Source organism: Somniosus microcephalus, unplaced genomic scaffold, assembly GCF_052327205.1.
Source record: "Somniosus microcephalus isolate GS21.2 unplaced genomic scaffold, FLI_Smic_1.0 unresolved_chr7, whole genome shotgun sequence".
Lineage (NCBI taxonomy): Eukaryota > Metazoa > Chordata > Chondrichthyes > Squaliformes > Somniosidae > Somniosus > Somniosus microcephalus.
The window spans coordinates 47,943,333-48,015,421 of NW_028225185.1; the positions used below are offsets into that span (position 1 = coordinate 47,943,333).

The 72,089-nt window shown below is 42.1% G+C and overlaps 6 non-coding genes and 1 pseudogene across 6 annotated transcripts; all 7 read left to right on the plus strand.

The window, feature by feature from the left end:
• The first annotated feature begins 28,676 nt into the window (after positions 1-28,676).
• On the plus strand, positions 28,677-28,749 carry trnak-uuu (transfer RNA lysine (anticodon UUU)). The gene has a single exon. It is a non-coding gene; the product is annotated as a tRNA-Lys (tRNA).
• A 1,728-nt stretch (positions 28,750-30,477) lies between these two features.
• trnak-uuu (transfer RNA lysine (anticodon UUU)) lies at positions 30,478-30,550 on the plus strand. Its single transcript has one exon. It is a non-coding gene; the product is annotated as a tRNA-Lys (tRNA).
• Positions 30,551-32,267: 1,717 nt separating this feature from the next.
• On the plus strand, positions 32,268-32,340 carry trnak-uuu (transfer RNA lysine (anticodon UUU)). Its single transcript has one exon. It is a non-coding gene; the product is annotated as a tRNA-Lys (tRNA).
• A 1,717-nt stretch (positions 32,341-34,057) lies between these two features.
• trnak-uuu (transfer RNA lysine (anticodon UUU)) lies at positions 34,058-34,130 on the plus strand. Its single transcript has one exon. It is a non-coding gene; the product is annotated as a tRNA-Lys (tRNA).
• A 1,730-nt stretch (positions 34,131-35,860) lies between these two features.
• Positions 35,861-35,933, plus strand: trnak-uuu (transfer RNA lysine (anticodon UUU)). Its single transcript has one exon. It is a non-coding gene; the product is annotated as a tRNA-Lys (tRNA).
• A 1,730-nt stretch (positions 35,934-37,663) lies between these two features.
• On the plus strand, positions 37,664-37,736 carry trnak-uuu (transfer RNA lysine (anticodon UUU)). Its single transcript has one exon. It is a non-coding gene; the product is annotated as a tRNA-Lys (tRNA).
• A 25,532-nt stretch (positions 37,737-63,268) lies between these two features.
• On the plus strand, positions 63,269-64,277 carry LOC147086894 (uncharacterized; annotated as a pseudogene).
• Positions 64,278-72,089: the final 7,812 nt, after the last annotated feature.

Below are 72,089 nucleotides of genomic sequence, written 5' to 3' on the forward strand. Positions count from 1 at the left end.
TCTTACTATCCAAGGAGTATTTGAGAACCTTTTTCCTCCTAACAATCCAGCACTTGACACTTAGCTTCATTGAAATTAATTTTCCATGTAAACATGTAAACGCCCATTCTGCAAGTTTACTAATATCTTCAGGTATTTTCAGGTATTCCACCAATCTGCGAAAATGCCTTTATTCCCTACTCCCTATTTTCCGTTTTAGCAGCCAACATGCCTTCTATTATGCTGCTTGTCCACTAACCCCAGTTGCTCTGAGATTAGTCATGTATCTGCCATGTGATACCTTATCGAAGGGATTTAGAAAACCAAGCTATATTACATCTATTACATTTACCACAGTGTCAGCTGTGGCACTGTAGGTAGCACACTCGCCATGAGTCATGAAGGTTGTGGGTTCAAGTCACACTCCAGGGACGGGAGCACATAAAGCTAGGAATACACTCCACTCCAGTGCAGTGCTGACGTCCCTTCTTCCTTCTCAGGTAGATTTAAAAGATCCCATGCCACTATTTCGAAAAAGAGTAGGGGAGCTATCCCTGATGCCCTGACCAATATTTATCCCTCAAAAATAATACAAACAGGTCATCTGGTCATTATCAGATTGATGTTGGTGGGTACTTGATGAGCACATATTAGCTGCCACTTTTCACACATTACAACAGTGACTATACTTCATTGTCTGTAAAGCGCTTTGAGATGACCGCTGGTAGTGAATGGCACTATATAAATCTAAGTGTTTCTCTACACTTTCTGATACTTATTCAGAGAATTCAGCAAGATTGGTCAAGCATGACCTTGCCGTTTGGAATACTTGTTGACAATTCTTTATTATATTTCTTTGTTTCTAGAAGTTTTCCTATTACATCTCTGAGTAAAAATGCAATTATGTTTCCTGCGAGCGGCTTTAGCTTAACTGCTCTAATGGCCCTTGGATATTTATTCAGTCTTCTGTTATAAGTACTCGTACAATATTTACTCTCTGCCAGTTTTCTAATGCCATTTTACAATGATATACTAATGTATCTATTCTTTCTTCTTATCTGTTTTGGTATATGCTAATGCAATCCTTCTCAACCAATGGTTTTATTCGCTGTTTGATTACTTTATCAATTACTTCCCCCTTTATTCCTTAAATGTCTTGAAGTTGTTTGATGAGTTTAGTCAATTAGTATTTGACAGGGTTTAATTCCACACCACACAGACATCTCTCCCTTCTTCAGGCACTGAACATTCATCCATATCTTTCTTCTACCCCTACTGTCCCACATCAAGCGTGACTTCTTTCCTTCTGAGGTCGGATCTGCGCTCCAGATGTCCATTTATATTTCTATACATGTCACTCTGCCTCTCTCCGGTGCAACCTCTGGTAAACCCGAGCTCCCCTCAAATTCAAAATGGATGGTATCTCGCCTGATAGACACCAGGAGGTCATTGTCTGGCCAGTTTCCCTCCACCGTCTCCGGCTTGTACATTTCTAGGGCCCCATTTGCAATTTATTGGTTTGGATCCATTCACTCGCCATTTCCGCTGGAGATCCACTCAGCTTCTCCAACTCTGGGCTGGGAATGATGTCCCTTAGAGATTCTTGACCTGACCCTAGTGCAGTGCCCCTGCTTCAAAGCACAGGTGCATAGACCTCGGCTGGGAACACTGGCATATCCCCACTCTCAAATAGTGTCGCTATGGGAGCGTGGATTTGTCTCAGCTAGGCTGGATATTTGTGGTGTACTTGGAAACTTCATGTTCCAAGAATAACCCGGTGCACTGTTTCAACATTTTACTGTACATTGATGACTAGCACAATTTCCAAAAATAATCTGGACCCCTCCTGCAAGGTTTTGCAGTACACTGATGATGGGGGCCATTTCAAAACCTAATCTGGTCCCCTCCTTCACCATTTTACAGTAAGAATATAACAACATAAGAATTAATAGCAGCAGTAGGCCAAACGACCCTCGAGCCAGCTCCGCTATTGAATAATATCATGGCTGATCATCGACCTCAACTCTACTTTCCCGCCTGCTCTCCATATGCCTTGATTCCCCTAGAGTCCAAAAATCTATCAACCTCAGCCTTGAATTTAATGAAAGACTCAGCATTCCCTGCCATCTGGTGCAGACCATTCCAAGATTCACAAATCTTTGAGGGAAGAATTTTTCCTCATCTCAGTCTTAAATGGCCTACTCCTTATCCGGAGACTATGCCGCCTAGTTCTGTACACTCCAGCCAGATGAAAGTACCTCTCAGCATCCACCCTGTCAATCCCCTTCAGAGTCTTGTATGTCTCAGTGAGATCAGCTCTCATTCTTCCAAACTCCAGAGAGTATAGGCCCTTTCTACGCAATATCAACTCATAGGACAGCCCTTTCATCCCAGGAATCAATCTTGTGAACATTCGTTGCGCCGCCTCCAAGGCAGGTATATCCTTCCTTAGATAAGGAGATCAATACTGTTCACAGTACTCCAGGTGTGGTCGCACCAAGGCCCTGTACAGTTGTAGTAAGACTTCCTTACTCTTGTACGCAAACCGCCTTGCAATAAAGGCCAACATGCCATTTGACATCCTTATTGCATGTTGTACCTGCATTCTAGCTTTCTGTGTTTCTTGCACGAGGGCACCCAAATCTCTTGAAACGCCAACATTTGAAAGTTTCTCACAATTAAAAAAAATATTCTGCTTTGCTATTCTTCCAAAAATTGAATAGCCTCACATTTCCCTATACTACATCTACCACCTTACTGCACAATCACTTATTCTACCTAAACCCCTTTTCAGACTCTCTGTGTCCTCCTCACAGCTAACTGTCCTAACTAGCTTTGTATCATCAGCAAACTTGGATACATTACACTCGGTCCCTTCATCTAGGTCATTAATATGGATTGTAAATATCTGAGGCCCCAACACTGATCCTTGCGACACAACACTATTTACAGCCTGCCAACCTGAAAACGATCCGTTTATCCCTACTCTCTGTTTGCTTTCCGTTTATAAATCATCTATCCATGCTACTATATTACCACCAACCCCATGAGCTCGAATCTTTTGTAATAACCTTGTATGTGGCACGTTAGCGAATGCCTTTTGGAAAGCCAAATATAATACACCCACTGGTTCTCCATTATCTATCCTGTTAGTTACATCCTCAAATAACTGTAATAAATTTGTCAAACCCGATTGCTCTTTCATAAAGCCATATGATTCTGCCTAATTCTGTTATGATTTTCTAAGTGACTTCATACCACTTCCTTAACAATGGATTCCAGTAATTTCCCGACGACTGCTGCCAGGCTAACTGGCCTGAAGTTCAATGTCTTTTGTCTCCCTGCTTTCTGGAAAAGCGGTGTTCCATTTGCGAACTTCCAATCCACTGGGACCATTCCAGAATCTAGGAACTTTTGGAAGATCAAAACCAATGCAAACACTATCTCTTCAGCCACCTCTTTTAGAACCCTAGAATGTAGGACGTCAGGTCCAGGGGATTTTTTGGCTTTTAATCACCTTAGTTCCTCTAGTACTTTTTCTCTACTTATATTAATTACATGAAGTTCCTCACACTCATTAGACCCTGGGTTCCCCACCATTTTTGGTATGCTTTATGTGTCTTCAACTGTGAAGACTGATACAAAATAGTTGCTTAACCTTTGTGCCATTTCCTTATTCCCCATAATAATTTCTCCAGTCTCAGCTTCTAAGGGACCAACGTTTACTTTTGCTACTCTTTTCCTTTTTCCATACTTTTAGAAACTCTTACAATCTGTTTTTATATTTCTTGCCTTTTTTCTATCATATTCTATTTTTTCGCCTTTCATCAATTTTTTGGTCAACCTTTACTAGTTTCTTAAACGTTCCCAATCCTCATGCTCAGTATTCTTTGCAACATTATAAGCATCTTCTTTAAATCGAATGCCATCCTTAACTTCTTTAGTTAGCCACGGTTGGATGATTTTTCCTGTGGAGTTTTTGCTTCTCAATACAATGTATTTTTGCTGAGAATTATGTTATATGTCTTTAAATGCTAGCCACTGCTTCTCCAGCGCCATACCTTTTAATCTTTTTTTCCTAACTACCTTAGCCAACGTGCCCCTCATACCTATGTAATTGACTTTCTTTAAGTTTAGGACACTAGTTTCGGACTTAGGCAAGTTATTCTCAAAATTAATGTAAAATTCTATCGGGCCAGAAAATCGGGTCCCCAAGGGTGAGTATGCACTGTGAACTCACGCAAAGGGCCAACGGAAGTACCAGTGCTGTGCATGCACTGCGCTTGCGCTGGAACCTGGAACTTCCATTCCCTTGAAGGAAGGGATTCACTGGTCAAACGCGTGCACCGGAGAGGCAGCGTGTACGCCTGGAACTTCTGATTTTTTTACAGGTTTCTCCGTTGGTATAAGTCCCCCGCAGTTGTGCAAGTAAAAAGCAGTTGCAAGGCCTGCTTTTAACAAGGTAAGAGGTTAATTAAGTAAAAGTAAAACATTTTTTCCACAGGTTACTCATTTCAAAATAGTTTAAAGAAAGTAAGTTTATTTTTAGCCCCGTTATAAAATTTAATTAATTCTTGCAAAAATTTAAATTTTTGTTTGAAATTTATGTACTTAATTGTTATTTACAAAATGTGATTTAAAAAAATATTTGACGTTTTACTTAGGGCCGTTCTCTATTCATAGATTTGAAAGGTCTTCCTGTCAAATCTATGAATATTGTTTCCCTGCTCCGATTGGCTCCCCATGGCCCACGTGGTCCCAGGTGATGCTGCAAATTAGCTTCGCCACTTGGATACGCAAGCACTGCATGCCGGCAGCTGGAGGAGGCCCAGGATCGGAATCCTACGTAGGCCCACAGCACAACGGCAGGTGCACTATGTAATTGCAAATCGGGGGCTTGTGCCTGCGGGAAGCTTCCAACCCGAATTTCTCACCCATTATATTATGATCACTCTGCCCCAGAGGCTCCTTTAGTATGCGATTGCTAATATACCCTGTCTCATTACACAATAGAAAAGTTAAAATTGCCTGTTCGCTGGTTGGTTACATGGCATATTGTTCGAGAAAACTCTCCATTATATTGATGACTGGTGCCATCTTCAATACATTTTACAATATATTGATGACTGGGATTATTTTCTGTCTGTTAACTGAACTGCAAAGATTCATTAAAATTGCATTTAATTTCCGATCCTCCATCATCTTCAAAATTTCCATCTTTGAAACTTACCTAAACTTGCTCTGCGCCTCTATCTCCATTTCAGAGGATAGGCTGTCCACTAATATCTACTATAAACCCACCGACTCCCACAGGTATCTTCATTATACCTCCTCCGAGCCTGCTTCCAGGAATAACGCTGTTCCATTCTGCCAGTTTCTCCATCTCTGCTGGATCTTCTGAGTTTCCGAAATCTCTTCATTCTTCCACAGCCATGGATTCCCGTCCACTGTGGTAGACATGGCCCAAGACCATGTCAATCCAACTTCCAGCATTAATGTCATCACCCCGTACCCTCCCTGCTGGAACCAAGATCGGGTTCCCCTGGTCCTCACCTTCCACTCCAACTGCCTCCACCTTCAACAGATCATGCTCTGCAATTTCCACAAATCTAGCTAAGGCTGTTGGCAAACATATTTTTCACTCCTTCTCCGCCCCTCCCATACCCCATCCCCTTGCGTCTGCCTGGTCCACTCTTCCATCACCCCCAACATCCGCTGCCTTTCCCCTGACACCAATCTATGCAAACAGAGAAGTTGCAGCACCTACCCTTTCACGTCCTTCCTTCCCACCGTCCAGGGTGCCAAACATTCCTTCTTCACAATTAGCGATTTACTTGTACTTCTTCCAGTTCAGTGTACTGTATTCACTTCTCAGGATGCAGTATCCTTTTCATTGGGGCGGATAAACGCAGATTGGGTGAAAGCTTCGCTGAAAATCTTGGTTCAGTCTGCAAGCGTGACACGGAGCTTCCAGTCGCTTGCTGCTTCAATTATACGTCTAAATCCCGCTATCGTCACTCTATCCTCGGCCTCCTGCACTGATCCAAGAGATTTCAATGAGAAACAGCTCTGTATTTTTCGATTAGGCTCTTTATTGTCTGCCGGACTGAACAGGGAGGTTACAAACTTCAGGTCATAACCACCTCTCCCGTTTTCTCAGACAGCATGTGCTGGTAATGGGGGATGGTTAATCTGGAGCCAATGGGAGTGGAGGAGGTGTGAGCTGGTGCTCTCGGTGGGGATCCCCTATCGGTGCACAGCCTGGGGCTGGTCCAAACCCCTGTGGCCAACCCGCACTTTAACCTCTTTTCTCCATCACAATCCCGGGCCATAGGATCCTTCTCTGCTTTGCGAGATTAACCATAATTCCCTCCCTGCGCTATTCTGCTATAAACATTTACACCGCCTCTGGACCAGTATTTTTTAATTGTCCCATTCAGCATCATCATCACACTTTTGCTATTGAATCACACTTGCCATCCAGCCGATCACAGACCTCCGCGTTCTTGTTTCCTCCACTACCCCAGATTTCTCCAGCTCTATCAATCCTATAAAAGTGTTCATCTGTAATATCTTCCACTTCTGCAGAAAGGTGATCGACCTGAAAATTTAACTGTTTCTCTCTCCACATAAGAACATACGAACATAAAAATAGGAGGAGGAGTAGTCCATTTGGCCCCTCTAGCCTGCTCTGCCATTCAAGAAGTTAATTGCTGATCTTCTACCTTATCTCCATTTTCCTGCGCTATCCCCATATCCTGTGATTCCGTTAATATTAAAAACCTATCGATCTCTCTCTTGAATATACTCAAAGACTGATCCTCCATAGCACACTGGTTTAGAGAATTCCAAAAATTATCCACGCTCTGAGTGAAGAAATTTCTCCTCACCACGGTCCTAAATGGCCGAACCCATATTCTGAGTATGTGACCCCTGGATCTAGACTTCCCAGCCAGGGAAATCATTCTCCCTGCATCTACCCTGTCAAGCACTGCAAGAATTGTGCATGTTTCAATGAGATCACCTTTCATTCTTCTAAACTCACGAGTATATATGCCTGGTCTACTAAATCTCTCCCCATTAAGACAATCCCTCCAATCCAGGAATCAGTCTGGTAAACAATTATTGCACTCTCTCAATGGCAAGTATACCTTTCCTTAGATAAAGAGATCAAAACTGTGCACAATACTCCAGGTGTGGTCTCACCGGGGTCCTATATAACTGCAGAAAAACGTCTTTACACTTATACTCAAATCATCATAAAATAAAGGCCAGCATACCATTTGCTTTCCTAATTGCTTACTGTACGTGCATGTGAACTTTCACTGATTCGTGTACAAGGACACCCACGTCCGACTGAACTCCAACATTTCCCAATCTTTCACCATTTAAAAATAATCTGCTTTGCTACTTTTCCTACCAAAGTGGATAACTTCGTAATTCTCCACAATTTGCCATGTTCTTTCCCACTCACGTAACCTGTCTATATCCCCTTGAAGCTTCCATGCACCCCCCTCAAAACTTATATTCCCACTCAGATTTCTATCATCAGCAAACTTTTATGTATAAAATGTTTCCCCGCATACAAATCATTGCTGTAGATTGAGAATAGCTGAAACTGAATATTGATCCTTCCGCTAACCCACTAGTTACAGCCTGCCAACCCAATAATGACCCGTTTTTCCCTTATCTGTGTTTTCTTTCCTATAATAAATCCTCAATTCCTGATAGTATATTGCTCCCAATCCAATAAGCACTGGGTTTGTTTGATGACCTCTTGTACGTCATTCAATCGAAAGCCATCTGAAAACCCAAATACACCACATCAACTCGTTCCCCCTTATCTATTCTATCAGCTGCAAACTCAAAAATCTCTAACAGATTCGTCAAACAGGATTTCCGTTTCATAAATCCATGTTGTCTGCCAAATCGGCCCAGATATTCGGATCGGAGGCTTCCCTCGTGTGCAAGCCCCCGACCTGCACTTACCTAGCGCGCCGGCCGTTGCGCTGTGGGCCCGCTTGGGATTCTGATGCTGGGCCTCCTCAAACTGCCAGCGCGCAGTGCTTGCGTAACCCAGGGGCGCAGTTAGTTCGAAGCGTCCCCTGGGATCACGTGAGCCAAAAGTAGCAGGGAATCTCTATTCATAGATTTGACAGGAAGACCTGTCAATTTATGAATACAGGTCAATCGCAAATCATAACTAAAACTTCAAATAAATTTAAAAAAAACATCACATTTTTAAAATATCTATAATTTACATACAATAACTGTTTTAAACAATAATTTAAATTTTTGAAAATGTTAATTACAGTTTCTAACGCGGCGAAAAATAAATTTACCTTTCTCTGAAATATTTAAAAATAATAAAACTGTGGAAAAAATGTTTTATTTTACTTAATTCACCACTTACCTTGTTAAAAGCAGCTCTTGCGACTGCTTTTTAAAAGCGTAGCTCCTGGAAATTAACCCTCCCAGAGGAAACTGCACTCGATCGACCTGTGAGGCGCTTCGTTTAATTCAACAGAATTTCTGGTTTCCCGCGCATGTGCAGTGCATGCACGAAACTGGCACTTTCCTTGGGCCTACGCGTGAGTGCCCAACGCATACTCACCCGTGGTGACCCGAAGTTCTGGCCCAATATTATTATATTCAAAGTGTCCTGTTACCACGTCCTAAACAATAGATTCTCGCATTTTCCCTATTACTGATGTCAGGCTAACTGGTCTGTCGTTCCCCGTTGGGGGTGGGGGGAAGCACTCCAGCTCCTCCTGGCCCACAAGCAGTGCTGTGAAGACAGTTACTGTCTCCTCGAAACTGTCCTCGCATCCCTTCAGCTACCAGGTTTCGCGCGAGGTTTGGGAAACCCAACCCGCCACAATTAAACCCGTATAACAGGTTAAATCAAAGGCTGCCAGCCGCAATAGATTATTAAATTGCTAGCCCACCTTCTGGGAGCACTCCATTGCCCGCCCCCTGCTCCGCATCGGTTTAACCCGGAAGTGGCGAGCTGGAGTCGGGATGAAGAATTTTTATATTTTACTGTCCGAACAGACTCCAATCCTGCCGTTTTTGGTGCTAAAATACAGCCCTTACTTTCTTGGCTTTGTCAAGGAGAATGTTTGATTAGTAATGTCCAGACTTTTCTCCTTTTTCTTACAGTTAATTTTGTGGCGATTGTGATCCTGTCCCGGGGAAAGTGCGGGCTTTCCACCTGAACCACTCGCTACCTGGTTGCCATGGCAGTCGCGGATCTAATGGTCATTATCACTGAGGTCATACTGTGGCAGATCAGTTACTATTATTTCCCAGGATCTTTCCTGGACATCACCTCTGTGTGTAGTGTTCAAAGTATCCTGAGTCGTGCAACCGCAGGCTATTCTACCTGGTTCACCATCACTTTCACTTTTGATCGATTTGTGGCCATTTGTAGCCAGAAGCTGAAAACAAAATATTGCACCGAGAAAACTGCAGCTGTGGTTGTAGCAACAAGCTGCATTCTGCTCTGTTTAAAAAGCGTTCCCTTCTACTTTATATATGAACATAGACAGATAACCGACAATGTGCCGTAGTTCTGTTATGTAAAGCCAAGCTATTTTACTGAGCCCAAATGGGTGGGATTTGACTGGTTTGATACGGTTTTAACCCCACTGCTCCCATTCGCTTTAATTCTGTGGCTCAACGCTCTGACAGTCAGACACATTTTAATGGCCAGTCGGGTCGGTAAGGGGCTGAGGGGTGAGAGCAAGGGAGAGAATGGCAGAGACCCAGAGATGGAGAGCAGAAGGAAGTCTATGGTTTTATTCTTCACCATATCCGGCAGCTTCATACTCCTGTGGTTGGTATTTGTTATAGATTTCTTATATTATTGTATTGGAGGAACAAATCCCTATTATTATAATGATTCTTTGTATACATTTGAAGAAGTTGGATATATGCTGCGGAGTTGAAGTTGCTGCACAAACACGTTTATTTATGGGGTGACCCAGTCCAAGTTCAGAGAGCAGGTGAAGAGTGTGGTGAAATATCCGGTTACCTCAATTATTCAATTAATTACGAATCACAACAACTGAGCTCAGGCCAGAGGCGGGTCCCAGTGTTTCCAGTCCAGGAATGTAATATTTAGCGCCAGACTCCCAGCATCTGAAATACACCAGGATTCGCTGGTGATCTGAAAATAGGTCATGGCACTATTTCTGACTGACAGTTCCGTTATTTTCTTTCGGGACAGGACCAGTAGTTTGCTGAATGTCACCTAAGCTCTTCTGTAAAGAGTCAATTCAGCTATTTAGTGCAGAAATTAGGAGGATTAGATTTCATAGAATATACAGCATATAAACAGGCCATTCGTCTCAACTATTCTATGATATCTATGCTCCACACTTGTCTCCTCCCACTGCATCTTCCTCATCCCTGCCTTTCAGCTTATCTTTCTGTTACCTTTTCTCTCACATACTCGTCTGGTTTGCTTTTGACAGAATCAAGGCGTCAACTCGCACCAAAGACCGGTAACCCACCACCCCTGAGCTCGCTCACCTACATTGGCTCCCTGTTCGTCAACACTTTAATCTTACAATTATCATCCTTGATTGCAAACCTCTACATGGCCCCCCTAGCTCTGTAACCACCACCAGCTCTACGTACGCAGCACCGCTCCACACCCACCGAGATCTCTGAATCCTCCAAATCTGGCACCTTGCACATGCATGATTTTAACCACGCCGCCATTACCGGAGGTGCTTTCAGCTGCCTGGGCCCTGAGTATTGGTATCCCCTCCCTAAAGCTTTCCCTCCTTAACTCTCTCCCCTCCATTAATATGTTCCTCAAACATTACCTATTCGACCAAGTGTTAGGTAATCTGTCCTAATATTTCCCATGTGGCTCGGTGTCAATATTAATTGATGACGCTCCTGTGAAGCACCTTCGTACATTAAACTATGTTAAAGGCGCTATACAAATGCAAGCTCTTTTTTTAGAGGAAAATAATGCACTTTCTCCGGTACATCCATGTCCTTTTTAAAGTATGGAAACCACAACTATGCAGAGTTCTCTAAGTGTGAGCTGACCAGGGTTCTATACAAATGTAACACAAATTACGAATCAGTTACAGCACAATGACAGGCCAGTCGGCCCCAAATGTCCATGTCGGTGTTCAAGCTCCAGACCAACCTCCTCCCACTCTCCTTCTTTCAACACAGTCAAAATACCCTTCTATTCATTTCACCCTCGACTGCTTAACTCACCTCCCCTTCAATACATCCAAGCTCTTCGCATCAACTACGGCTTGTGGTAGCGAGTCCACATTCTGACAAGTAAATAGGGAACTCATTTCCTCCTGAATTTTTATTGGGTTTATTGGTGGCAATCATATATCTGTAGCCTGGAGTTCTGTTCTCTCCCGCAAGTGGAATTATCTTCTCAACGTCTATCCCATCAAAGCCTTTCACAACTCTAAAGACCTCTATCAGGTCACGCCTCAGTCTTCTCCTTTCAGTAGAAAAGAGCCTCAGCCTGTGCAATCTGTCCTGGTAGATATAACCTCTCAGTTCTGGTATCATTCTAGTAAATCCTTTTTGCACCTACTCCAGTGCCAATTTGCCCATTTTATATGCTGGAGACCAGTAATTTTCGCAGTGCTCCCAGTACGGTCTAACCCATGTTTTATATAAGTTATAATAAATTATCTGCTTTACAATTCTATCCCTCTGGAAATGAATCCATGTGTTCTATTTGTCTTTTACGGCCTTATCAACCTGCATCGCGACTGTTAGTGATTATTGTAGCTCTACCATCACATCCCTCTGTTCCTCAATCCCATTGAGACACTTATTTCCCAAGGAGTATGTGACATCCATAATCTTCCTATTGAAATGCACTACCTCATACTTCTCTATTTTGAAGTTAGTTTGCCAATTACACGCCCACTCTGCAGGTTTATTAACGTCTTCCTGTATTTTGTCGCAGCCCTCCTCTGAATTAACTATAAAACCACATTTTGTGGTCAAGGCCCAGCCAAATTTGCTGTGGACTTAGGGTCCGTTTTAGGCGGTACTGAAATTTTATTCCGTTATTGCAAAATATACCAGTAAACTGAGTAAGCAGATAACTGTTTATGCAGGAATGAGGGTCAGTTAGTTGGTGTTACATGAATGTGTTTTTAACCGAAGATTAGCCATGATTTATTGAATGGTGGAGCAGGCACGAAGGGCCGAATGGCCTAATCCTGCTCCTATTTCTTGTGGTCTTATTTTGACCAGTCATTCTACATAAAGCTAAGTCTGTTACTATTGTCCTCATTGTGTACTACAATTCCGAGTTTCTCTTCATCTGCAAACTATAAAATGGTGTCATGCTTACCCAACCCTAGCTTATTAATATGCATCAAACAGAGCATTAGAACTAATAGCGACCCCTGGCGTACACCACTGTCTGCCCCTTCAATCCCACGGGTGACAATTTTATGAACAGTTCTATTCTGTGCTACTTCTGCAAACACCTTTTGAAAATCCACCCACACACCATTAACCACATTACACTCATGAAGTTCCTATTTTTCTATCAACTCGCATTCATCTATGTTAAGGTTCTTTTGCCACTTAACAGCACAGTCTGCAAGTTTTCTTATCTCTTTTGTGAGATGTCATTTAGTGAAAAATTTCTTCAATATTTGAAGCGAAGCATCAGTTGTGTTGAATAAAAGCAATAATAATAAATAAAGGCAGATATCTACAACTGTGTGAGGTTTTGATAATTTCATCAGAAAATCTGAAGATTTATTGCAGAGTAAACTCCTTGTTTGTCACTTTGTACGATTGCTTTTCGAAAAAGTGGATGAAATTTGTATTTATTTCAACAAAGAGAACTGCTGTCCTGTTTGCATCAGAGCCTCTTTGTGTCTTTCATTAACTATTTATACCTTTAGGTTTCAGCTCTGGCTCAGTGAGTAGCACATTCGCCTCTGAATCAGAAAGTTGTAGCTTCCAATCCCACTTCCAGGGGCTTAAGCACATAAAGCTCAGCAGACACTCCAGTGCAATGCTGAGGGAGTGCTGCACTGCAGGAGGTGCCGTCTTTTGGATGAGACTTTAAACCGAGATCCCATCTGCTCCCGTCCTGACAAAGTGTTTCGACCTGAAACCTTGACGCTATTTCTCTCCACGGATGTTGCCTGGCCTGCTGAGTTTTTCCAGCATTTTCTGTTGTTATTCCCGTCTGCTCTATCAGGTAGTGGTAAAAGATCCTGTGGCACTATTTCGAAGGAGAGCACGGCAGTTCTCCCCGGTGACCAGGTCAATATTTATCCCTCAAACAACATAACAGAAACAGATTATCGGGTCATTAGCACATTGCTGTTTGTGGGAGTAGGGTACCGCGTCTCCTACATGACAACTGTTACTTCACCCCAGAAGGACTTCATTGGCTGTAAACTGCTTGGAGATTTCTGGTGGTCGACATAAGTTCCTCATTATCCTCAGTTGTTCCCAACACCGCCTAATATCAGCAGCTCCACACACCCCACACAATATCCTCAGGTCCACCCCACCCCACCATATATTCTCAACTCCACCCAGCCACTTACCCGGCGCAGCTCCTCCTTATTATCGTCATCTCCTCCCCACCCCAAGAATATCCAAATCTCCTCCTCACCACAACTAATACCTTAGCTCTTCCCTACCCCACCTAAAAGCCTCAGCTGCTCCCCACGCCAAGCTAACATCCTCAGCACCTACCTAACCCTGCCAGGTAAGCTCTTCTTCCTACCCGCTTATTATCATCAGCTCTTCCCCATCCCACCTAATATGCTCAGCTCCTCCACAGCCCACATAATTATCTCAGCTCCTCCCACCCCACCTAATATACTCAGCTCCTCCCCACACCAACTAATATCTCTGCTCCCCCCGACCCCACCTCTACCCTCTGCTCCTCCACACCCCAGCAACATCTTCAGCTCCTCCCCACCCCACCTAATATATTCAAACCCACCCACATCAACTAATATCCTCAGCCCCTCCCCACCTCATCTAATATCCTCATCTCCTCCCCACAGCAACTATGATTTCTGCCCCTCCCCACCCCACCTATATCCTCAGCTCATCCACAACCTATCTAATATCCTCAGCTACTCTGCGCCACAACCTAATATCCTCAGCTCATTGCTCACCTGCTCATATCCTCAGATCCTCCACAACCCACCTATTAACCTCAGTTCCTCCCCACCCCACCTAATATCCTCAGCTCCTCCACACCCCACCTAATATCCTCAGCTACCCACCACCCCACCTAACTGCATCAACTCCTCCATCTTCCTAATATTCTCAGCTCCTCCCCAACCCACCTGATAGCCTCAGTTACAACCAGTCCCATTTAACATGCTCAGCTCCTCCGCAATTCATCTAATATCAACAGCTACACACGCCTCCACCGAACATCCTCAACATCTCTGCACTTATCTCTGCATACATTCAACAGCTGCCAATCCAGTGGGTGCGATGAGCTGTCATAGATTATCAATCAAATAGAGCAAGATGTTCCTGTCAATTCTTTGCAATTCGATGTAAGAGCAGAAATCCGCTGACAAATCCCTGGAGGAGAAATTGTGATTGACAGCTGTAGCCTGTTTGCAGAAATAGGTGAAGGGAGTACCTTCCCCTCCATAAACTGTCAAATAACTCCACGTGCTTATGTATGCACGCAGTCTGCAGCTGTCAATCAAACCTTCTCCTCCTGTGAACGGTGCGGGAACTTCCTGCTCTTACATCAAGCTGTAACCAATTGACAGGAAGTTGTTGTTGTTCTATCTGATGCGGAATCTATGATAGTAAATTGTATGAATATAACAGAAGAACCTCCAGTTGTATTTTAAATGTCGTTATTTAACGTCTACGGAAATTATTTTTTTAATATTGGTCATATTGCACAGATGTGTTCAATAATGGTAATGCTCTGATCGCCCTCTCTGCTCCGTGCAGTAACTGCAGATAATTAGTGACTGAACACGGCGCTGCTACATTTTTCAGTGTAAAGTGGAAATATTTTAGCCCGTATTTTCCGCACGCGCTGAAAACCGATACTGCCGATCTGTCAATAATCCTCTTTAGAGATCGCACGCCTGCCCTGGAGGATGGCCTCTGCAGGTGGAGAATTCCACTTTCTGCAGAATCTCTGCCCACTGATAACATTTAAAAATCTTATGCCTGGTAAAGGTAGGTGTGAGGGCTTCTTTTACCAGCATAAGAGTTTCATTTTTCTTTTTAAAAAGGTTATTCGCTCATTTATATTTTAAAAATGCTTTCAGAAAAGCTAAGTTTATTTTTAGCCCCTTAAAAAAGTAATTATTTTTTTCAAAGTTTTAATATATTTAATTTAATGTAATTTTAACTAATTAAGTACGTGAATTAATTTTTTTAACATTTTAGTTTTTTTGATTGATCACCATTCAAAATTTTGAAAGGTCTAAGCTGAGAGGCCGGGCAAAACTGTGAAGGGTGATTCCCTCCTTCGATTGGTTCCATTGATCCCGGGGACGCTTGCAAACTGCCTGCATTTCAGGGATACCAGGTCCTCTGCGCACGTGCACCAGGTGAAGCACAGGAGTGGATGTTTCTGGAGCTCCGGAACCCACAGGTAAGGGCGTAATATTTTTTCCAGATTGGGAGCATCCAAACTTAGGAAGCCTCTGATAGAAAAATCAGGGCCAATTGTGCAACAAGAAAGATTGCTAAACTGCGTTTTTGAAGAATTACTTATGACTGTTGAATCGAACCATATAGCTGACTTGAGTCATGCTCTTTCTGAAAAATTGCAGTCGTGTAAATGGTGTGTCATAAATCGCAACTTCTACAAGAAGTAACTCAGGAAGTACTACTGAACGGCCAGCTTAGGGCGCCGCCCGAGGAGTATAAATATTTAGGCGTGGGCCCAACGTGGCCAGAGACATTCTGGAAACAGGAAGCTAGTGGCTACTAACTAGACCTTCATGTTTTGTTACAAGTCGATTAAAGCCTTGCATTATTTACAACCAAGTGCATAGTGAGTCTTTATTACGTCAATTTAATCGACTTGTTATCGTCTCCAAGCCTTGGGTGATTCGGCACAGCCAGCTGCAAGTCGAACTGCAGAAAGGGACCTGGGCAAGAAACTGATCCATCATGGAAAAACTCCTTAGACCCACTCGTCTTGACTTGGATGCGAATGCACCTGCGGCAGCGAAGGTATGGAAGCATTCATTTCGTACCTTTAGCAACTTTCTTGAAGAATGTGGGGCAGGTGCCTCTAATAAGTTATGAATGCTTATTAACTACGTATCCCCTCATGTGTATGATTATATTGAGGACTGTATAGACTACGACACTGCTATCGAAATTTTACAGCAGGTGTTTTTCAAGTCCCTGAATGAAATCTTTGCTGGACACCTATTGGCCACAAATCGGCAGCAGCCTGGGGAAGCATTCGAAGAATTCCTCCAGAAACTTCGCAGGCTCAGCAAAGATTGTAACCTTAATGCGATACAGCTGAACAGTATCAACAGGAACTAATCAGCGATTCCTTTATCAACGGGATTGTGTCCCCTTTTATACATCAGCGCCTGCTGGAAAATAAAACCCTCAATTTACGGGCTGTTTATGACCAGGCGTGTTCCCTGGACTTGGACAAGAAGAATGCAGGCACTTACATCCCACCACATGGACGGGTGGCGGCTATCACCCTCAATAATTCTTTCGATAGGTCTCGTGTTGATGCCCCAGCTGATGATGACTCTACTCTAACGGACGACGACCCTACCCTAGAGGCCTTTGCTGATGATGACCCCGCCCTAGCAGCATCCTGGCAATGAGGAAGAAAGTGTTTCTTTTGTGGGGGTGTATTCCATTACAGAAAATTTTTGCCCGGCTCGTAATGCGACCTGCAATCATTGCAGCAAGAAAGGACACTTTTCCAAGATATGCCAATCACGGGCCTCTGCTAACAAGAAAGGCCGATCCTCTAAAGTACACCGGTCGAGAGCTCCTGTTAGCTTCACAGCTGCTATCTATGGAGATGCTCCTCCCCCAAGAACCACTGCTAAGGCTACAGCTGCCGAAGGAAAAATTACCCCTCCTCCAATCACAGCTGTTCTTCCCCAAAGTTTGTCCCATGCAGCTACGAAGGTTTCAGTAAATGGGCAGACTCTAAGCATGCTAATCGACTCCTGCAGCTCTGACAGCTTCATTAGTAAGCGGGCTGTAAGTAGGTTAAAACTTTGCATTTATCTCTCGGACAGGGAGATTGCAATGGCTCTGACGACTCTGACCACCAATTCTTCTGGCTTCTGTCTTGTCAACCTCATCCTCTATGGTCACACATCTACCACCACCTGGCTCGGAGTACTCAAAAACTTATGTAGCGATGGGCTTCTGGGACAGGTGTTCCAGAAGCAGCACAAAAGAATCACTTTTGAGTTTGGAGGGTCGAAGTCGGAGCTTACCATTTCTAAAGTGCCGTTTTGTGCGCTCTCGGCGGCCTTACTCGGTGAGCCCTCCCTGTTTGCCAATCTCTCCCCCCGCTGTAAACCCATAGCCACCAAATCGCGGCAATTTACCCAAGACGACCGAGCATTTATCGAGGCAGATATCTCTCGCCTTTTAGCTGACGGTATTATCGAGCCATGTTCAACCCCCTGGCGGGCTCAAGTCATCATTGTGAAAAACCCTTGAAAACAACATAAGACACGTCTGTGTATTGATTATTCACAGAGTAGTAATCAATATATCGGTTTGGATGCCAACCCGATACAACGCATAGATGTCATGGTCAACAACCTTGCCAAATACAAGGTATTTTCAACCTTCGATTTAAAGAGCGTGTACCATCAGGTACCACTGAAAGACTCTGACAAAAAGTATATGGCCTTTGAGGGCACTGGTCGGCTTTTTCAGTTTTGTTGCCTTCCATCTGGGGTCACCAATGCGTTGGCCATCTGCCAACGGGCCATGGATGGCCTAGTCCGGCAAGTGAACTTGACATATACCTTTCCGTATTTAGACAATATCACTATTGCCGGCCATGATGAAAAGGAGAATGACGCCAATCTTCAGAGATTTTTTGACGTTCTCTGTCGTCACCACTTAACATTAACCGAATCCAAATCAGTGAAATCGGTGCCATCAGTGAACATTCTCGGCTACTGGGTGGGCAACGGTGTTATTAAACCGGACCCAGAGCGACTTCATCCACTTCAGGAGTTCCCTCCCCCTACGAATCTCGGCTCTCTTCGTCAGGCACTTGGCATGTTTGCTTATTATGCAAAGTGGATAGCTCACTTCTCCGATAAGATACAGCCCCTGCTTCATGCGAAGTCTTTTCCACTAGAAGCAACGTCTATTTCTGCCTTCAACCTCCTCAAACGACAGCTGGAGAAAGCCACGCCTCACTCCATTGACGAAAACCTTCCTTTTGTGGTCGAATGCAATGCATCGGAGGTGGCGATCTTGGCTACCTTGAATCAAGGTGGTCGGCCCATGGCATTCCTATCCAGAACCATACAGGGTAGCGAACTCCATTACCCCCCCGTCGAGAAGGAGGCTACAGCCATCATCGAGGCTGTATGCCACTGGAGTCATTTTTTTGCTTGGCGTCATTTCATGCTCGTAACTGGCCAGCGTTCCGTGGCCTTCATGTTGGATAACCAGAAGTGCACAAAAATTTAAAATAATAAAATTCAACTCTGGAGGATGGAGATGGCCGCCTTTGAATATATTATCCTTTACCGACCTGGCAAATAAAATTTTGCCCCTGATACCTTCACACGGGCATTTTGCTCTTCAATATCAACGTCGACTCTGGTGGATCTGCATATGGACTAATGCCATCCTGGCGTTACCCTTATCTTGCACTTTGTGCGCTCCAAAAATCTATCATTTTCAACGGAAGACATAAAGAAAACTTGCTCCTCCTGTAGGATTTGTGCAGAATTGAAACCACAATTCTTCTGCCCATCAGATGACTTGCTCATACATGCAATGCAGTCTATGCACAGGCTCAGCATAGACTTTAAAGGGCCATTGCCTTCGTCGACGCAGAACACCTACCTACTTACAATGGTAGACGAGCATTCATACTTTCCCTCTGCCTTCCCTGTCCTAATATGCTTACCTCTACGGTAATTAAACACCTCGATCAGGTCTTTTCCCTTTGCTGGATGGCCAATTTTATCCAAATGGATTGGGGTCCCTCCTTTACGTCGAGTGAACTTAAAAGGTATCTCTCCCAATGGGGAATCATCTTGAGTAAGACGACACCATCTCACCCAATCGACAATGGACAGGTTGAAAGCTACAATGCCATGATCTTGAATGGTGTCTGTCTGGCGCTGAGGTCACGCAACCTACCAGACCAGCAGTGGGAAACTGTGCCGCTGACGTGTTACACTCTATCAGGTCTCTCCTCTCCAACTCCACTAATTTCACACCTCATGAGCGATTCTTCAAGTTCTGGCATCGCTCTACACATGGGACATCTCTACCATCATGGTTGGTGGCTCCAGCCCCGTGCTACTCCAGAGGTTTGTCCGGTCGGCCATGAATGAACCTCTCGTTGACGAGGTGGAGTTAACGGAGGTAAACCCAACATATGAACACGTGCAGTACCCTGATGGCCGGGAGTCCATTGCCTCGCTCAGAGATCTGGCTCCATGCCCAACTGGTCACACAGGCCCGAATGATGTAGGATCCCATGACGATGATGTCAACACTCCGCACCCCTATGAAGATGATGCCCTACCTGGGACATCGAGGGATCTGCTGGCAGTGCTACCGGATCAACTCAGGGAGCCGAACGCTCCCCGTAGGATGGCCACACGAAATGAGGACGCCGAACAATCTCCGGCTACGACCCAGGATGAGGCCAGCTCCATGCCTGTGAGGACCCACACCCAGATTCATGATATTCCCAGGCCTCCACAGGACGATCAAGACAACGTGGACTCTACCGACTTACCGGTACGGGCCAAGCGACCCAGGGCCCAGGACACAGTCCGGGGAGATGTGCCCTCTGGTCACAAGCAGAAAGCTAAATGACTACGGCTATTTTTGGTCTGCCTAGCCTGTTAAAGGAAGAGTGGACTTCCAAACCTTTTAGGGAGGAAGAATTTCATAAATTGAAATTTCCACAGGGAAGTACTACTGAACGGCCAGCTGAGGGCGCCGCCCGAGGAGTATAAATACTAGGGCGTGGGCCCAGCTTGGCCAGAGAGAGTCCAGAAACAGGAAGCTAGTGGCTACTAACTAGACCTCCATGTTCTGTTACAAGTCGATTAAAGCCTTGCTTTATGTACAACCAAGTGCGTAGTGAGTCTTTATTAATCGCAGGGTACTGAATTTGGATTATCAGCCATGATCGCATTGAATGGCAGAGTAGGCTCGAGGGGCCGAATGGCCTACTCCTGCTCCTATCTTCTACGTTTCTATGTTTCTTTGTTTATCGTTTTGCCTTCTGATCGTTATTTGCAATGCAATAGGACATTGCAATTGCACCTCACTTTGCATTGTAGCAGTCATTTGCAATGCAATTGCACGTTGTAATTGAATATCCCTGAAACATAATCGCCATTTGCAATGCAATATAACATTGCAGTGGAATATCACTTTGCAGTATAATAGTAATTTGCCATGCAATAGCACATTTCAATGGAATATCACTCTGCAATATAATTCATTTGCAAGGCAATAGTACATTGCAATGGAATATCAATTTGCAATATAATTGACATTTGCAATGCAATAGAACATTGCAATGGAGTATCACTTTGCAATACATTCTACATTTGCAATGCAATAGAACTTAGCAATGGAATATCGCTTTGTAATATGATCGTCATTTGCAATGCAATAGAACATTGTAATGGATTGTCTCTGCAATATAACCGGCACTTGCAATGCAATAAACGTTGCAATGGAATATCAGTTTGCAATATAAAAGTCATTTGCAATGCAATCAAACATTGCAATGGAATATAACTTTGCATTATAATAGTCATTGCAATGCAATGGAACATTGCAATGGAATATAACTTAGCTCAATAATAGCAATTTGCAATATAATAGACAATTGCAATGGAATATAGCTTTGCCTTCTGATGGTCATTGCAATGCTATAGGACTTTGCAATTGAACCTAATTTTGCACTGTAGCAGTCATTTGCAATGCAATTGCACATTACAATGGAATATCACTTTGCAATATAATAGTAATTTACATAGCAATAGCAGATTGCAATGGGATATCACTTTGCAATATGATAATCATTTGCAATGCAATAGAACGTTTCAATGATGTATCACTTTGCAATATAACCGTAATTTGCAATGCAATATAACTTTGGAATTAAATATCACTTTGCAATATAATAGTCATGGCAATGCAATGGAACCTTGCAACGGAATATTATTTTGTAATATAATAATAATTGCAATGCAATGGAACATTGCACTCGATTATCAGTTTGCATATTAATCGTCATTTGCAATGCAACAGAATATTGCAGTGGAATATCGCTTTGTAATAAGATCATGATTTCCAATGCAATAGAACATTGCAATGGAATATTGCTTTTGGATATGATCGTCATTTGCAATTCAGTAGAAAATTGCAAAGGATTATCACTTTGCAATATAATCGTCATTTGCAATGCAATAGCACTTTACAATGTAATGTCACTTTGCAATATAATAGTCATTTGCAATGAAATATGACATTGCAATGGACTATTAACTTGCAATGTAACAGTCACTTGCTACACAATATCACATTGCAATATAATATCACTTTGCAATATGATCGTCATTTGTAATGCCGTAGAATTTTGCAATGGAATAGCGCGTTGCAAAATAGTAGTAATTTGCAATGCAATAGCACATTGCAAATTAGTATCACTTTACAATATAATTGCCATTTGAAATGCAATAGGACATTGCAATGTAATTTTAGCTTGCAATATTATATTGATTTGCAATGCAATAGGATATTGCAATGGAATATCACTTTGCAACATAGTAGACATTTTCAATGCAACAGAACATTGTAATTGATTATCACTGCAATATAATTGTCCTTTGAACTGCAATTAACATTGAAAAGGAATATCACTTTGCAATATAATTGTCATTTGCAATGCAATCAAATATAGCAATGTAATATAACTTTGAAATGGAATAGTGATTGCAATGCAATGATCATTGCAATGGAATATCAGTTTGCAATACAATAGTCCTTTGCAATGTAATAGAAAATTACAAATCAATGTCGCTCTGACTTCTGACCATCGTTTGCAATGCAGTAGAATATTGCAATGGAATATCACTTTGCAATATAATTGTCATTTGCACTGCAATAGCACATTGAAATGGAATATCACTTTTCAATATAATAGTCATTTGCAAAGCAACATGACATTGCAATGGACTAGTAACTTGCAATATAATAGTCATTTGCAAAACAATATCACATGGCAGTATAATATCGCTTTTATAATATGATCGTCATTTGCAATTTAGTAGAACATTGCAATTGATTAGTGCATTGCAAAATAATAGTAATTTGCAATGCAATAGCACCTTGCAATGGAGTATCACTTTACAATATAATTGTCATTTGAAATGCAACAGAAGATTGCAATGGAAATATAACGTTGTAATATATTTGTCCTTTTACACTGCAATAGAACATTGCAATGGAATATCACTTTGCAATATATTAGACATTGCAATGCAATGGAACATTGCAATGGCATTTCAGTTTGCAATATAATAGTCCTTTGCAATGTAATAGTAAATCACAATTTAATTTCGGTTTGACTTCTGATCATCATTTGCAATGCAATAGGTCTCTGCAATTGCACCTCACTTTGCATTGTAGCAGTCATTTGCAATGCAATTGCACATTGCAATGGAATATCACTGCAATATAATCGTCATTTGCAGTGCAGTAGAACATTGCAGTGGAATATCAATTTGCAATATTACATTAATTTACAATGCAATGTCACATTGCAATGGTATATAACTTTGCAATATAATTGACATTTGCAATGCAATAGCACCTTACACTGGAGTATCACTTTGCAATATACTCTTCATTTGCAATGCAATAGAGGTAAGAAATGAAGTATCACTTTGCAATATAATAGTCATCACAATGCAATGGAACATTGCAAAGGAATATTACTTTGCAATATAATAGTCATTGCAGTGCAATGGAACATTGCACTGGAATATCAGTTTGAAATATAATAGTCATTTTCAATGTAATACAAAATTACAATTTAATGTCCCTTTGACTTCTGGGCATCATTTGCAATGCAATAGGACCTTGCATTTCAACCTCACTTTGCATTGTAGCAGTCATTTGCAATGCAATTGCACATTGCAATGGCATATCACTGCAATATAATCGTCATTTGCAATGCAATAGAACATTGCAGTGGAATATCAATTTCCAATATAACATTAATTTACAATGCAATGGCACATTGCAATGGAATATCACTTTGCAATATAATTGACATTTGCAATGCAATAAAACATTGCACTGGAGTATGACTTTGCAATATATTCTTCATTTATAATGCAATAGAAGTTTGGAATGCAGTATCACTTTGCAATATAATAGTCATTGCAATTCAATGGAACATTGCAATGGAATCTTACTTTGCAATATAATACTCATTGCAATGCATTGGAACATTGTACTGGAATATCAGTTTGAAATATAATAGTCATTTGCAATACAGTATAACATTGCAATTGAATATAACTTCACCATATAATCATCATTTGCAATACAATAGCACGATGCAAAAGAATATCACGTTGCAATATAATAGTGATTTGCAATGCAATATGACATTGCAATGGACTAGTAACTTGCAATATAATAGTCATTTGCAAAACAATATCACATGGCAATATAACATTGCCTTGCAATATGATTGTCATTTGCAATGCAGTAGAACATTGCAATTGATTAGCGTGTTGCAAAATAATAGTAATTTGCAATACAACAGCTCATTGCAATGGAGTATCACTTTAAAATATAATTGTCATTTGAAATGCAACCAAACATTGCAATGGAAATATAACTTGCGATATAATATTCATTTTCAATGCAATATGACGTTGCAGTGGAACTTCCTTTTGCAACATAGTATTCATTTGCAATGCCACAGAATATTGGAATTGATTATCACTGCAATATAATTGTCATTTGCACTTCAATAGAACATTGCAATGGAATAACACATTGCAATAAAATAGTCATTGCAATGGAATATCAGTTTGCAATATAATAGTCATTTGCAATGTAATAGAAAATTACAATTTAATAGCGCTTTGACTTCTGTTCGTGATTTGCAATGCAATAGGACTATGCAATTGAACCTCACTTTGCATTGTAGCAGTCATTTGCAATGCAATTGCACATTGCAATGGAATATAACTGCAATATAATCGTCATTTGCAATGCAATAGAACATTGCAGTGGAATATCAATTTCCAATGTAACATTAATTTAAAATGCAATGGCACATTGCAATGGAATAGCACTTTGCAATATAATTGACATTTGCAATGCAACAGAACATTGAACTTGAGTAACATTTTGCAATATACTCTTCATTTGCAATGCAATAGATGTTTGGAATGAAGTATCACTTTGCAATATAATAGTCATTGAAATACAATGGAACATTGCAATGGAATATTACTTTGCAATATAATAGTCATTGCAATACAATGGAACATTGCACTGGAATATCAGTTTGAAATTTAATAGTCATTTGCAATGCAATAGCACATTGCATTGGAATATCACTTTGCAATATAATAAAGATTTGCAGTGCAATATGACATTGCAATGGACTAGTAACTTGCAATATAATTGGCATTTGCAAAAGAATATCACATGGCAACATAATATCGCTTTGCAATATGGTAGTCATTTGCAATGCTTTAGAACATTGCAATTGATTAGCGCGTTGCAAAATAATAGTAATTTTCAATGAACAGCACATTGCAATGGAGTATCACTTTACAATATAATTGTCATTTGAAATGCAACAGAACATTGCAATGGAAATATAACTTGAAATATTACATTCATTTGCAATGCAATAGGACGTTGCAGTGGAATATCCCTTTGCCACATTGCAGTCATTTGCAAAGCAATAGAAAATTGTAATGGATTATCACTGAAATATCATCGTCATTTGCAACACAATAGAATATTGCAATGGAATATCACTTTGCAACATAAAAGTCATAGCAATGCAATGGAATTTTGCTATATAATATCAGTTTGTAAGATAATAGTCATTTCAATGCAATAGAGCATTGCAATGGAATATTATTTTGCAACATAACATTTATTGCAATGCAATGAAACATTGCATTGGAATATTAATTTGCAATGGAATAGTAATTTGCAATGCAACAGAACATTGCAATGGAATAAGACATTCCAATGGAATATCACTTTGCAACTTAATGTTCATTGGCAATGTAACAGAACATTGCAATGGAATAGCACTTCAATATAATCGTCATTTGCAATGCAATAGAGCATTGGAATGGAATATCACTTTGCAATATAATGGTTATTTGCAATCCAATATGACATTGCAATGGTCTTTTAACTTGAAATAAATTAATCATTTGCAGAACAAAATCACATTGCAATATAATATCGCTTTGCAACATGATCGTCATTTGCAATGCAGAACATTGCAAAGGATTATCATGTTGCAAAATATCAGTAATCTGCAATGCCGTAGCACATTGCAATGGAGTATCACTTTACAATATAATTGTCATTTGAAGTGCAATAGAAGATTGCAATGGAATTTTAACTTGCAATATTATGTTAATTTGCAATGCAATAAGGCGTTGCAATGGAATATCACTTTGCAACAAAGTTGTCATTTGTAATGCAACAGAACATTGTAATGGATTATCCCTGCAATATAATCATCATTTGCAATGCAATAGAGCATTGCAATGGAAAGCACTTTGCCAAACAATCGTCATTTGCAATGCAAACAAACATTGTAATGAAATATAACTTTGCAATAGAATAGTCATTGCAATACAATGGAGCATTGCAATGGAATATCACTTTGCTATATAATAGTCATTGCAATGCAATAGAATATTGCAGTGAAATATCACTGCAATATAATAGTAATTAGCAATGCAATAGCACATTGCAATGGAATATCAACTCGCAATATGATAATCATTTGCAATTCAATAGCACATTGCAATGAAATATCACTTTTCCATATAATTAAAATGCAATACAATAGCACATTGCAATGGACTTTATCAAATGTCTTTTGCTCCATGTCCACAAGCTAATAATAATTTGTGAACTGGGACTCATAAACCTCTTTGCTCCTCAACAGTTAATAGCTTCCCATTATTTAGAAAATACTCAGAACTATCTCACTTTGTTCCAAAGTGGCTGGTGTCAAACTTGCGTACATTGAACTCGATTTGCCTTTGTTTTGCCGGCTTACTGTGTCTTTGGTTACCTCCATTTCCCAACTGCACGACGAGCGGACCGTCTAACTTAGTGCGATCTTCAAAATATAATCTACAGTGCTCCATTGCTTCATCCAAGTCAGTCATAAATACGGTGAACAGTTGATGATCTAAGACAGAGATCTGGGGGACGGCACTTGTCACATCTGACTCCGCTGTTAACGAGCATGTCTTTTGTGGGTGGGTTAATATTTCTGAAGTGATGGTGGTCTGAGGCAGTCAATCATGAATTTGTGGGAAAAGTGTGCTGTGCAGGCTGGATTATGGACAAGTAAATTGAATTTGTCGGAGATGCAATGATGCACTGCAGCCAATGAAAGTACTATTGTGCGCTTTGAATTGCAAGAGCCCCGATAGCTCAGTCGGTAAAGCATCAGACTTTTAATTTCAGGGTTCAAGTCCCTGTTTGGGCACTGCTATTAAATCGCAATACTCAACTTTACTCTCGTACTTTGATCATTTAACAAAGAAAATAACAGCAGGAGCAAGCCATTTCATGCCTGGAGCCTTTCTGCCGTTTATCATCGATCGATGTTCCTTTGCTCCAGATCCCTTAATACCTTTGGTTAACAAACATCTCTCAATCTCAAGTTTAAAATTGACAATTGGCCCAGCTTTATTTGCTGTTTGCGGAAGTGTGTTACAAATTTGTGTCACACAAACTTCTCTCCTGAAACGCTTGGATCTAATGTTGAGGCTGTGGCCCCTTCTCCCAGATGGGTCAATCATCAGAAATAGCTTCTCGCTATCTACACGAGCATTTCCTCTTAATACCGTGAATACTTCAATCAAATCACCACTTAAGCTTCTAAATTCCAGGAAAAAAACCCGTGTTTGTGCAATATCCCGTTGTAATTTGTCCCTTGGACTCTATGTCTCCTTCACTTTTTAAGCCGAAAAATACATTCCCAAGCTGTGATGCCGAGAATTGAACACAGTACCGCAGCTGTGGCCTAACCAGTGTTTGAATAGTTGTGGCATCATTTCACCCTCTTATATTGTAATCCTACAGATATAAGTATCACGTTTCAATTAGCTTTTCGATTCATTTCTGTACCTGTCCATGACCATTTAATGATATATGTACAGGGACACAAGTCTATTTGAATATCAATTGTTTCCACCTTAACATTATAAGGAGTGTATTCTAAATACTCCTATAAAGATCGGTAGTGGATCACGTCACACTTGCTAATATTTAAATCAATTTGACAGAAAATTACACATTCGCTTAATCTATGAATATCTGGTCAAATGTCTTGTTTCCATCTCAACTGATTATAATGCCGCCTATCTTTTTTGTCATCCTCAAACTTGGATGTGTGGCTCTCAATCACATCCACTAAGTCGTTAATGAAATCGGTGATTAGTTGAGTTCCCAAAAGTGATCAATCAGAGACACCACTCGTCATAATCTGCCAATTAGTGTACCTGATCATCATCTGCAAACTTTGTCTCCTGCCGTGCCACCAATTTCCTAACCAGGTTAATAATTTGCCTTCAATTACATGCGTTTCAAATTTGGCCCAATGTCCCATATGCGGGACTTTTTCAAATGTCTTTGCTTCATGTCTACAAGCAAATAATAATTTGTGAACTGGGACTCATAAACCTCTTTGCTCCTCAACAGTTAATAGCTTCCCATTATTTAGAATATACTCAGAATTATATTACTTTGTTCCAAAGTGGCTGGTGTCACACTTGCGTACATTGAACTCGATTTGCCTTTGTTTTGCCGGCTTACTGTGTCTGTCTCTGTCCCTCTGGTTACCTCCATTTCCCAACTGCACTACAAGCGGACCGTCTAACTTAGTGCGATCTTCAAAATATGATGTACAGTGCTCCATTGCTCCATCCAACTCAGTCATAAATACGGTGAACAGTTGATGATCTAATACAGATATCTGGGGGACGGCACTTGTCACATCTGACTCCGCTGCTAACGAGCGTGTCTTTTGTGGGTGGCTTAATATTTCTGAAGTGATGGTGGTCTGAGGCAGTCAATCCGGATTTGTGGGGGAAATGTGCTGTACAGGTTGTATTATGGACAAGTAAATTGAATTTGTCGGAGATGCAATGATGCACTGCAGCCAATGAAAGTACTTTTGTGAGATTGGCTTTGCAAGAGCCCGGATAGCTCAATCGGTAGAGCATCAGACTTTTAATCTGAGGGTCCAGGGTTCAAGTCCCTGTTCGGGCGTTGCTTTTAAATCGCGAGACTCAACTTTACATTCGCACTTTGATCATTTAACAAAGAAAATAACAACAGCAGCAGGCCATTTCATGCCTGGAGCCTTTCTGCCTTTTAATTAAATCATCGATCGATATCCGTTTGCAATCCTTTGCTCCAGATCCCTTAATACCTTTGGTTAACAAACATCTCTCAATCACAAGTTTAAAATTGACAATTGTCCAGCTATAATTGCTGTTTGCGGAAGTGTGTTACAAATTTCTGTCACACAAACTTCTATCCTGAAACGCTTGGATCTAATGTTGAGGCTATGGCCCCTTCTCCCAGATGGGTCAATTATCAGAAATAGCTTCTCGCTATCAACACTAGCATTTCCTCTTAATATCGTGAATACTTCAATCAAATCACCTCTTAAGCTTTAAATTCCAGGAAAAAAAACCGAGTTTGTGCAATATCCCGTTGTAATTTGTCCCTTGGACTCTATGTCTCCTTCACTTTTTAAGCCTAATAATACATTCCCAAGCTGTGATGCCGAGAATTGAACACAGTACCGCAGCTGTGGCCTAACCAGTGCTTTGTATAGCTGTGGCATTTTTTCACCCTCTTATATTGTAATCCTACAGATATAAGTATCACTTTTCAATTAGCTTTTTGATTCATTTCTGTACCTGTCCATGACCATTTAATGATATATGTACAGGGACACAAGTCTATTTGAATATCAACTGTTTCCAGCTTAACATTATAAGGAGTGTATTCTAAATACTCCTATAAAGATCGGTAGTGGATCACGTCACACTTGCTAATAATTAAATCAATTTGACAGAAAATTACACATTCACTTAATCTATGAATATCTGGTCAAATGTCTTGTTTCCATCTCAACTGATTATAATGCCGCCTATCTTTTTTTCATCCTCAAACTTGGATGTGTGGCTCTCAATCACATCCACTAAGTCGTTAATGAAATCGGTGATTAGTTGAGTTCCCAAAAGTGATCAATCAGAGACACCACTCGTCATAATCTGCCAATTAGTGTACCTGATCATCATCTGCAAACTTTGTCTCCTGCCGTGCCACCAATTTCCTAACCAGGTTAATAATTTGCCTTCAATTACATGCGTTTCAAATTTGGCCCAATGTCCCATATGCGGGACTTTTTGAAATGTCTTTGCTTCATGTCTACAAGCAAATAATAATTTGTGAACTGGGACTCATAAACCTCTTTGCTCCTCAACAGTTAATAGCTTCCCATTATTTAGAAAATACTCAGAACTATATTACTTTGTTCCAAAGTGGCTGGTGTCACACTTGCGTACATTGAACTCGATTTGCCTTTGTTTTGCCGGCTTACTGTGTCTGTCTCTGTCCCTTTGGTTACCTCCATTTCCCAACTGCACTACAAGCGGACCGTCTAACTTAGTGCGATCTTCAAAATATGATGTACAGTGCTCCATTGCTCCATCCAACTCAGTCATAAATACGGTGAACAGTTGATGATCTAATACAGATATCTGGGGGACGGCACTTGTCACATCTGACTCCGCTGCTAACGAGCGTGTCTTTTGTGGGTGGCTTAATATTTCTGAAGTGATGGTGGTCTGAGGCAGTCAATCCGGATTTGTGGGGGAAATGTGCTGTACAGGTTGTATTATGGACAAGTAAATTGAATTTGTCGGAGATGCAATGATGCACTGCAGCCAATGAAAGTACTTTTGTGAGATTGGCTTTGCAAGAGCCCGGATAGCTCAATCGGTAGAGCATCAGACTTTTAATCTGAGGGTCCAGGGTTCAAGTCCCTGTTCGGGCGTTGCTTTTAAATCGCGAGACTCAACTTTACATTCGCACTTTGATCATTTAACAACAGCAGCAAGCCATTTCATGCCTGGAGCCTTTCTGCCATTTAATTAAATCATCGATCGATATCCGTTTGCAATCCTTTGCTCCAGATCCCTTAATACCTTTGGTTAACAAACATCTCTCAATCACAAGTTTAAAATTGACAATTGGCCCAGCAAAAATTGCTGTTTGCGGAAGTGTGTTACAAATTTCTGTCACACAAACTTCTATCCTGAAACGCTTGGATCTAATGTTGAGGCTATGGCCCCTTCTCCCAGAAGGGTCAATTATCAGAAATAGCTTCTCGCTATCTACACTAGCATTTCCTCTTAATATCGTGAATACTTCAATCAAATCACCACTTAAGCTTTAAATTCCAGGAAAAAAAACCGAGTTTGTGCAATATCCCGTTGTAATTTGTCCCTTGGACTCTATGTCTCCTTCACTTTTTAAGCCTAATAATACATTCCCAAGCTGTGATGCCGAGAATTGAACACAGTACCGCAGCTGTGGCCTAATCAGTGCTTTGTATAGCTGTGGCATTTTTTCACCCTCTTATATTGTAATCCTACAGATATAAGTATCACTTTTCAATTAGCTTTTTGATTCATTTCTGTACCTGTCCATGACCATTTAATGATATATGTACAGGGACACAAGTCTATTTGAATATCAACTGTTTCCAGCTTAACATTATAAGGAGTGTATTCTAAATACTCCTATAAAGATCGGTAGTGGATCACGTCACACTTGCTAATATTTAAATAAATTTGACAGAAAATTACACATTCACTTAATCTATGAATATCTGGTCAAATGTCTTGTTTCCATCTCAACTGATTATAATGCCGCCTATCTTTTTTTCATCCTCAAACTTGGATGTGTGGCTCTCAATCACATCCACTAAGTCGTTAATGAAATCGGTGATTAGTTGAGTTCCCAAAAGTGATCAATCAGAGACACCACTCGTCATAATCTGCCAATTAGTGTACCTGATCATCATCTGCAAACTTTGTCTCCTGCCGTGCCACCAATTTCCTAACCAGGTTAATAATTTGCCTTCAATTACATGCGTTTCAAATTTGGCCCAATGTCCCATATGCGGGACTTTTTGAAATGTCTTTGCTTCATGTCTACAAGCAAATAATAATTTGTGAACTGGGACTCATAAACCTCTTTGCTCCTCAACAGTTAATAGCTTCCCATTATTTAGAAAATACTCAGAGCTATATTACTTTGTTCCAAAGTGGCTGGTGTCACACTTGCGTACATTGAACTCGATTTGCCTTTGTTTTGCCGGCTTACAGTGTCTGTCTCTGTCCCTTTGGTTACCTCCATTTCCCAACTGCACTACAAGCGGACCGTCTAACTTAGTGCGATCTTCAAAATATGATGTACAGTGCTCCATTGCTCCATCCAACTCAGTCATAAATACGGTGAACAGTTGATGATCTAATACAGATATCTGGGGGACGGCACTTGTCACATCTGACTCCGCTGCTAACGAGCGTGTCTTTTGTGGGTGGCTTAATATTTCTGAAGTGATGGTGGTCTGAGGCAGTCAATCCGGATTTGTGGGGGAAATGTGCTGTACAGGTTGTATTATGGACAAGTAAATTGAATTTGTCGGAGATGCAATGATGCACTGCAGCCAATGAAAGTACTTTTGTGAAGTTGGCTTTGCAAGAGCCCGGATAGCTCAATCGGTAGAGCATCAGACTTTTAATCTGAGGGTCCAGGGTTCAAGTCCCTGTTCGGGCGTTGCTTTTAAATCGCGAGACTCAACTTTACATTCGCACTTTGATCATTTAACAACAGCAGCAAGCCATTTCATGCCTGGAGCCTTTCTGCCATTTAATTAAATCATCGATCGATATCCGTTTGCAATCCTTTGCTCCAGATCCCTTAATACCTTTGGTTAACAAACATCTCTCAATCACAAGTTTAAAATTGACAATTGGCCCAGCAAAAATTGCTGTTTGCGGAAGTGTGTTACAAATTTCTGTCACACAAACTTCTATCCTGAAACGCTTGGATCTAATGTTGAGGCTATGGCCCCTTCTCCCAGAAGGGTCAATTATCAGAAATAGCTTCTCGCTATCTACACTAGCATTTCCTCTTAATATCGTGAATACTTCAATCAAATCACCACTTAAGCTTTAAATTCCAGGAAAAAAAACCGAGTTTGTGCAATATCCCGTTGTAATTTGTCCCTTGGACTCTATGTCTCCTTCACTTTTTAAGCCTAATAATACATTCCCAAGCTGTGATGCCGAGAATTGAACACAGTACCGCAGCTGTGGCCTAATCAGTGCTTTGTATAGCTGTGGCATTTTTTCACCCTCTTATATTGTAATCCTACAGATATAAGTATCACTTTTCAATTAGCTTTTTGATTCATTTCTGTACCTGTCCATGACCATTTAATGATATATGTACAGGGACACAAGTCTATTTGAATATCAACTGTTTCCAGCTTAACATTATAAGGAGTGTATTCTAAATACTCCTATAAAGATCGGTAGTGGATCACGTCACACTTGCTAATATTTAAATAAATTTGACAGAAAATTACACATTCACTTAATCTATGAATATCTGGTCAAATGTCTTGTTTCCATCTCAACTGATTATAATGCCGCCTATCTTTTTTTCATCCTCAAACTTGGATGTGTGGCTCTCAATCACATCCACTAAGTCGTTAATGAAATCGGTGATTAGTTGAGTTCCCAAAAGTGATCAATCAGAGACACCACTCGTCATAATCTGCCAATTAGTGTACCTGATCATCATCTGCAAACTTTGTCTCCTGCCGTGCCACCAATTTCCTAACCAGGTTAATAATTTGCCTTCAATTACATGCGTTTCAAATTTGGCCCAATGTCCCATATGCGGGACTTTTTGAAATGTCTTTGCTTCATGTCTACAAGCAAATAATAATTTGTGAACTGGGACTCATAAACCTCTTTGCTCCTCAACAGTTAATAGCTTCCCATTATTTAGAAAATACTCAGAGCTATATTACTTTGTTCCAAAGTGGCTGGTGTCACACTTGCGTACATTGAACTCGATTTGCCTTTGTTTTGCCGGCTTACAGTGTCTGTCTCTGTCCCTTTGGTTACCTCCATTTCCCAACTGCACTACAAGCGGACCGTCTAACTTAGTGCGATCTTCAAAATATGATGTACAGTGCTCCATTGCTCCATCCAACTCAGTCATAAATACGGTGAACAGTTGATGATCTAATACAGATATCTGGGGGACGGCACTTGTCACATCTGACTCCGCTGCTAACGAGCGTGTCTTTTGTGGGTGGCTTAATATTTCTGAAGTGATGGTGGTCTGAGGCAGTCAATCCGGATTTGTGGGGGAAATGTGCTGTACAGGTTGTATTATGGACAAGTAAATTGAATTTGTCGGAGATGCAATGATGCACTGCAGCCAATGAAAGTACTTTTGTGAAGTTGGCTTTGCAAGAGCCCGGATAGCTCAATCGGTAGAGCATCAGACTTTTAATCTGAGGGTCCAGGGTTCAAGTCCCTGTTCGGGCGCTGCTTTTAAATCGCGAGACTCAACTTTACATTCGCACTTTGATGATTTAACAAAGAAAATAACAACAGCAGCAGGCCATTTCATGCCTGGAGCCTTTCTGCCATTTAATTAAATCATCGATCGATATCCGTGTGCAATCCTTTGCTCCAGATCCCTTAATACCTTTGGTTAACAAACATCTCTCAATCACAAGTTTAAAATTGACAATTGGCCCAGCTATAATTGCTGTTTGCGGAAGTGTGTTACAAATTTCTGTCACACAAACTTCTATCCTGAAACGCTTGGATCTAATGTTGAGGCTATGGCCCCTTCTCCCAGATGGGTCAATCATCAGAAATAGCTTCTCGCTATCTGCACCAGCATTTCCTCTTAATATCGTGAATACTTCAATCAAATCACCACTTAAGCTTTAAATTCCAGGAAAAAAAACCGAGTTTGTGCAATATCCCGTTGTAATTTGTCCCTTGGACTCTATGTCTCCTTCACTTTTTAAGCCTAATAATACATTCCCAAGCTGTGATGCCGAGAATTGAACACAGTACCGCAGCTGTGGCCTAACCAGTGCTTTGTATAGCTGTGGCATCATTTCACCCTCTTATATTGTAATCCTACAGATATAAGTATCACTTTTCAATTAGCTTTTTGATTCATTTCTGTACCTGTCCATGACCATTTAATGATATATGTACAGGGACACAAGTCTATTTGGATATCAACTGTTTCCAGCTTAACATTATAAGGAGTGTATTCTAAATACTCCTATAAAGATCGGTAGTGGATCACGTCACACTTGCTAATATTTAAATCAATTTGCCAGAAAATTACACATTCACTTACTCTATGAATATCTGGTCAAATATCTTGTTTCCATCTCAACTGATTATAATGCCGCCTATCTTTTTTGTCATCCTCAAACTTGGATGTGTGGCTCTCAATCACATCCACTAAGTCGTTAATGAAATCGGTGATTAGTTGAGTTCCCAAAAGTGATCAATCAGAGACACCACTCGTCATAATCTGCCAATTAGTGTACCTGATCATCATCTGCAAACTTTGTCTCCTGCCGTGCCACCAATTCCCTAACCAGGTTAATAATTTGCCTTCAATTACATGCGTTTCAAATTTGGCCCAATGTCCCATATGCGGGACTATTTCAAATGTCTTTGCTTCATGTCTACAAGCAAATAATAATTTGTGAACTGGGACTCATAAACCTCTTTGCTCCTCAACAGTTAATAGCTTCCCATTATTTAGAAAATACTCAGAACTGTATTACTTTGTTCCAAAGTGGCTGGTGTCACACTTGCGTACATTGAACTCGATTTGCCTTTGTTTTGCCGGCTTACTGTGTCTGTCTCTGTCCCTTTGGTTACCTCCATTTCCCAACTGCACTACAAGCGGACCGTCTAACTTAGTGCGATTTTCAAAATATGATGTACAGTGCTCCATTGCTCCATCCAACTCAGTCATAAATACGGTGAACAGTTGATGATCTAATACAGATATCTGGGGGACGGCACTTGTCACATCTGACTCCGCTGCTAACGAGCGTGTCTTTTGTGGGTGGCTTAATATTTCTGAAGTGATGGTGGTCTGAGGCAGTCAATCCGGATTTGTGGGGGAAATGTGCTGTACAGGTTGTTTTATGGACAAGTAAATTGAATTTGTCGGAGATGCAATGATGCACTGCAGCCAATGAAAGTACTTTTGTGAAGTTGGCTTTGCAAGAGCCCGGATAGCTCAATCGGTAGAGCATCAGACTTTTAATCTGAGGGTCCAGGGTTCAAGTCCCTGTTCGGGCGCTGCTTTTAAATCGCGAGACTCAACTTTACATTCGCACTTTGATGTTTTAACAAAGAAAATAACAACAGCAGCAGGCCATTTCATGCCTGGAGCCTTTCTGCCATTTAATTAAATCATCGATCGATATCCGTGTGCAATCCTTTGCTCCAGATCCCTTAATACCTTTGGTTAACAAACATCTCTCAATCACAAGTTTAAAATTGACAATTGGCCCAGCTATAATTGCTGTTTGCGGAAGTGTGTTACAAATTTCTGTCACACAAACTTCTATCCTGAAACGCTTGGATCTAATGTTGAGGCTATGGCCCCTTCTCCCAGATGGGTCAATCATCAGAAATAGCTTCTCGCTATCTGCACCAGCATTTCCTCTTAATATCGTGAATACTTCAATCAAATCACCACTTAAGCTTTAAATTCCAGGAAAAAAAACCGAGTTTGTGCAATATCCCGTTGTAATTTGTCCCTTGGACTCTATGTCTCCTTCACTTTTTAAGCCTAATAATACATTCCCAAGCTGTGATGCCGAGAATTGAACACAGTACCGCAGCTGTGGCCTAACCAGTGCTTTGTATAGCTGTGGCATCATTTCACCCTCTTATATTGTAATCCTACAGATATAAGTATCACTTTTCAATTAGCTTTTTGATTCATTTCTGTACCTGTCCATGACCATTTAATGATATATGTACAGGGACACAAGTCTATTTGGATATCAACTGTTTCCAGCTTAACATTATAAGGAGTATATTCTAAATACTCCTATAAAGATCGGTAGTGGATCACGTCACACTTGCTAATATTTAAATCAATTTGCCAGAAAATTACACATTCACTTAATCTATGAATATCTGGTCAAATATCTTGTTTCCATCTCAACTGATTATAATGCCGCCTATCTTTTTTGTCATCCTCAAACTTGGATGTGTGGCTCTCAATCACATCCACTAAGTCGTTAATGAAATCGGTGATTAGTTGAGTTCCCAAAAGTGATCAATCAGAGACACCACTCGTCATAATCTGCCAATTAGTGTACCTGATCATCATCTGCAAACTTTGTCTCCTGCCGTGCCACCAATTTCCTAACCAGGTTAATAATTTGCCTTCAATTACATGCGTTTCAAATTTGGCCCAATGTCCCATATGCGGGACTATTTCAAATGTCTTTGCTTCATGTCTACAAGCAAATAATAATTTGTGAACTGGGACTCATAAACCTCTTTGCTCCTCAACAGTTAATAGCTTCCCATTATTTAGAAAATACTCAGAACTGTATTACTTTGTTCCAAAGTGGCTGGTGTCACACTTGCGTACATTGAACTCGATTTGCCTTTGTTTTGCCGGCTTACTGTGTCTGTCTCTGTCCCTTTGGTTACCTCCATTTCCCAACTGCACTACAAGCGGACCGTCTAACTTAGTGCGATCTTCAAAATATGATGTACAGTGCTCCATTGCTCCATCCAACTCAGTCATAAATACGGTGAACAGTTGATGATCTAATACAGATATCTGGGGGACGGCACTTGTCACATCTGACTCCGCTGCTAACGAGCGTGTCTTTTGTGGGTGGCTTAATATTTCTGAAGTGATGGTGGTCTGAGGCAGTCAATCCGGATTTGTGGGGGAAATGTGCTGTACAGGTTGTATTATGGACAAGTAAATTGAATTTGTCGGAGATGCAATGATGCACTGCAGCCAATGAAAGTACTTTTGTGAAGTTGGCTTTGCAAGAGCCCGGATAGCTCAATCGGTAGAGCATCAGACTTTTAATCTGAGGGTCCAGGGTTCAAGTCCCTGTTCGGGCGCTGCTTTTAAATCGCGAGACTCAACTTTACATTCGCACTTTGATGATTTAACAAAGAAAATAACAACAGCAGCAGGCCATTTCATGCCTGGAGCCTTTCTGCCATTTAATTAAATCATCGATCGATATCCATGTGCAATCCTTTGCTCCAGATCCCTTAATACCTTTGGTTAACAAACATCTCTCAATCACAAGTTTAAAATTGACAATTGGCCCAGCTATAATTGCTGTTTGCGGAAGTGTGTTACAAATTTCTGTCACACAAACTTCTATCCTGAAACGCTTGGATCTAATGTTGAGGCTATGGCCCCTTCTCCCAGATGGGTCAATCATCAGAAATAGCTTCTCGCTATCTGCACCAGCATTTCCTCTTAATATCGTGAATACTTCAATCAAATCACCACTTAAGCTTTAAATTCCAGGAAAAAAAACCGAGTTTGTGCAATATCCCGTTGTAATTTGTCCCTTGGACTCTATGTCTCCTTCACTTTTTAAGCCTAATAATACATTCCCAAGCTGTGATGCCGAGAATTGAACACAGTACCGCAGCTGTGGCCTAACCAGTGCTTTGTATAGCTGTGGCATCATTTCACCCTCTTATATTGTAATCCTACAGATATAAGTATCACTTTTCAATTAGCTTTTTGATTCATTTCTGTACCTGTCCATGACCATTTAATGATATATGTACAGGGACACAAGTCTATTTGGATATCAACTGTTTCCAGCTTAACATTATAAGGAGTGTATTCTAAATACTCCTATAAAGATCGGTAGTGGATCACGTCACACTTGCTAATATTTAAATCAATTTGCCAGAAAATTACACATTCACTTAATCTATGAATATCTGGTCAAATATCTTGTTTCCATCTCAACTGATTATAATGCCGCCTATCTTTTTTGTCATCCTCAAACTTGGATGTGTGGCTCTCAATCACATCCACTAAGTCGTTAATGAAATCGGTGATTAGTTGAGTTCCCAAAAGTGATCAATCAGAGACACCACTCGTCATAATCTGCCAATTAGTGTACCTGATCATCATCTGCAAACTTTGTCTCCTGCCGTGCCACCAATTTCCTAACCAGGTTAATAATTTGCCTTCAATTACATGCGTTTCAAATTTGACCCAATGTCCCATATGCGGGACTATTTCAAATGTCTTTGCTTCATGTCTACAAGCAAATAATAATTTGTGAACTGGGACTCATAAACCTCTTTGCTCCTCAACAGTTAATAGCTTCCCATTATTTAGAAAATACTCAGAACTGTATTACTTTGTTCCAAAGTGGCTGGTGTCACACTTGCGTACATTGAACTCGATTTGCCTTTGTTTTGCCGGCTTACTGTGTCTGTCTCTGTCCCTTTGGTTACCTCCATTTCCCAACTGCAATACAAGCGGACCGTCTAACTTAGTGCGATCTTCAAAATATGATGTACAGTGCTCCAGTGCTCCATCAAACTCAGTCATAAATACGGTGAACAGTTGATGATCTAATACAGATATCTGGGGGACGGCACTTGTCACATCTGACTCCGCTGCTAACGAGCGTGTCTTTTGTGGGTGGCTTAATATTTCTGAAGTGATGGTGGTCTGAGGCAGTCAATCCGGATTTGTGGGGGAAATGTGCTGTACAGGTTGTATTATGGACAAGTAAATTGAATTTGTCGGAGATGCAATGATGCACTGCAGCCAATGAAAGTACTTTTGTGAAGTTGGCTTTGCAAGAGCCCGGATAGCTCAATCGGTAGAGCATCAGACTTTTAATCTGAGGGTCCAGAGTTCAAGTTCCTGTTCGGGCGCTGCTTTTAAATCGCGAGACTCAACTTTACATTCGCACTTTGATGATTTAACAAAGAAAATAACAACAGCAGCAGGCCATTTCATGCCTGGAGCCTTTCTGCCATTTAATTAAATCATCGATCGATATCCATGTGCAATCCTTTGCTCCAGATCCCTTAATACCTTTGGTTAACAAACATCTCTCAATCACAAGTTTAAAATTGACAATTGGCCCAGCTATAATTGCTGTTTGCGGAAGTGTGTTACAAATTTCTGTCACACAAACTTCTATCCTGAAACGCTTGGATCTAATGTTGAGGCTATGGCCCCTTCTCCCAGATGGGTCAATCATCAGAAATAGCTTCTCGCTATCTGCACCAGCATTTCCTCTTAATATCGTGAATACTTCAATCAAATCACCACTTAAGCTTTAAATTCCAGGAAAAAAAACCGAGTTTGTGCAATATCCCGTTGTAATTTGTCCCTTGGACTCTATGTCTCCTTCACTTTTTAAGCCTAAAAATACATTCCCAAGCTGTGATGCCGAGAATTGAACACAGTACCGCAGCTGTGGCCTAACCAGTGCTTTGTATAGCTGTGGCATCATTTCACCCTCTTATATTGTAATCCTACAGATATAAGTATCACTTTTCAATTAGCTTTTTGATTCATTTCTGTACCTGTCCATGACCATTTAATGATATATGTACAGGGACACAAGTCTATTTGGATATCAACTGTTTCCAGCTTAACATTATAAGGAGTGTATTCTAAATACTCCTATAAAGATCGGTAGTGGATCACGTCACACTTGCTAATATTTAAATCAATTTGCCAGAAAATTACACATTCACTTAATCTATGAATATCTGGTCAAATATCTTGTTTCCATCTCAACTGATTATAATGCCGCCTATCTTTTTTGTCATCCTCAAACTTGGATGTGTGGCTCTCAATCACATCCACTAAGTCGTTAATGAAATCGGTGATTAGTTGAGTTCCCAAAAGTGATCAATCAGAGACACCACTCGTCATAATCTGCCAATTAGTGTACCTGATCATCATCTGCAAACTTTGTCTCCTGCCGTGCCACCAATTTCCAAACCAGGTTAATAATTTGCCTTCAATTACATGCGTTTCAAATTTGGCCCAATGTCCCATATGCGGGACTATTTCAAATGTCTTTGCTTCATGTCTACAAGCAAATAATAATTTGTGAACTGGGACTCATAAAACTCTTTGCTCCTCAACAGTTAATAGCTTCCCATTATTTAGAAAATACTCAGAACTGTATTACTTTGTTCCAAAGTGGCTGGTGTCACACTTGCGTACATTGAACTCGATTTGCCTTTGTTTTGCCGGCTTACTGTGTCTGTCTCTGTCCCTTTGGTTACCTCCATTTCCCAACTGCACTAGAAGCGGACCGTCTAACTTAGTGCGATCTTCAAAATATGATGTACAGTGCTCCATTGCTCCATCCAACTCAGTCATAAATACGGTGAACAGTTGATGATCTAATACAGATATCTGGGGGACGGCACTTGTCACATCTGACTCCGCTGCTAACGAGCGTGTCTTTTGTGGGTGGCTTAATACTTCTGAAGTGATGGTGGTCTGAGGCAGTCAATCCGGATTTGTGGGGGAAATGTGCTGCACAGGTTGTATTATGGACAAGTAAATTGAATTTGTCGGAGATGCAATGATGCACTGCAGCCAATGAAAGTACTTTTGTGAGCTTTGTATTGCAAGAGCCCGGATAGCTGAGTCGGTAGAACATCAGACTTTTAATCTGAGGGTCCAGAGTTCAAGTCCCTAATCGGGAGCTGCTTTTAAATCGCGATACTGAACTTTACATTCGCACTTTGATCAATAACAACGAAAATAACAACAGGAGCAGGCCATTTCATGTCTGGAGCCATTCTGCCATTTAATTAAATCATCGATCGATATCCGTTTGCATTCCTTTGCTCCAGATCCCTTAGTACCTTTGGTTAACAAACATTTCTCAATCTCAAGTTTAAAAGGGACAATTGGCCCAGCTTTAATTGCTGTTTGCGGAAGTGTGTTACAAATTTCTGTCCCACAAACTTCTCTCCTGAAACGCTTGGATCTAATGTTGAGGCTGTGGCCCCTTCTCCCAGATGGGTCAATCATCAGAAATAGCTTCTCGCTATCTGCACTAGCATTTCCTCTTAATATCGTGAATACTTCAATCAAATCACCACTTAAGCTTTAAATTCCAGGAAATAAACCCGAGTTTGTGCAATATCCCGTTGTAATTTGTCCCTTGGACTCTATGTCTCCTTCACTTTTTAAGCCTAATAATACATTCCCAAGCTGTGATGCCGAGAATTGAACACAGTACTGCAGCTGTGGCCTAACCATTGCTTTTTATAGCTGTGGCATTATTTCACCCGCTTATATTGTAATCCTACAGATATAAGTATCACTTTTCAATTAGCTTTTTGAATCTTTACTGTACCTGTCCATGACCATTTAATGATATATGTACAGGGACACAAGTCTATTTGGATCTCAACTGTATCAAGCTTAACATTATAAGGAGTGTATTCTAAATACTCCTATAAAGATCAGTAGTGGATCACGTCACACTTGCTAATATTTAAATCACTTTGCCAGAAAATTGCACATTCACTTAATCTATGAATATCTGGTCAAATTTGTCATCCTCAAACTTGGATGTGTGGCTCTCAATCCCATCAAGTAAGTCGTTAATGAAATCGGTGATTAGTTGAGTTCCCAAAAGTGATCAATCAGAGACACCACTCGTCATATTCTGCCATTTAATGTACCTGATCATCATCTGTAAACTTTGTCACCTGTCGTGCCACCAATTTCCTAACCAGGTCAATAATTTGCCTTCAATTACATGCGTTTCAAATTTAGCCCAATGTCCCATCTGCGGGACTTTATCAAATGTCTTTTGCTCCATGTCAACAAGCAAATAATAATTTGTGAACTGGGACTCATAAACCTCATTGCTCCTCAACAGTTAATAGCTTCCCATTATTTAGAAAATAATCAGAACTATCTTACTTTGTTCCAAAGTGGGTGGTGTCACACTTGCGTACAGTGAACTCGATTTGCCTTTGTTTTGCCAGCTGACTGTGTCTGTCTCTGTCCATTTGGTTACCTCCATTTCCCAACTGCACTACGAGCGGACCGTCTGACTTCGTGCGATCTTCAAAATACGATCTGCAGCGCTGCATTGCTCCACCCAAGTCAATCATAAATACGGAGAAAATTTGATGATCTAATACAGATATCTGAGGGACGGCACTTGTCACATCTGACGCCGCTGCTAACGAGCATGTCTTTTGTGGGTGGGTTAATATTTCTGAAGTGATGGTGTTCTGAGGCAGTCAGTCTGGATTTGTGGCAGTACTGTGCTGTGCAGGCTGGATTATAGACAAGTAAATTGAATTTGTCGGAGATGCAACGATGCACTGCAGCCAATGAAAGTATTTTTTGAGCTTTGGATTGCAGGAGCCCGGATAGCTCAGTCGGTAGAGCTTCAGACTTTTAATCTGAGAGTCCAGTATTCAAATCCCTGTTCGGGTGCTGTTTCAAATCGCGATACTGAACTTTACAGTCGTGCTTTGATCCTATAACAACAGGAACAGGTCCTTTACTGCCTGGAACATTTCTGCCATTTAATTAAATCATCGATCGATATCCGTTTGCATTCCTTTGCTCCAGATCCCTTAATACCTTTAGGTTAACAAACATCTCTCAATCTCAAGTTTAAAATTGACAATTGGCCCAGCTTTAATTGCTGTTTGCGGAAGTGTGTTACAAATTTCTGTAACGCAAACTTCTCTCCTGAAAGGCTTGGATCTAATGTTGAGGCGATGGCCCCGACTCCCAGATGGGTCAATCATCAGAAATATCTTCTCGCTATCTACACTAGCATTTCCACTTAATATCGTGAATACTTCAATCAAATCACCACTTAAGCTTCTAAATTCCAGGGAAAAAAACCCGAGTTTGTGCAATATCCACGTTGTAATTTGTCCCTTGGACTCTCTGTCTCCTTCTGGTAAATCTACGCTTCACTTTTTAAGCCTAATACTACATTCCTAAGCTGTGATGCCAAGAATTGAACACAGTACCGCAGCTGTGGTCTAACCAGTGCTTTGTATCGCTTTGGTATCATTTCACCCTCTTATATTGTAATCCTACAGATATAAGTATCACTTTTCAATTAGCTTTTTGTATCTTTTCTGCAATGCATTAGTACATTGAGATGGTATATCACTTTGCAATGTAATAGACATTTGCAGTTCAATAGCACGTTAAACTGGAATATCACTTTCTAATATAATAATCTTTTGCAGTGCAATAGAACATTGCAATGGAATATCATTTTGCAATATACAATCATTAGCAATGCAATACGACCTTACAATGGAATACCCCTTTAAAATATCGTCGTCATTTGCAATGCAATAGAACATTGCAATGGAATATCGCTTTGCCTTTGTGGTGATTATTCTTTATGTTTAGTAAGAAGTATTGTGATTGGTTGTTTGTTTCCTGCCTTGGGATATATGCTGTAATCTCATTGGTAGTTGATGTCATGTGATTTGTGGTGGCCATCTTAAATTCAGTTCTTTCCAGCCTTTAGTTGGGACTGGGTGTTGAAGATGTGCTACGCTACCGGATTTTTAAGTTAATAAAGCCTAGATTAGATAGGCAAATCTATTCTTTATTTCAATTTATTAACTTTATGTCAGAATGGAGCGATATCTTCAAACAGAACGATTCAATGCTGACCCTAATTCTGCAGGAGTGGATGATAAATGGAAACATTGGTATTGTACATTTAAAAACTTTTTGGGCCTGTTGGATCAAGAGTCTCTAAATAAGCTGAATATGCTGATCAACTACATTGCTCCGGATGTGTATAAGTATATTTTGGACTGTAAAACTTACGAAGTGGCTATTTCTACATTGGAAAAGATTTTTGTTAAACCAAAGAATGAGGTATTTGCACGTCACCTTCTATCTGCCCGTAGACAGCAGGTGGGAGAATCTTTGGATACTTATTTACAAGCACTTCGGTGCCTTAGTGTTAACTGTAATTATAAGGCCGTGACGGCTGAAGAATATAAGGAAGAATCGGTACGGGATGCTTTTATTAATGGATTACTGTCTAGATCAATTCGTCAGCGGTTGTTAGAAAATAAGACTTTGGATCTTAAGAGTGCTTTTGAGCAAGCTTCTACATTGGATGTGGCTCAGAGAAGTTCGGATTCTTTTGCTCTTTTTAATCAGCCTGTGACTGTGGTTTCGGCAGTTCCGGATGTAAAGGAATTATGTGAACTTAATAGGAGTGGTTTACTAGATTCTGAAACAGTTTCTACTTCAGCGGCTGTTGCCTCTAGGATTCAGAAGTGTTATTTTTGTGGGAACGTCCGGCACCCGCGTCTGAATTGTCCTGCTCGGGAGGCTGTGTGTAGTAAATGCAGCAAGAGAGGTCATTACGCAAGTGTGTGTATATCATCAGGTTCAATTACCTCCTCTGTGACTATTCAGCCTTTAGATAGGGCGTTTATTGCATCAATTTCTGCTGCATTTGCTCATGGCCTAAACAAAGCTATAGTTACGGCCCAAGTTAATGGGTTGGAAGTGAAGGCCCTTATAGATACGGGCAGTACCGAGAGTTTTATAAGTCTTCAGTTTGCAAAGGAGAAGCATTTGAAAATTTCGCCTGTTTCCTATCAGGTGTGTATGGCTCAGACGACTCTCACTTCACAAGTAGCTGGTTGTTGCCTTGTGAAATTGATTCTTCTAGGTAATACGTATACTGATGTACGCCTATCTGTTTTGCCTAATCTCTGTGCAGATATTTTGATTGGTCATGATGTGCTTCAGTTACACGAGAGTCTCAGTCTTTCATTTGGAGGGACTAAGCCACCTTTATCTATTTGTGGATTAACCTCTTTATCCATTTCTCCATTATCACTTTTTTCCAATTTGATGCCGGATTGTAAGCCAATTGCTACCAAGTCAAGAAGGTATAGCAGTCAGGATAGAGAATTTATTAATTCTGAAGTTCAACGTCTCTTATTGGAAGGAATCATTGAACCTAGTTGTTCGCCTTGGCGGGCACAGGTAGTTGTCACGACTAACGAGAGACATAAGAAACGAATGGTGATAGACTATTCCCAAACTATTAATAGGCATACTCAATTAGATGCGTACCCTTTGCCTAAGTTTGATGAGCTTATCAATAAAGTATCTCAGTATAAGGTTTTTAGCACTATTGACCTAAAGAGTGCTTATCATCAGATTCCTATTGTTAAGAAGGATCAACCATATCCGGCCTTTGAGGCTGGTGGAAAGCTGTATCAGTTTTGCCGAATATCATTTGGTGTTACTAATGGTGTTGCTTGTTTTCAACGGGCAATGGATGCTTTTATAAGTGATAACTCTCTCTCTGACACCTTTTCATATTTAGATGACATCACGGTGTGTGGCAAATGAAGGATGGAGCATGATTCTAATTTAGAAAGATTCCTTCAAGCTGCGGAAAAAGTTGGTTTAACTTTCAATAAAGAGAAGTGTACCTTTTCGACCACTGAGGTAAATCTACTGGGGTACATTATCTCGGGAAACAAGATTAAACCAGACCCAGAACGTCTGCGACCATTGATTGATTTACCTTGTCCTACTAATTCTAAGGCTTTGCAACGAGTTGTTGGACTGTTTTCTTACTATTCTAATTGGATTGCAAATTTTTCACAGAACATCCGGCCTCTTATTCGGGTTACGACATATCCTCTATCATGGGAGGCCAGGACGTGTTTTGATAATTTTAAAAAGGATATCCTTGGAGCAGTTGTGCATTCTATTGATGAGCAGGTTCCTTTTGTGATTGAGACAGACGCTTCTGATTTTGCAATTGGGGCTACTCTGTCATGCGCTATCAATTATTCATAAAAGACTGAGAGTTAAGAGAGTAACTAAAGGCTTTTATTAACAAAAGAATGAAGGTCTGCCTCGAGTGGTCGACCGGTCCAGAAATCAAAGGGCTGGGGAGCAGTCACCTTTATACTAGGACTCGTGGGAGGAGTCAGCCAAGGCATGTCCAGGCATGTACACAGTGGAATACAAACAGTGGTTTACCACATTCACCCCTTGTTTAAAATTGAGTCCGGCGGGGTGAAGTGTATTAAAGTTAGTGTATTGGAGTCTCTCCGGAGGTCTTGTCTGCCGCTGTGATCGGCATGGCGACGGCAGGGGTAGTGGAGCTTCCGGCGTCGAGTCCTGCGTAGGCTGTGGCACCGGCGTGTCGTCCTCGTAGATGTCGAGTGGGTCACGGGGCCCAGGCCTGCCGTCTGCTGGGGCTGGATATCGGATCGTGGGGGGGCTGGTGGTAGTGAGTAGTGGGTTACTGCGGCCCCCGAGGGTGCAAGGTCTCTTATGGAGACTGTGTCCTCCCGCCCGTCCGGGTATGCAATGTAAGCATACTGGGGGTTGGCGTGGAGGAGGTCGACCCTCTCGACCAGGGGTTCCGTTTTATGGGTCCTCACGTGTCTTCTCAGTAGGACCGGCCCTGGGGACGTCAGCCATGGCGGTGGCGATGTCCCCAATGTGGACTTCCTTGGGAAGACAAACATTTTCTCATGAGGGGTGGCGTTAGTGGCAGTGCAGAGCAGTGACCGAATAGAGTGGAGCGCATCGGGGAGCACATCCTGCCAGCGGGAGGTTGGAAGGCCCCTAGACTTTAAGGCTAGCAGGGCGGCCTTCCAAACTGTCGCATTTTCTCTTTCCACCTGTCCGTTCCCCCGGGGGTTGTAACTGGTGGTCCTGCTTGTGGCAATACCCCTAGTTAGCAGGTACTGACGGAGTTCATCGCTCATAAACAATGAGCCCCGGTCGCTATGGATATAGCTGGGGAAACCGAACAGGGTGAAGAGGTCGTTCAGACATTTAATGACCGTGGCACTGGTCATGTCCGGGCAGGGGATGGCGAACGGGAAACGGGAGTACTCATCAATAATATTGAGGAAGTACACATTGCGGTCGGAGGAGGGGAGAGGCCCTTTAAAATCAACGCTCAGGCGCTCGAAGGGGCGAGTGGCTTTTATCAGGTGGGCCCTGTCTGGTCTATAAAAGTGCGGTTTGCACTCAGCGGAGACTTGGCAGTTCCTGGTCATGGTCCTGACCTCCTCAATAGATTAAGGCAGGTTGCGGGCCTTGATGAAGTGGAAGAACCTGGTGACCCCCGGGTGGCAGAGGTCATTGTGAAGGGCCCGCAGTCTATCGATCTGCGCGCTGGCGCAGGTGCCACGCGATAGCGCATCCGGGGGTTCATTGAGCTTCCCGGGCCGGTACAAGATCTCGTAATTGTCGGTGGAAAGTTCGATTCTCCACCTCAAGATCTTGTCATTTTTGATTTTGCCACTCTGCTTGTTGTTAAACATGAAAGCAACTGAACGTTGGTCAGTGAGCAGGGTAAATCGTTTTCCGGCCAGGTAGTGCCTCCAATGACGCGCAGCCTCCACAATCGCCTGGGCCTCCTTCTCAACAGCGGAGTGCCTGGTCTCCGGGCCTTGGAGGGTTCATGAAAAGAAGGCCACGGGTCTCCCCGCCTGATTGAGGGTAGCGGCCAGGGCAAAGTCGGACGCGTCGCTTTCCACCTGGAAGGGGATGGATTCGTCCACTGCGTTCATGGTGGCTTTGGCAATGTCCTCCTTGATACGGTGGAAGGCTAAGCGGGCCTCTGCCGTCAAGGGAAAAGAGGTGGACTTGACCAGCGGACGGGACTTGTCCGCATAGTAGGGGACCCACTGGGCGTAATAGGAGAAAAACCCTAGGCACCTCTTCAGGGCCTTGAGGCAGTGGGGCAGTGGGAGTTCCATAAGGGGACGCATCCAGTCGGGGTCGGGGCCGATGACTCCGTGTTCCACAACACAGCCAAGGATGGCGAGGTGGTTTGTGCGGAATATGCACTTCTCCTTGTTATATGTCAGGTTCTGGAGTTGGGCGGTGCGGAGGAATTTTTCGAGGTTTGCGTCATGGTTCTGCAAGTCACAGCCGCAGATGGTCACATTGTCCAGATATGGGAAAGTGGCCTGCAACGCATTTTGATCTACCATCCGGTCCATCTCCCTTTGGAAGACGGAGACCCCGTTGGTGACGCCAAAGGGAACCCTAAGGAAGTGATAGAGGCGGCCGTTTGCCTCAAAGGCAGTATACTGGCGGTCCTCAGGGCGGATAGGGAGCTGGTGGTACGCTGATTTCAGGTCAATGGTCGAGAAGACGCGATACTGCGCAATCTGGTTGACCATATCAGCTATGCGGGGGAGTGGGTAGGCGTCCAGCAGGGTGTAGCGATTTATTGTCTGGCTGTAGTCGATGGCCAGGCGCTGCTTCTCGCCGGTCTTAACGACCACGACCTGGGCTCGCGAGGGGCTGGTGCTGCCCTCAATAATCCCTTCCTTCAGGAGCCGCTCCACTTCGGTTTTAATGAAAACCCTGTCCCCGGCACTGTATCGCCTGCTCTTTGTGGTGATGGGCTTACAGTCGGGGGTGAGGTTAGCAAACAGTGGGGGGGGGGTGACTCTGAGTGTGGAGAGGTTGCACCTGGTGCGCGGCGGGCAATTTGGAAGCTGCTGGCTGCGGACTGTGAGTGGGGGTAGGGGTCCGCCGTACGCCATCGTAACACTTTTAAGGTGGCACTGAAAATCTAACCCCAGCAGGAAGGCAGCGCAGAGGTCGGGCAGGACCAGAAGTTTAAAATGATCGTACACAGTCCCGTCTACTACGAGTGTCACCACGCAGTAGCCGCCGATGTCCGCCGACTGGGACTCGGAGGCCATAGAAATCTGCTGGTGCACAGGCAGGACTGGGAGAGAGCAATGCCGCACCGTGTTGGGGTGGATGAAGCTCTCCGTGCTCCCAGAGTCAAAAAGGCAGATTGTATCGTGACCATTTACCTTAATGTCCATTGTGGAACTGGCCAGCTGGTGCGGTCTTGCTTGGTCCAGTGTAACGGATGCCAGCGTAGGGGTCGGTGTATCAGATGAGGCGGTGTTGGGGGCCTGCTGCATTCCGGCTGTCGTCCACGATGGCGGCGTCCATGATCCCCATGTGGCTGGAGGCGTCCAAAATGGCTGCTGTACCGGTGGTTCGCACATGGCCGGGGAGGCCCAAGATGGCGGCCCGCATGGCCCACACACGGCTCTGCTGGGGTTCGGGGTGGCTTTGGCCCTCCAGACGCTAGCGTAGTGTCCCTTCTTCCCGCAGCCCGAGCAGATCGCATTTTTCGCCGGGCAGCGCGCTCTGGGGTGTTTTGCCTGGCCACAGAAGTAGCATTTCTGGCCTTGGGGCACTGCTGTCTGGCTTTGGGACACTGCTGCGGTAGTTGGGCCGTTGCTGGGGTGTGGCTGGGGTGGCACGGCGCTATGAGGCGGTCCTACCGTGTCCCAGGCTGTCATTCCCCGCGGCGTCCACGGTACTGAGGATTAGGCATCCATGCCCCGGTAGGCTGCATCCAATGATAGTGCGAGTTCAGAGGCCTTGTTGAGGTCGAGGTCACTCTGCTCCAACAGTCGCTGTCGGGTGTAATTGGATCTGTGGCCCGCTACAAAAGCATCCCGGATAAGTTCCTCTGTGTACACGGCGGCCTTAACATCCTTACAACCACAGGCCCGGCCAAGCACAGACAGTGCCTGAAGGTATTCCACGGTCGATTCCCCAGGTTGTTGTTTACGACTCCCCAGAAGGTGCCTGGCGTACACTTCGTTCACTGGGCGCGTGTACTGGTCCTTGAGGAGCTTGATAGCGTCCACGTACGAGGTCGCGTCTTGGATGACCAAGTGCACTCGGTGGTTCACTTTGGAGGTCAGGACATCCAGTTTGTCCTCGTCCGATTTGATTGCTGCGGAGGCGGTCAGGAATTTTTTGAAACACTTAAGCCAGTGAGTAAACTTGGTGGATGAGTCCGCCTCCTGGTGATCTAAGTCCAGGCATGCTGGTGTGAGGATCTTCTCCATTATAAAAATTTTGTTAATAAAATTGATGCGCTGTCAATTACTCATGAAAGACTGAGAGTTAAGAGAGTAACTAAAGGCTTTTATTAACAAAAGAATGAAGGTCTGCCTCGAGTGGTCGACCGGTCCAGAATACAAAGGGCTGGGGAGCAGTCACCTTTATACTAGGACTTTTGGGAGGAGTCAGCCGGGGCATGTCCAGGCATGTACACAGTGGAATACAAACAGTGGTTTACCACACTCTGAACCAAAATGGAAGACCTGTGGCCTTTTTCTCACGTACCTTGAACAATAGTGAAAAAAGGCATTCTTCAATAGAGAAAGAGGCGTATGCAATAGTAGAAGCACTGCGTAAATGGAGACATTATTTATCGGGGCGACATTTTACGTTGGTAACTGATCAAAAGTCTGTGTCCTTTATGTTTGATGTCAAACATTTTGGAAAGATTAAGAATGATAAAATAATGAGGTGGAGGATTGAGTTGGCATGTTACCATTTTGACATAGTTTATCGTCCGGGGAAGGATAATGTTGCTGCTGATGCGCTGTCGAGGGCTTATTGTTCTGTGATTCACGGAGATACGCTTATTAATCTTCACAATGCCTTATGCCATCCTGGGGTTACGAGGATGATACACTTCGTACGCAGTAATAATTTGCCCTATTCAGTTGAAGACGTCAAGCGGATGACTTCATCATGTTCTATCTGTGCTCAGTGTAAACCGAATTTCTTTGAGCCTCAACGAGCTCATCTTATAAATGCTACTTCTCCTTTTGAACGTTTGAGCGTCGATTTCAAGGGGCCTCTTCCTTCAACTACTCAAAACCGATATATATTTACTGTTGTGGATGAGTTTTCAAGGTTCCCTTTTGCTTTTCCTTGCGCAGATGTATCAGCTGCTACAGTTATCAAATGTCTGACTCAACTTTTTGTCATCTTTGGGATGCCTGCGTATATCCATTCGGATCAGGGAGGTTCTTTTATGTCTTCCCAGTTGAAGGAATTCCTCCAGAGTCGGGGAATTTCTACTAGCAGAACTACCCCGTTTAATCCTCAGGGTAATGGACAGTGCGAATGATACAATGGAGTGATCTGGAAGGCAGTTATGTTGGCTTTGACATCCCGGAACCTTAAGAATACACAGTGGGAAATGGTGCTGCCTGACGCCCTGCATTCCATTAGATCATTGCTTTCAACGGCTACTAATGTGAACCCCCATGAAAGGCTCTTTAACTATCCGCGGAGATCTACTACAGGATATTCGGTACCTTCATGGCTTACTATGCAGGGACCTGTGCTGCTTCGACGCCATGTTAGATTGTCAAAATATGATCCTTTAGTGGAGGAGGTGGAGCTGTTGGAGGCAAATTCCCAATATGCTCATATTCGATTCCAAGATGGGAAAGAAAGTACCGTTTCAATTAAAGACTTGGCTCCTTGTGGTGGCCAGCACTCTTCTGAGGATATTAACAATAGTCATGATTCAGATAATGTGGATGCTGTTACAGGTACTACGAATATTTCCAATCCGACTGCAGATAATTATACTTCTATTAGTCAGCCCTCGATGGATGTTCATGACCGTCCCAGTTTACCTCCTGATGGGATTTCTAATCCGGAAACCGTTGAAAATCGGGATATGGATAGCCTTCCTGCAGGAGATACTTCTGTGTCTCCTGGTGTGGGAGGGCAAGGAATTTCACCAAGGTTAAAAAGGTCGACACGAACAAGATATCCGGTCGACCGATTGAAAATGGACTTTTAAATAGATAGTAATGTTTTAAAATTGTTGAAATATTATATTATATTGTTTTAGTTGAGAGATACTTAATACTTATGTGCAATGTTATTATTTGTTGTTGCTCACTTAGTATTATGTCATGTTGAATAGTTTTATTTTGTCTGTGCATAGTTTTAGTTGTAAATAATTAATTATAAATTGTAAAGGTTATTTAGGTTGGAGTATTTTTTAAAAGGGGGGTGAATGTGATGATTATTCTTTATGTTTAGTAAGAAGTATAGTGATTGGTTATTTGTTTCCTGCCTTGGGATATATGCTGTAATCTCATTGGTAGTTGATGTCATGTGATTTGTGGTGGCCATCTTAAATTCAGTTCTTTCCAGCCTTTAGTTGGGACTGGGTGTTGAAGATGTGCTACCAGATTTTTAAGTTAATAAAGCCTAGATTAGAAAGGCAAATCTATTCTTTATTTCAGCCATAGAATCATTATTTGCAACGCAATAGCACATTGCAATGGAATATCACTTTGCAATATAAAAGTCATTTGCAGTGGTACAGAACATTGCAATGGAATATCATTTTGCAATATGACAGTCATTCGCAATGCAATAGGACATTACAATGCAATAACACGTAACAATATCGTAGTCATTTGCAATGCAATAGAACATTGCAATGGAATATCATTTTGCAATATAATAGTGCTTTGTAGTGGAAACTTCCTTTGCAATGGAAGCAGGCTTTGCATTACAATAGTCATTTGCAATGAAATTGCACTTTGCAATGGAATATTCCTTCGTAATATATTATTCATTTGAGGTGCAATAGCAGAAAGCAATGTAATATCACCTTGCAATATAATAGTCGCTTGCAATGCAACAGAACATTGCAATGAAACATCATTTTGAATACAATTGATATTTGCGATGCAACAGAACAATGCAATTGAATATCCCTTGGCAATATAATAGTGCTTTGGAGTGGAGTCTGCCTTTGCAATGGAATCTGACTTTGCTCTATGTTCGTCACATAACAATCACGTATTCCTTTGCAATGCAGCAAGACATTACAATGGAACATCAATTTTATTGTAATAGACATTTGCAATGCAATAGAACATAGAGATGGAATATCACTTTGCAATATGATAGACATTTGCAATGCAATAGCACATTGCACTGGCATATCACTTTGCAATATAATTGTAATTTGCCATGCAACAGAACCTTGTAATGGAATCTCATTTTACAATACAACAATCATTAGGAATGCAGCAGGATATTACAATGGAATACCACTCAAAAATATTGTAGTCATTTGCAATGCAATAGAACATTGCAATGGAATATCGCTTTGCAATAAAATCATCATTTGCGATGCAACAGCACTTTGCAATGGAATATAATAGTCATTTGCCGTGCAATGGAACATTGCAATGGAAAATCATTTTGCAATATAACAATCATTAGCAATGAAATAGCACATTACAATGGAACACCACTTAACAATATCGTAGTCATTTGTAATGCAATAGAACATTGAAATGGAAAATCAATTTACCATAACTGTCATTATCAATGCAACAGGACATTAGAATGGACTATCATTTTGCAATATAACAATCATTTGCAATGAAATAGGACATTACAATGGAACACCACTTGTAGTGTCCGAGTATCAATAATACACGGACTGCAGGAGAACAATGAAACAGGTATTTACTGAACAGAGGGTAAACTTAAGACTGACGTACAGAAGCCCGCTATGGCTTTTTATACAGGTGTGGTCACTGCCGGTATTGCAGTATAAATCAGTTCTTCTCTTAAAGGTACATGCACAACACCACATAAAAATATCGTAGTCATTTGTAATGCAATATTTCATTGCGATAGTTTATCACTTTGCAATACACTAGTCATTTTCAATGCAGTAGTACATTGCAATGGACTATCATTTTGCAATATAACAATCATTTGCAATGCAATAGGACATTACAATGGAATACCACTTAACAAAATGATAGTCATTTGCAATGCAATAGCACATTGCAATGGAATATCACTTAGCAATATAATTTTCATTTGAAATGCAATGGCACATTGCAATGGAATATCATTTTTGAAAATAAAGTCATTGGCAAGCAGTAGAACATTGCAATGGAAAATCCCGTTATAAAATAATAATCATTTGCAATGCAATAGCACATTGTAATGGAATATCACTTTGCAATATAATCCTAATTTGCAAGGCAATAGATTATTAGGACGGAATATATATTTGCTACATAAAAGTCATTTGCAATGCAATACCACGTTACAATGGAATATCATTTTCAAATCAAATCAAATCAAAATCAAATCAACTTTTATTGTCATTTTATTGTCATTGTGAGTGCACAAGTGCAGTACAACGAAATGTAGGCTTGCGGCTCCCGAGAGTCCTGAGAGTATCCCCAGTATATAATAGTCATTTGCAATGCAATAGAACCTTGCAATGAAATATCACACTGCAATATAAGAATCATTAGCAATGCAATCGGACAGCAAAGTGGCATAGTCGTTAGCACTGTTGCCTCACAGCGCCAGGGACCCGGGTTCGAATCCTGCCTCGGGTGACTGTCTGTGTGGGGTTTGCACATTCTCCCCATGTTTGTGTGGGGTTTTCTGTGGGTGCTCCGGTTTCTTCCCACAGTCCAAAGATGTGTTGATTGGCCATGATAAATTGACCATTAGTGTTAGGGAGATTAAAATATACGGGGATAGGGTGGGATATGTGTTGGTGGAGGGGTTACGGGAATCGGGTGGGATATGGCTTGATGGGCCGAAATGGCCTCTATTTGCATTGTGGGGTTTCTGTGATTACAATGCAATACCATTTTAAGATATCGTAATCATTTGCAATGCAATAGCACATTGCAATGGAATTTCATTTTGCAATACAATAGTCATTTGCAATGCAAAAAATATTGGAACGGAATATCTGTTGGCAATATCATAGTCATCTGCAATGCAATAGCACATTGTAATGGATTATCGCTACACAATATGATCATCATTTGCAATGCAATAGCACATTGCAATGGAATATCGCTTTGCAATATAACCGTCATATGCAATGCAATAGAATATTGCAATGGAATACCACTTAGCAATATAATTGTCATTTGAAAAGCAATAGAACGTTGAAATGGAATATCATTTCGGAATATAATAGTCTATTTCAATGCAATAGAATATTGCAATGGAAAATCCCGTTATAATGTAATAGTCATTTGCAATGCAATATCACATTGTAATGTAATATCGCTTTGCAATATAACCCCCATTTGCAATGCAATAGCACATTGTAATGGAATATCACTTTGCAATATAATCATAAGTTGCAATGCAATAGAATATTAGGATGTAATATATCTTTGCTGTATATTGATTTCTTTGCAGCCGAGAGCGAGAGTCCCAAAGGCTGTGTTGAATGCCCGGCGCCAGGGTTAAGGACATCTCCTCTGGACTGGAGAGAAACTAGGAGTGGGAGGGGGAGGATCCAGTTGTCGTGGTCCATGTTGATACCAACGACATAGATAGGAAAAGGAAGGAGGTTCTGCTGAGGGAGTTTGAGCAGCTAGAGGCCAAATTAAAAAGCAGAACCACAAGGGTAATAATCTCTTATGACCTGAGCCACGAGCGAATTTGGCTAGGACAAATAAAATTAGAGATTTAAATGCGTGGCTCAAAGACTGGTGTGGGAGAAATGGGTTTTGCTTCCTGGGACACTGGCACTAGTACTGGGGCAGGAGGGAACTGTTCCATTGGGATGGGCTTCACTTGGCCAATGCTGGGACTAGAGTCCTGGCGGATCATATAACTACGGCTGTCGAGAGGGCTTCAAACTAACTAGTGGGGGGGAGGTTCCTAGAGAGCAAATAATAAAAATGACAACAGAGAAGGTCATAGACTTAGGTAGCAGTGGGGAAATTAAAAACCAGAGCGTGTCAGGAAGGGGCAGAAGGTATAGAGTAAAAGGTAAGGTAATAAAAAGGGCAAAAGCAGAAACTAAGTGTCACAAAACATATTCGAAAGTTCTCTATCTGAATGCACGTAGCATTCGTAACAAAATAGACGAGTTAATGGCAAAAATAACTACATATGGGTATGATCTTGTGGCCATTACAGAAAAATGGCTGCAGGTGACAATGCCTGGGAACTAAACATACCAGGTTATTTAACGATCAGGAAGGACAGGCAGGAAGGGAGGGGAGGTGGGGTGGCTATGTTAATAAAGGAAGGAATCACTGTAATACAGAGAAATGATATTGGGTCAAAAGATGAGGATAATGAAACAGTTTGGGTGGAGATAAGGAATAATAAGGGAAAAAAAACACTAGTGGGCGTAGTCTATAGGCCTCCGAACATTTGCAACTGTGTTGGATGGAGTATCAATCAGGAAATACTTGAGGCTTGTAATAAGGGAGCATTTATAATTATGGGGTATTTTAACTGTCATATTAATTGGACAAATCAAATTGGGCAGGGCTGCCTTGAGGATGAGTTCATTGAGTGTATTAGGGATGGGTTTCTTGAGCAGTATGTAACTGAACCGACCAGGGGGCAGACAACCTTAGAACTGGTCCTGTGTAACGAGACAGGATTAAATAAAAATGTCCTAGTAAAGGATCCCCTTGGAATGAGTGACCATAACATGGTTGAATTCCATATTCAATTAGAGGGTGAAAAGGTTGGTTCTCAAACAAGCGTGCTAAGCTTGAATAAAGGAGATTATGAAGGTATGAGAGCGAAGTAGAGTAGAGTGGATTGGGAAAATAGATTAAAGGGTAAGACGCTACATGATCAGTGGTGTACATTTAAGGAGTTATTTTACAACTTCCAAAAAATATATATTCCACTGAGAAGAAAAGGGAGTAAAAGAAAAGACAGCCATCCGTGGCTAAGTAAAGAAATTAAAGATAGTATTCGACTAAAAACAAGGGCATATAAGGTAGCCAAATCTAGTGGGAGGATAGAGTATTGGGAAAACTTTAAAAGACAGCAAAAAATAACAAAAAGATTGATTAAGAAAAGGAAGATAGATTATGAAAGTAAATTAGCAAAAAATATAATAACAGATAGTAAGAGTTTTTATAGTTATATAAAAAGAAAAAGGGTGGCTAAAGTAAATGTTGGTCCCTTAGAGGATGAGACTGGGAAATTAATGGTGGGAAATATGGAGATGGCAAAAACACTGAATGAATATTTTATATCAGTCTTTACAGTAGAAGACACTAAGACTATCCCAACACTGGACAAACAGGGGACTAAAGGGTGGAGGAGCTAAACACGATCAAAATCACTAAGGAAGTGGTACTCGGTAAAATAATGGGACTCAAGGCGGATAAATCACCTGGACCTGATGGCTTACATCCTAGGGTCTTGAGGGAAGTGGCAGTAGGGATTGTGGATGCATTGGTAATAATTTTCCAAAACTCCCTGGACTCGGCAAAGGTCCCGGCAGACTGGAAAACTGCTAATGTAACACCCTTATTTAAAAAGGGCAGTAGACAGAAGGCTGGAATCTATAGACCGGTTAGCCTAACATCTGTGGTAGGTAAAATTTTGGAGTCCATTACTAAGGAGACAGTAACAGGACATTTGGATAATCATAATTTAATTGGACAAAGTCAGCATGGTTTTATGAAGGGGAAGTCATGTTTGACAAATTTGCTGGAGTTCTTTGAGGAAGTAACATATAGGGTGGATAAAGGGGAACCAGTGGACGTAGTGTATTTAGTCTTCCAAAAGGTATTTGACAAGGTGCCACACAAAAGATTATTGCTTAGGATAAAAAATCACCGGTTGGGGGTAATATTCTGCCATGGATAGAGGATTGGCTATCTAACAGAAGGCAGAGAGTTGGGATAAATGGTTCATTCTCAGACTGGCAATCAGTAACTAGTGGTGTTCTGCAGGGGCCAGTGCTGGGTCCCCAACTCTTTACAATCAATGTTAACGATTTGGTGGAGGGGACCGAGTGTAACACATAAAATTTGCAGATGATACTAAGATGGGAGGGAAAGTAGTGAGTCAGGAGGACATAAAAAACCTGCAAGGGGACATAGACAGGCTAAGTAAGTGGGAAGAGATTTGGCAGATGGAATGCAATACTGGAAAGTGTGAGGTTTTGCACTTTGGCAGGAAAAATCATAGAGCAAGTTATTATCTTAATGGCAAGAAACTGGAAAGTACTGAAGTACAAAGGGATCTGGGGGTCCTGGTGCACGAAACTCAAAAGGTTAGTATGCAGGTACAGCAAGTGATTAAGAAGGCCAATGGAATGTTGGCTTTCATTGCTAGGGGGATAGAATATAAAAATAGGGAGGTATTGCTTCAGTTGTACAAGGTATTGGTGAGACTGCACCTGGAATACTGCGTACAGTTTTGGTGTCCATACTTAAGAAAGGACATACTTGCACTCGAGTCAGTACAAAGAAGGTTCACTCGGTTAATCCCGGGGATGAGGGGATGGACATATGAGGAGAGGTTGAGTAGATTGGGACTCTACTCATTGGAGTTCAGAAGAATGAGAAGCGATCTTATTGAAACATATAAGATTGTGACGGGGTATGATCAGGTGGATGCGGGGAGGATGTTCCCGATGATGGGTGAAACAAGAACTAGGGGGCATAGTCTTAGAATAAGGGGCTGCTCTTTCAAAACTGAGATGAGGAGGAACTACTTCACTCAGAGGGCGGTAAGTCCATGGAATTTGCTGCCCCAAAAAGCTGTAGAAGCTACATCATTACATAAATTTAAAACAGAAATAGACAGTTTCCTAGAAGTAAAGGGAATTAAGGGTTACGGGAAGCGGGCAGGAATTTGGACATGAGTCTAGGTTCGGATCGGTCATGGCCCTGTGGGTAGTGGGCCCATGGGCCGTGTAGCCTGATCTGGATCCTAATTCGTGTGTCTAATCCTGTTAGATTCAGGAGATGTTTCTGTGATAGTGGATTGGCGGTTAGGATCAGATCAGCCATGATCTTATTGAAAGGCGGAGCAGGCTCGAGGGGCCGATTGGCCTACTCCTGCTCCTTTTTCTTATGTTCTTCTTATGTTCTTATAATAGTCACATTGCAATGGAATATCATTTTGGAATATAATAGTAATTTGCAATGCAGTAGAACCTTGCAATGGAATATCACATTGCAATATAATAGTCATTTACAATGCTAAAGCACAATGCAATTGAATATCACACTGCAATATAACAATCATTAGCAAAGCAATAGAATATTACAATGGAATACCACTTTAAAATATCGTAATCATTTGCAATGCTATAGCATATAGCAATGGAATATCATTTTGCAATATAATAGTCATTTGCAATGCAATAGAATATTGCAATAGAATATCTCTTTGCATTATGATAGTCATATGCAATGCAATAGAAGAATGTAATGGGATATCTCTTTGCAATATAATCGTCATGTGCAATGCAATAGCACATTGCAATGGAATATCGCTTTGTAATATAATCGTCATTTGCAATGCAATAGAACATTGCAATGGAATCTCTCTTTGCAATATAATAGTCATTTGCAATGTAAAAGCACATTGCAATGGAATATCACTTAGCAATGTAATAGTGATTTGAAATGCAATTGCAAATTGCAATGGAATATCATAGTCATTTGCAATGCAATAGACCATTGCAATGGAATATCATTTTGAAATATAACAGTCATTAGCAATGCAATAGGACATTACAATGGAATACCACTTAATGGCCCAGAAATTCGGGTCTCCACGAGTGAGTACGCAGGGGGTACTCACCCGTAGGCCCGATGGAAGTGCCAGTTTCCTGCATGCACTGAGCATGCACGGGAAACCGGTACTTCCATTCCTCTGAAGGAAGGGGTTCAGAGGTCGAATGCGTGCGCGGGGGAGGCTGCGCGTGCGCATCAAACTTACGTTTTTTTACACGTTTTCCCTGGATCGAAAACCTGCAGGATTTAAAAATGTAAAAAGTGGCATAAGGCCTGCTTTTTAAAAGGTAAGTGATGAAAAATTATAATTAAACCTTTTTCCACAGGTTTATTATTTTTAAATACTTTAACGGAAGGTAAGTTTATATTTAGCTCCGTTAGAATATAAAATTACTTTTTTCAAAAATTTAAATTATTGTTTAAAATAGTTATTTCATGTAATTTATAGTTTATTTAAAAATGAGATGTTTTTTAAAAATGTATTTGAATGTTTAGTGCTATTTTGGCGGCATAGTATTTATAAGTCTTGACAGTTCTTCCTCTCAGATTATGAATGAAGCATTACCTGCTCCGATTGGCTGCCCATGGCCCACGTGATCCCAGGGGATGCATCGAACTACGCAAGCCCTGCGCACCGGCTGCTGGACCAGGCCCAGGATCGGAATTCCATGGGGACCCGCAGCTCAACAGCCGGCACACAAGGTAGAGTGCACATCGGGGGCTTGCACCCGCGGGAAGCCTCTGACCCGAATTTCTGGGCCATTAATATATCGTAGTCATTTGCAATGCAATTGAACATTGTAATGGAATATTGCTTTGCAATATAAACGTCATTTGCAATGCAATAGTATATTATGATGGAATATATCTTTGCTATATAATAGTCATTTGCAATGCAACAGCACATTGGAATGTAATAAGATTTTGCAATACAACTGTCATTTTAAAAGCAATAGGACATAGCAATGGAATATCACTTTGCAATACCATAGTAATTTGCAATGCAATAGACTACTGCAATGGAATATCGCTTTGCAATTTAACCGTCATTTGAAATGCAATAGAACATTGCAATGGTATATCTCTTTGCAATTTAAATGTCATTTGCAATGCAAAAGCATATTGCAATGGAATATCACTTAGCAATGTAATAATCATTTGAAAAGCAATGGCACAATGCAATGGAATATTAATTTTGAATATAAAGTCATTTGTAGTGCAGTAGAACATTGCAATGGAATATCATTTTGCAATATAACAGTCATTAGCAATGGAATGGGACATTACAATGGAATACAACTTAATATATCGTAGTCATTTGCAATGCAGTAGCATATTGCAATGGAATATCACTTAGCAATATAATTGTCATTTAAAATGCAGTAGCACATTGCAATGGAATATCATTTTGGAATAATATAGTCATTTGCAATGCAATAGAACATTGCAATGGAATATCATTTTGAAGTATAGCAGTCATTAGCAATGAAATAGCACATTACAATGGAATACCACTTAAAAATATCGTAGTCATTTGTAATGCAATAGAACATAGCAGTGGAATATCACTTTGCAACATAATAGTCATTTGCAGTGCAAGAGAACATTACAATGCAATATCGATTTTTCAATAAAATCAGCATTGCAATTCAACAGCACATTGTAATGGAATATCACTTAGCAATATAATAGTCATTTGCAGTGCAATAGAACATTGCAATGGGATATCATTTTGCAATATAACAGTCATCAGCAATGCAATAGGACATTAGAATGGAATACCACTTAACAATACCGTAGTCATTTGTAATGAAATAGAGCATTGCGATGGAATATCAATTTGCAATATAATATTCATTTGCAGTGCAATAGGACATGGCAATGGAATGCCAATTAATAATATCGCAGTCATTTGCAATGCAATAGAAAATTTCAGTGGAATATCATTTTTCAATATAACAGTCATTAGCATTGCAATAGGACATTAGAATGGAATAGCACTAAACAATATCGTAGTAATTTGCAATGAAATATATAGGATTGCGATGAAATATCGGTGGCGTCGTGGTTATGTCACTAGATTTGTAAGCTATGAAACTCGATCAAATGCTTTGAGGCATATGGGTTCAAATCCCACCACGGCAGCTGGAGGAACTTAAATTTAATTCTGGAATTAAAATGTTAGACTTAGTAATGGCGACCATGATACCATTGTCGATTGTTGCAAAAACCCATCTGGTTCAGTAATGCCCTTTAGGGAAAGAAATCTGCCGTCCTTACCTGGTCTGGTCCACATGTGACTCCAGACCCACAGCAATGTGGTTGACTCTTAATGCCCTCTGAAATGGCCTAGCAAGCCACTCAGCTGTAAACAACTGCTACAAGAAAAGAATAAGAATAAAACCGGTTGGACCACCCGGCATCGACTTCGGCACCGGAAACGACAATAACAACGGCAAAACCAGCCCTGTCGACCCTGCAAAGTCTTCCTTACCAACATCTGGGGGCTTGTGCCAAAATTGGAAGAGCTGTCCCACAGACTAATCAAGCAACAGCCTGACATAGTCATAATTACCGAATTTTACCTTAAAACCAATGTCCCAGACACCACCATCGCCATCGCTGGGTATGCCCTGTCCCACTGGCAGGACAGACCCACCAGAGGTGGTGGCACAGTGGTATACAGTCGGGAGGGAGTAGCCCTGGGAGACCGTAACATTGACTCAGGACCCCATGAGGTCTCATGGCATCAAGTCAAACATGGGCAAGGAAACCTCCTGCTAATTACCACCTAACACCCTCCCTCAGCTGATGAATCAGTACTCCTTCATGTTGAACACCAATTGGAAGAAGCTTTGAGAGTGGCAAGGGCACAAAATATCCTCTGCGTGGGGGACTTCAAAGTCCATCACCAAGAGTGGCTCGGTAGCACCTCAACTGACTGAGCTGGCCGAATCCTAATGGATATAGCTGCCAGACTGGGTCTGCGACAGGTGGTGAGGGAACCAACAAGAGGGAAAAAGCTACTTGATCTCGTCCTCAACAATCAACCTGTTGCAGATGCATCTGTCCATGACAACATTGGTGGAAGTGACCACCGCACACTCCTTGTGGAGACGAAGACCCGTCATCATGTTGAAGATACCCTCCACCGTGTTGTGTGGCACTACCACCGTGCTAAATGGGGCAGATTTCGAACAGATCTGGCAACTCAAAGCTGGGCATCCATGAGGCGCTGTTGGCCATCAGCAGCAGCAGAATTGTAGTCAACCACAATCTGTAACCTCATGGCCCGGAATATCCCTCACTCTACCATTACCATCAAGCCGGGAGATCAACCCTGGTTTAACGAAGAGTCCAGGAGAGCATGCCGGGAAACTCACCAGGCACACCGAAAAATGAGGTTGCAACCTGGTGAGGCGACAACACTGGACTACCTGCATGCCCAACAACGGAAGCAACATGCGATAGACAGAGCGAAGCGATCTCACAACCTTCGGAACAAGTCAAAGCTCCACAGTCTTACCACATCCAGTCGTGAGTGGTGGTGGACAATTAAACAGTTAACAGGAGGAGGAGGCTCCAAAAATATCCCCATCCTCAATGATGGTGGAGCACAGCACGTGAGTGCAAAAGACAAGGCTGAAGCATTTGCAACTATCTTCAGCCAGAAGTGCTGAGTGGATGATCCAACTCGGCCTCCTACTTAGGTCCCCAGCATCACAGATGCCAGTCTTCAGCCCATTCAATCCACTCCACGTGATGTCAAGAAACGGCTGAAGACACTGGATACTGCAAAGGCTATGGGCCCTGACAACATTCCGGCAATAGTACTGAAGACTTGTGCTCCAGAACTAGCTCCGCCCCTAGCCAATCTGTTCCAGTACAGCTACAACACTGGCATCTACCCGGCAATGTGGAAAATTGCCCAAGTATGTCCTGTCTACAAAAAGCAGGACAAATCCGACCCGGCCAATTATCATCCCATCAGTCTACTCTCAATCATCAGCAAAGTGATGGAAGGTGTCGTCGAAAGTGCTATCAAGCGGCACTTACTCAGCAATAACCTGCTAACTGACGCCCACTTTGGGTTCCGCCAGGGCCACTCAGCTCCTGACCTCATTACAGCCTTGTTCCAAACATGGACCAAAGAGCTGAACTTAAGAGGTAAGATGAGAGTGACTGCCCTTGACATCAAGGCAGCATTTGATCAAGTGTAGCATCAAGGAGCCCTAGCTAAACTGAAGTCAATGGGAATCATGGGGAAAACTCTCCATTGGTTGGAATCATACCTAGCACAAAGGAAGTTGGCTATGGTTGTTGGAGGTCATTCATCTCAATCACATGACATCACTGCAGGTGTTCCTCCGGGCAGTGTCCTAGGCCCAACCAACTTCAGCTTTTTCATCAATGACCTTCCCTCCATCATAAGGTCAGAAGTGGGGATGTTCGCTGATGATTGCACACTGTTCAGCACCATTCGAGACTCGTCAGATACTGACGCAGTCCGTGTCCATATGCAGCAAGACCTGGACAAAATTCAGACTTGGGCTGACAAGTGGCAAGTAACATTCGCACCACACAAGTGCCAGGCAATGACCATCTCCAAAAAGTGAGACTCTAACCATCTCCCCTTGACGTTCAATGGCATTACCATTGCTGAATCCCCCCCCCCCCTATCAACATCCTGGGGGTTACCATTGATCAGAAGCTGAAGTGGACCAGCCATATAAATACTGTGGCTGCAAGAGCAGGCTAGAGGCTGGGAATTCTGCGTCGATGTCTCACCTTCTGACTCCCCAAAGCCTTTCCACCATCTGCAAGGCACAAGTCAGGAGTATGATGGAATACTCTCCACTTGCCTGGATGATTGCAGCTCCAACAACACTCAAGAAGCTCGACACCATTCAGGATAAAGCAGCCCGCTTGATTGGCACTCCATCCACCACCTTCAAAATTCATCCCCTCCACCACCGGCGCACTGTGGCTGCAGTGTGTACCATCTACAAGATGCACTGCAGCAACACGCCAAAGCTCCTTCAACAGCACCTTCCAAACCCGCGACCTCTACCACTTAGAAGGACAAGGGCAGCAGACACATGGAAAGATCACCACCTACAAGCTCCCCTCCAAGCCACACACCATCCTGACTTGGACCTGTATCACCGTTCCTTCACTGTCGCTGGGCAAAATCCTGGAACTCCCTTCCTAACAGCATTTTGGTTGTACCTACACCATAAGGACTGCAGCTGTTCAAGAAGGCGGCTCACCACCATCTTCTCAAGGGCAATTAGGGATTGGCACTAAATGCAGGCCTAGCCGGCCAGCGACGCCCACATCCCATCAATGAAATAAATAAAAAAAAGGGTAAACAGCCTGTCAGCATCCGCACAGTCAAGCCCTGAAAGAATATATATGTTCTTCCTTCGTACAGTCTGCTGATTTCATGTCACCACAGAAAACAATGTTTAACTGGATGGACAAGCTGCCACAGATTTCTTCTCCTCCCACATTCTCTGACACGCACGCGGCCGTATAAAGGGACAAAAGCAGCACACGAGAGAAAAGGCGATTAGACTCCCGTCCGTAGTGTCTAATTGCCTCAATTTGGCCGAACGCCATATGAAGCAACAATTTGAATCAAACCTGCACTTCATTTCAGTCTCAAAACGTTAAGCGATCACACACTGAAAACCGCACGCAAAAGGAAAAGGACAAGGCCCGTGACAGTCACTAAACTGCATTCAAACATAGCAACCAAATCAGCTCGCTTCGAAGATTTTGTGATCAGAAATTCATACCTCTAGAATTTGGCTGAAAAGAAGAGATTGCAGGGGTTGCTCGCTTCTCGGCCGCAGCGCCGGCGATAGGAACAAATCATCCGCTCAAAACCGAGTCCTTCAACCTGCTGGAGCTGACGCTAACCGAGCGCTCAGTCCTCAGGATCTGATTGGACACATTCAAATGGGGGCGTTCTTGCGCCGCTGTATGTGATTGGTTGGTTGTTGCCACGTGATCAGGGTGCGGAGCGATGCAAGGAAGCTGAAGTTGTCTGGCAATTGTTATTGTGTCAAGGTTTCCGTTCTAATCCATGTCAGTGTAAAACTGAGGAAAGTATACAAAAGGGTTTTCAGAATGGATTATCTACTGTGGCCGATATTCCTGCTGGATTTTCATGGCAAGAAATCTGCACTTGGAATATTGGTATAAGGGAAGTAGAATATCCAGGCTGCCTGGCAGAAGACGGATCGATGAAGCGATTGTTCCCATTGGAAGCAGGAAGGCAGCAGCAGTATGCTCACCACTGTTCCTTTCACGGAATCAAAGACTCCATTTTTATACAATAGATATATTTGTAAAAAGTAAAACCTGGTCACGTCTCTGGATGGGCTCGAGCCACCAATCTTTTAATTAACGGCCGAACGCACTGGCTTATTGCGCAACAGAGACAGATCAAAAGCGCTTTGCAATTGGAATTGGAATTACTTCACAGGAACCCAAGTGCTTATGTAACAGAGCATTCACAGCAGAGGCACCGATTTTGCAGCAAATGAGAAGGTGCTTGGGTCCAATCGACTATCGGGGTAGTCGAGGCCGAGTGGTTAATGCGATGGATTTAAAATCCATTGGGGTTTCCCGCTGCAGATTCGAATCCTACCGACTACGGAAATGAGGACCTCTTCCCAAGTAACCCGTTTTTACTGCATTTTAACCGCTGCCTTTCGGTTCCTGAGACACATTCAAAGCTACAATCAAACAACGATTCAAGCAGACAGTTAAACAAGCACTTCACCCCATTATTACATAAATGCATCATGAGAGGCCTGGGCCACAAGAGAAATACTACATTGTTTAATTCTCTTGAAACCGTGAAAGCAATTTTAACCGTCGAAAATATTTATTTTGCAACCCATTGAAGAAAATGCACGTCGTCCGCGCAGCCATTATCCAGTTCATCCTAGTACCTACTGCGATGATTATTAATGAACTAAGCCAGACCAACCACAGTTCTCAACCCCGCCGGCCAAAATCGGTTCTTTACAACATAAGAAAGAGGAGCAGGATTTGGCCATGCGGCACTCGATCCTGCTCCGCCATTCAATAAGATTATGGCTGATCCTCTACCTCAACTGAAAATTACCGACCTAGCCCCATATACCTTGATTTCCGTAATGAAAAATCCATCTCTGTTAGGAATGTACTCAGACTTCCACAGCCCACTGCGGTAGAAGATTCCAAAGACACTCAACCCTTAGAATGAAGCAATTTCTCCTCATCTCAATCCTAAATGGCTGGCCCCTTATTCTGAAACTTTGACCCCTAGTTCAGGACTCCACAGCAAGGGTAAACAACCTCTAAGCATCGGCTAAGTCAAGCCTGGAAAGAATTTACATGTTCTTCCTTCGTCGAGTCTGCCGATTTCATTTCACCACAGAAAACAATGTTTAACTGGATGGACAACCAGCAGGAAATACAATGCAGCCGCAGATCTTTTCTCCAACCACATTCCCTGACACGCACGCGGCCCTGTAAAGAGCAAAAGCAGCACACCAGAGGAAACGCGATTTAAATCCCGTTCGTAGTGTCGAATTGCCTTCATTTGACCGAACGCCATATGGAGCAACAATTTGAATCAGACATTGCATTAAATTTCAGTTTCCAAACGTTAAGCGATCACACAATGCAAACCGTACGCAAAAAGAAAAGCACAAGGCCGGTGTGAGTCACTAAAACACATTCAAATGCAGCAGCCAAATCAGTTGTCAAAGATTTTGTGATTACAAATTCATACCTCTAGCATTTGGCTGAAAACAAGAGATTGCAGGGGCTGCTCGCTTCTCGGTCGCGGCCCCAGCGACAGGAAGAAGTCATCCGCTCACAACCGAGTCCTCCAACGTACTGGAGCTGATTGTGACGGAGCAGCTCAATCCTCATGCCCTGATTGGACACACTCAAATGGGGGTGTTCTCTCGCCACTGTAAGAGATTGAATGGTTGTTGACACATGATCAGGGTGTGGGGCGATGCAAGGAAGCTGAAGTTGTCTGGCAATTGTTATTGCTTCAAGCTTTCCATTCTTGTCCATGTAAGTGTAAAACTGTGGAAAGTGTATAGAAGTGTTTTCAGAATGGATGATCTACTGTGGCCGAATTTCCAACTTGATTTTCATGGCAAGAACGCTGCACTTGGAATATTGGTGTAACCGAAGTAGAATATCCAGTCTGCCTGGCAGAAGACTGAACGCTGAAGCGATTGTTCCCATTGGGAGCAGGAAGGCAGCAGCAGTATGCTCACCACTGTCAATTTCACGGAATCAAAGACTCCATTTTTCTACAATAGATATGTTTGCAAAAATTAAAAGACGCTTTCGTTCCTGGGTGGGCTCCACCCACCAACCTTTACTAGTTAACAGGCGAACGCGCTGGCCCATTGCGCCACAGGAACAGACGAAAAATTCTTTGCAATTGGAATTATTCCACAGCCTCCCAAGTGATTATATGGCAGAGCGCTCACAGCAGAGGCACCTATTTTGCAGCAAATGAGAAGCTGCGTGGGTCCAATCCACCGTCAGCGTTCTCATGCCCGAGTGGTTAAGGCGATGAACTAAAAATCCAGTTGGGGTTTCCCCGCGCAGGTTCAAATTCTGCCGACAACAGCACCGTGGACGTCGTCCCAAATGATCCGTGTTTACTTAATTCTGTGCCGAGATTCAAAGCTATAATCAAAGAACAATTCCAGCAGAAAGTATGACAAGCACATCACGGCATCAATAGAGACCTCGGCCGCAGGCGAATACTATGTTGTTTAATGCTCTTGAAACCGTGAAAGCAATTTTAACCATCGAAAATATTTATTTTGCAACCCATTGAAGAAAATGCACGTCGTCCGCGCAGCCATCTTCCAGTTGAAGCTGCTTCCTACTGCGATGTTTATTTAATGAACTAAGCCAGACGAGCCACTGTTCTCAACCCCGCCGGCCAAGATCGGTACATTAGATCATAAGAAATAGGAGCAGGATTTGGCCATGCGGCACTCGATCCTGCTCCGCCATTCAATAAGATCATGGCTGATCCTCTACCTCAACTGAAAATTACCGACCTAGTCCCATATAGAATGATTTCCGTAATGTAAAAATCCATCTAGGTTAGGAATGTACTCTACGAATGAACAGCCACAGCTCTCTGCTGTAGAGAATCCCAAAGATACACAATCATTAAAATTAAGCAATTTCTCCTCAACTCAATCCTAAATATCCGGCCCCTTATTCTGAAACTTTGTCCCCTAGATCAGGCTCCACAGCCAGGGTAAATAGCGTCTCAGCATCCGCTCAGTCAAGCACTGAAATAATTAATATGTTCTTCCTTCGAACAGTTTGCTGATTTCATTTCACCACAGAAAACAATGTTTAAGTGGATGGACAACCAGCAGGAAATAGAATGCAGCCTCAGATTTATTCTCCAACCACATTCTCTGACACACACGCGGCCGTATAAAGGGACAAAAGCAGCACATGAGAGAAAAGGCGAGTTGAATCCAGTTCCTGGTGTCGAATTGCCTCAATTTTGCCGAACGCCATATGAAGCAGCAATTTGAATCAGGCGTTGCACTTCGTTTCAGTCTCAAAACGTTAAGCGATCACACACTGCAAACCGCACGCAAAAAGAAAAGCACAAGGCCCGTGAGAGTCACTAAACCGCATTCGAACGTAGCAACCAAATCAGCTCGCTTCAAAGATTTTGTGATTAGAAATTCATACTTCTAGAATTCGGCTGAAAACAAGAGATTGCAGGGGCTGCTCGCTTCTCGGCCGCAGCGCCAGTGACAGGAACAAGTCATCTGCTCACAACCGAGTCCTCCAACCTACTGGAGCTGATTGTGACGGAGCAAGTCAATCTTCAGGCCCTGATTGGACACATTCAAATGGAGGAGTTCTCGAGCCGCTGTATGTGATTGGTTGGTTGTTGTCACGTGATCAGGGTGTGGAGCGATGCAAGGGAGCTGAAGTTGCCTGGCAATTGTTATTGTTTCAAGCTTTCCGTTCTAATCCATGTAAGTGTAAAACTGAGGAAAGTGTAGAAAAGGTTTTTCAGAATGGATTATCTACTGTGGCCGATTTTCCAACTTGATTTTCATGGCAAGAACGCTGCACTAGTAATATTGGTATAAGGGAAGTAGAATATCCAGGCTGCCTGGCAGAAGACTGATCGATGAAGCGATTGTTCCCATTCTAAGCAGGAAGGCAGCAGCAGCAAGCTCACCACTGTTCCTTTCACGGAATCAAAGATTCCATTTTTATACATTAGATATGTTTGCGAAAATTAAAAGCTGCTCACGTCTCTGGGTGGGTTCGAACCAACAACTTTTAAGTTAGCAGCCGAACGTGCTAGCCCATTCCGCCACAGAGACAAACGCGCAATACTTTGCAATTGGAATTATTCCACAGGAACCCACTGATTATATACCATATCCTTCACAGCAGAGGCACCCATTTTGCAGCAAATGTGAAGCTGTGTGGCTCTAATCGATCGTCGGGGCTGTCGTGGCCGAGTGGTTCAGGCGATTGACTCATAAATCCGCTTGGATACTTCACCGCGCATGTTCGAAATCTCGCCGACTTACCTTCTCACCATAAGCAGAGAAAGGGCCATGATGGGAGAGTCTGTGCGACTTCTCCTCTCACATGGGTGGAGATAAGGCCATGTGGGAGAGTTTGCTAGACTTATCATCTCATATGGGCCAACCACAAATTAGACTGTGGCAGAGTGAAGTTAGGGACCCCCTCCGATCAGAAACTTAACAGGCAGTTGAGCCAATAATAGCAGACTTATTACAAACCGGTATGGTGACAAAGACTAGCTCCCCGGTATGGCCAGTGCAGAAACCAGATGGATCCCGGAGAATGACCATTGATTATACGGCTCTAAATCGGGTCACTCCCAAGCTCCATGCCTTAGTGGGGAATCCCGCCACTTTTTTATAACGGCCTCCACCCAGCCCTGTCCATATTCGGCGCTGGACATCCGAAACGGATTTAGGACATGTCCGTTGGCTCCTGGATCCCAAGAGTGTTTCACTTTCACTGTACGGTCCATTCAATATACATGGACCTGTTTGCCTCAGGGATTTCACAATGCCCCTACTATTTTTCACGAGAGCCTGGAAAAGGCTCTCCAGCCAGCATTGGCAGATACCCAAATGCAAGATCCTGCCTGTCTTCAATAAGTAGATGACATTCTCATTGGTAGACCCTCGCCCTCAGCGCCTCTGGACGCCCTGATACAATATAACAATAATACTTTATTTCAAATTAACCTATCCAGACAGTGAAAGTTATATTCAGGCAAGGATCAGAGAAGATCCCTTCTGTATAATTAGGTGTTGAGATGGGCTCTGTGTTCAGGATGAGTGTCATATGTGTTTCTATTCCATTAGTCTGAGAACGTGTGATTTGTAGGGCAAATATTCCCTATTATTCTCTGCTCTTATAATTATGCCAAATTTCAGGCTCAATGCGGCAGGAATAAGTCAGTTGAGAGAGAGCTAGCAGGAAGCTCAAAATGTGCCGCCTATCCTCAGAATTTTAATACCACAATTGGCTAATTTCTCAAATATTTCCATATGGAAATGATAATTTTTCATTTTTTCTACCGTTGTTTCTTTCTTCCCTCAGGCTCTCTTTCTCTGCTCTCACTGACTTTCTACCGTCGGTTCTCCACAGTTTATTTTTTGTCCTCTTGCACTGTTTTCCTCAGGCTCGCACGCTTTTCTCAGACTTGTACTGCCTTAGTGCCTTTCTCCACCTCAGGACGACCCACAGCGCTTTACAACCAATGAAGTATTTTGAAGTGTTTTTATTTTGCAATGTTGGAAACGCCGCAGCCAATTTGCACAAAAAATCTCCCACAAGCAGCAATGTGATAATGATCAGCTCAACTGTTTTATTCGTGCTGTTGATTTTGGGATAAGTTATGAATTAAATTTACAATCTTTGTGCTCCAACAAACATCTATGTATTAGTGTTGCCCGGTGAAGACGTTGCTTCTTCTGA